The following is a 72,089-nucleotide window of genomic DNA, read 5'->3' on the forward strand; positions in this document are numbered from 1 at the left end:
TTCGGTTCCTTGCCACTGTTGCCTTTGGCTTGCTCAGTTGGGGATACTTAATTTAATTAATCAATCAACAATACTATTGATCAGCATTACCTTAATCAATCAACAATACTATTGATCAGCATTACCAAACGTGGACGTTTTTACACTAGAAACAAACACTGATGTACTATTTTATTTAATACTGTGAAGCTGCTTTGATACAATCTGTATTGTGAAAAGCGCTATATAAATAAAGTTGACTTGACTTGACTTGACTTGATTCTACATTGAATATGTTGTATTGTATTTGTTTGCTAATACACTGTGAAGTTTTCCTGTCAGTTTTATTGTTCTGCGGTGTTAAAACGTGGTAAAAAATGTGCACTATTATAGCCACACTATTTTCTCTTAATAAAAAGGAAACAGCAATAACAGTATTGAAAATGTTATTTATAAACTTATTGCAGCTATGGTAACAATTCAGCAAAGCAGCACAAAACAAAACAAATAACTAATTTGTGGTTAGGCCTGTCAAGATAACAAAATTCAATATATTGAGCCATTAAAATATTGCGATAAATGATACTGAAGACCTTGTAATGACACAGAAACTAACTATAAAGCCAAAAAATGACAGTAAAGCTGAAAAACACTTAAAATATCCCACTATAAACATAAACTACGATTAAACGCAACCTACGCAGGTTAAAAAATATAGTATTACTTTAGAAAAATGTGTCAAAAAATGCAAATATATGTACAGATAAATATTGAGGTCAAAAAGTACGAATGTTGAACGATATAGCAAATAATAGTACGATATAGTACAGATAAATATTGAGGTCAAAAAGTACGAATGTTGAACGATATAGTAATTATTGTGACAGCCCAGTTTGTGGCTCAACGTTGGCTAACAAAAAGCGGAGTCAGTGCTTCTCTGACTCTTGCTGGCTGCACATCTACAAATCCCCCTCCTTCAGCCCATCTCTCAACATGAGGAACAGTTCCACCAGCCTCTTCATAATTCTCCCTGTGCATTTCACACACGTTGTGGAGTGTGCAACATGCACTGATTATGGTGGGGACGAGGGAAACGTCCACATCCAGCCGTTTAGCAAGGCACCTTCACCGGCCCTTCAGTCAGTCGAATGCGCACTCCACAGTCATCCTGGCTCTGCTGTGGCGCTCATTGAAGTACTTCTTGTATTGTTCCAGAGACAACCAATAAAGATATAAAGAATAGATGGTACTGGCGTCTTTATTCCATGTGGCACACAAAGCATGTCTCCATTACAACCCCTTCCTCTAGGGCAGTGGTTCCCAAACCTGTCCTGGAGGACCCCCAACACTGCACATTTTCTTTGTCTCACTAATCAAACACACCTGATTCAACTCATCAACTCATTAACCCATGTGATAATGAGCTAATGAGTTGAATCAGGTGTGTTTGATTAGGGAGACAAAGAAAACGTGCAGTGTTGGGGGTCCTCCAGGACAGGTTTGGGAACCACTGCTCTAGGGAATGCACTTCATCTTATACAACACATTACTGCCACCTGCAGGCATAAATCAGTACTCATCACAATATATACTCATTACATCTCATTAGGGACTGTTCGTTTTTTATTTAAGGGGCCACCGGAGGAGTTTTGAGATCTGTTGTCAAAAAAGACATGACCCTCCCTTCGTCAGCAATACATTTTTCTATGACCCTCTAAAATGATTGTGAAAAAAGGCATGACCCTCCCCGATAATTTATTGATTAGCCTACTTATGTACTGGTTTGCGCTTGGCAAAGATGTTCAGATAGCCATTGTTTTTTTTTTTGTTTTTTTTTTTACCATAACGTTAAACTCTTGCTTTCTCATCTTACTAGGGCTGTAACGATAGACCAAACCTACGATTCGGTTCGTATCACGATTTTTGATTTTAAAAAAATCATGTTTTCGGTGCTGATGCGGTGTGACTCGTTCAACATGTGGGTGGCGCTGTCAATAAAGCATCTAAAATCTGTCACAAAGAACCGGCAAAAGTAATGATTACTAATATGTCAAATATAGCAAGGAGACATTTTAATTGTTTATTAATAAACAAGTGTTTTCTGTGTCGACTGCAAAGATGATATATCTATATATATATATATGACTGCATATCTATTTTCTACTATATTTACTTCTTATTTATTAAATCCAGATGAAACATTGATTAAAATTAAGATACAATTAATAAAAAAAACGAAATTCACTTTAAAGAAAGGCTTTGTGCTTTCTGTTTGAGGTCTCTGTGAAATTTCGCTTTCAGAGCAGTCATGTCCGTAATGGAGAACTGTCACGCCCGTAACTTTTTTTTTTTTTTTTTTTCACATAGGCTAAATGCGAACATGAAAAATAAAATAAAAATAATATAATATTTTATGTTCTGTGGAGGCCGATCTTTATTAATCCGGTGGGTATATATCTTTTGGTTTGCACAGTGTAATTTATAGAATTACTAAAAAATATTTTGCCACCTAAAAGTTAAAGATTTTTTGTGTCACGTCACGTGTATTTCCCTCATATTAAATATAAAACGCATGTGTAGACTGATATTTTTTTAATGTCTTGACTCCTTTCAGACGTTTCAAAATATTGGTATTAAATGCATTTTCCGAGAATTTATTTCAAGTTTTGACTGCAAATGTCACGTCCATAAACACTGGAATCGCCCAATTTGAACGAATTTATAATACTAATAGTAATTTAAAGATGTGGTAGCCCTACATCTTACACATCGTGGAAACAAAATAAGAATGGAAACTAAAATATGGTAGTATCGCGCTATACAGCGCACATTCTATCAGCTGCGGTTCTGGCTCCTCAGTCCCAATACTGTAAAACTCGACTTACATTCACGTCACACATGTTAATGCGGTGGTAGAGTTACACTCACAGGACACTGTGCACTTATTCGCAATCACAAAAGTTCATTATTTGCTTGTGCTTTAAAGCTTTGCCGGGTAAACATTTCATTGGCGTTCTGTTCTGACACGATGCACTTTTTCTAAGCGCGAACTGAAGTGCGCGCGCACTGTCAAACAGCGCCAAACTGGATTTTCGTTGGGTCAGACCCATCTGATATCGAAGGGGGGCTGATAACGCGAGATCAACATGGAGCTAAATGGAAAAAAATAGCACCAAACAAGCCACTTTGAAATGTTGCTGTTTTCATGAATATAAAAGTTGGGTGACCCTCCCCCTAGACTAAAAAAAGTTGGATGACCCTCCCCTCAACAAAGGATAAAAAGACATGACCCTCCCCTATTTTCCTCCGGTGGCCCCTTCCATAAATACCGAACGGTCCCTTACACTTCTGCTCAATTGTCAGGGTCCCTGTGTCACAGTATCCTTTTAACAGCCAGCTTAGAAGGGGATAAGCCGGGTCACCGAGCAGCATGATTGGGACTTGAACGCCCATTATCTCCTCAGTGTCCTTAAGATTTAAAAGCACAAAAAAATCTAAATAATTAAAGACAGATTGTATACGTTATAAATCACTATTACTAGATTACTCACTGGTGGAAAAAGCTCCCCTCTCTCACAGTGAGTACACATGGAAATTCCGGAGTACCCTCGTATCATGAACACTCCCTGGCCATCCAGCATAGATGTTGGTGAAGCTGTTGGAAGACAGAAGTGTTAAATTACTGAATATGCCATGGTAGAATTTATGTATTTTCAAGGATAATATTCTTGCAGATGTATGGTTGTACCAAAAGAAAGTGAGGCAAGTACAGTACTTTTAAACTATTATAATAACAATATCTATATTTCTTACCAAACCCGATGATCCACGACACCCTGGAGCAGAACCGACTGCCACCCTTTGCGGATGAAATACTCTGCGTGGTTATCCTCTGGAGCAATGATGGGGATATGACTCCCATCAATAGCTCCTCCACACTGCGGGAAACCCCATCTCTGGCGGAAGCCTTCACTGACCTCTTGCAGGTCATCCCCTTTGGGCAGTTTTGTGTAATGGGGCATGAGGACACGACGAACTGCTTCGCAGAACTCGTTTACAATGGAGCAGACCGTAGACTTGGCTATGCCGAACAAGTTAGCTATCGTACGATAGCACGCACCTGTTGCTAGCCAATACACTCCAACTCCAACGCGTTTCTGCACTGTTATGGGCCGCCGCAGACGTGTCTCTTCCCGTGACAGAGTTAATCGAAGGCACGCACAAACATAATCGAAGGTGGGTCTGGTCATTCGGAAGTTACTGATGAATTCTGTATTAGTGAAGCCACTCACATCAGTATCCCACCACTCCTGGCTGCGACTCCGCACCCACACGTTTCTCTGTACCGAAGTTGCTACCACTGCTCCACAAAACGCCATGGCCAAAAACCTTGCTCTCCTCCTTCTTTTTAATTTTCTTATTAAAACGAGAAGATTGTAATTGTGCTGGCTCCATTGGTAAAATAACTTTAATATCGCTAAACGAGCTCCACTGTTGACATCCATGTTTAGCTACTTCCGCAAACAACAAGTGACGTCGTTGATCGTTAAGTACATTTCTGCGCATGCGGGTCACTTCTGGGTCATTTCACATTCACACAGGAGATCACAAAAGGTCGCATTTAATTGGAAATGTAAACGGCCTTCCAAAAAAAACAAGTTTTGTTTTCGAAAGGGATATTCCCCACGATCAACGTCAATGCTTTCATGTTTGCGCAAACCATTTCACCCAACAGACTGCTTTACAAACGAGGGTCAGTATAAAGCTGGTTTTGCTAAGAAGCTGCTCCTGAAAAAAGGATCGGTACCAACTATTCGTGTTCCTGCTGCACCTCCAGAAGAAGAAGTGAGTGTAACGTTTTATTAACCTTTATATTAATATTTATATTAATCTTTGCAAATCACTAGCACGCTTCACGATGAATGCGGCTGTTTACACTCAGGGTACATTATGGCATGTTTTCTATGTACGACGTTCTCAATATAATTCATAATCCCACGTTTATAATGAACAACGCGTTATGGTTATTGTGTTATTATTACAAACGGTGTACGCACAGAACAGAGGGGCGGGGTGAGCAAAGCTCATTATCATTTAAAAACACATGCACTTAAACGGCGTGCTGAAAACAGAGCTGTTTTTGACCAGGTGAAATGAGTGTTTTCTAATGAGTACTAATACTAATGAGAATTTTTAATTAAAGTATATTACAAACTTTTAATTTAGACCCTAAAGAATCATATTAGCTACAAAAATGGCATTATATGAACCCTTTAATGGCAAGAGAGTCTGTCGAGAGACATTCAAGTTTTTACATTGGTAAGTAACTTTAAAAAGCAGCTCTTAATTCAGAAATAGCTATTATGGCGAAATGCATTGCTCTGCATTTTAGTGACAGTGGGTTGTTCTTGTTTTTATTTTAGCATAAGCCAAAACAAGTTGACAGCTCTCCTGAAGCATTACAAAGAACATGGGTTGAACCCCCGTGTAAAAACATCCGGTGGCTGTCAGAAATCAGACAAGTGCCTGCTCACGCATGACATCTGTCGTGTGGTATCATTCATCGTCAACTTCGCGGAGCTTCACGGACTGGTTCTTCCAGGTCGAGTCCCTGGCTACAAACGTTTTGATATCAAGTTGCTGCCCTCTCATTACACCAAGGCCACAGTTTTTTGTGCCTATGAACAGACAGTTAGGTCAGGAGGTAGGTATTCTTTATTAATGAGCATTTCAGTGCTGAATTTATAAACCTATTATGATGAAAAATAACTTAACAATGTGGTAATGAATGTTATTCATTAGTTTGCACATGTAGCCTATGCTTGCTGAGTGATCTTTAGTGAAAGGCTTGTCAGTTAATGATAGACTGTAATAGACTGTAATTGATGGAAAAGTTTAACCCTCTGGAGTCTAGGGTGTTTTTGGGGCCCTTGGGATGTTTTGACATGCCCTGACATTTGTGCTTTTTTTCAGTTATTTATAAACATGATAATGGCAAAGGTGTAAATTCACTCTATATAGCACAAACAGGCCTACCATAATATGTAAGCATTGTGTATGTAGATGTTTGTATTTTTAAGAGAATAATGTTTATGCGTGGTTATTGAAAAAAATAAAAATGAAAGTTGCTGAAATAAGAACACAAAACTCATAATAAATGTGTCAATAAGACTTGTGACTAATGGATGTTGTTGCTACGAGTTCTTGCTTCAACATTATGTGAAAATAGTCTTGCTTTATCGTTCACATAAAACAATTCATTGATTTAAATTGATGTAAAACAGGTTTTGCTTGGAAAGCCAATATGCGAGTGGGCGTGAACGAGGAGTGGTTTACACCTGAGAAAACAATGTCCCACCCACTCTGCATAATTAGCCATGCATTCAGGTGTGACACTGACTAAGCCACAATGCAAGGACAAAAGATATATTTAGAAGAAGACTTATATTGACCATTTAAGATTTTGCTTACATCTATCTTGTAAATATCTTTTGCTATTTTATTAAAAAGGTTACAATTACAACAATAATTACAATTTCAACAATATTTCAAGTGTACTCTTTCTTTGTAAAAAAAAATGATTATAGGCCTACATTTTATTATGTATTCATTAGTTTGAATATAGCCAACATTTTTACTCATCTCAGTATAGCAATACAGTTTGCTAAAACATCATCATTCATTCACACAGAAACGCGAGTGTGCGAGCTGTGGTAAACAGCATCTCTACCGTTCATTCATTTACACAGAAACGCGAGTGTGCGAGCTGTGGTAAACAGCATCTCTGCCGTTCATTCATTTACACAGAAATGCGAGTGTGCGAGCTGTGGTAAACAGCGCATCTCTGCCGTTCATTCATTCACACAGAAACACGAGTGTGCGAGCTGTGGTAAACAGCGCGCATCTCTGCCGTTCATTCATTCACACAGAAACGCGAATCACTTGAGAAGGGAAAAAAACGTACTATTCCTTAGCTCAGTCGGATCCTTGCTCCTCGAAATACCCGCACTTCTGAGGGACATTTTCCATTATTATTATTCCTTACAGTGCTGCGAGACGGTGTAAGTAGGCTACAATGATCTGAATAAACTTGTGTTTTCTTGAGCTGATATGGGGGGCGTTCACAGGCTTGCCTCAGCCATTTGCGTTTGAATAGCGCGCGCTCTCCGTGGGCGGAGTCACATTACAAGTAATTAGATGAAATGAGAACGACGAACATCTCGCTCTTTTCTTACAGATTACATGAACTTAGAATATTTGTTTTTTATATAAATGACTTTATTTAAAAGAAGAGAATTCAAGCTTCATGCCTGTGTGTCTGTATGCCTGTTTGACTGAGTGTTCGCTGAGTTATTGTTCATTTTCGGACGCGTTTCAGAACGCGTTTCACTGGCAGAGAGAAGGCAGAACTCGCTTCGTGTTTATTTTTCATTATTTGGCAAAAAGCACAACACTTTGTTTTTATTGTGAGTATACACAAACATAATACACATTTAACAGAATCGATTGATGTATGAAACTTCTATGGAAAATCAAAGTCAACAGAGTATTTATGAGTTTCTTTTACACTGATAAAAAAAAAGCGAGCTGGTATCGCCGGCGATACCGCCGACCTCAGGGGGTTAAAGTGCATTAAAACCTCTGTGGAAAGCCTCGAGGTCTTGCTTCCCGGTTGAGTGAACGCTGTGCGTGTGTGTCTGCCGCTGCTCACCGGGAGTCTCTCCTTCCCTGCTATCGCTGGATTCCTTCTCTATGTCATTTACCACCGAAGTCTAGTGGATTACTGCATCTCTTCTCGCCGAATCTGTCTGCTCTGTCGCTGGAGCGTTGTTGCTTGATGCTGTTTTATCAATCCGTGGATTAATGCTACAAACTTTGCTACAAACTCTGCTACATTGCTCCTCCAGTTCTGTTTGCCACTGCCCGGTACGCCTGCTTTTTCCCTGCATGAGCTTTCTTCCTCTCTCCCCTCACAGTGACTGCCGCTGAGGTAAGTGTGTTTCTACCCGCTTGCCTCGTTGTTGTCCCCAGTCTGTTCTGTGGTTGGTGTACTAAACTGCGCTGATTACATTGCGGATTGGGTTGTGTTGTGAGCCTGGTTGGCTAACATGTAGCATTAGCGTGGTGTTTCTCTGTGTTGCTTGTGGCAACTTTACTGTGTCGATATCATATTTCTCGCTGGCAGCTGGATTAATGTCCTCTCAGCTTGCTTTATGCTGTGCATGTGTGTTTTTTGTAACTTGGCAATGGAGCCTGTTTACACTCCTGCTACTCTCAAACTTTTTCGCTGCCACGCCCCCCTGGACCCGACGCTGTACAAACACTGCTGCTCGCTTGGAATTATTCGTCGTCCACGTTATGCTCATCGTTTCAAAAGGGAACCGACTCTCATCTATGAACATGATGCTCAAATTCCAACTGTTTACACGCCCGACCGTTGTCGACGATACCAGCCAAAGAACAGGGGAATTAACTTTGACAACCTTTGTCACCCCCCTAGGCTGCCTCCTCCTGCCTCGTCATCATGTCAGAACTTTAACATTGACCACCTAAATGTGCGCTCAATCTCAAACAAAACGGCCCTAATAAACGATATCATTGTGGACAAAAAATGTGACTTGTTTTGTCTCTCAGAGACCTGGCAAAAACCCGGTGACTACATTAATTTAAACATGCTGACTCCCCCTGGCTACTGCTACTTATCCAAACCCAGATCTGTAGGGAGAGGGGGTGGGTTGGCTGTAGTGTACCGCTCAGATCTGTCTGTTAAAGAACTTAGGCCATTTGAAGTGACATCCTTTGAATATATTGCTGTGAAGGTTGTTTCAACCATACCCCTTCTGCTATTGCTAATCTATCGCCCCCCTAAACCATCTGTAAATTTTCTGTCTGAATTGAATGAACTTCTCACTGTTATTTCATCTCTTTGTTCTGCTATGATAATGTTAGGGGATTTTAACATTCATGTGGATACAAATTGTTCATACACCTCAGAGTTTAACTCTGTATTGGACTGTTTTAGTTTGACACAGCATGTTGACTTTCCTACTCACACTCACGGCCACACTTTGGATCTGCTCTGCTCTTCTGGTCTTATTGACATCTCTGTCTCTGGTTCCATCTCAGGTGTCTCTGACCATAAGCTTATTGAATGCCGTTTTCATATGATCACTCCTCCTCCCTCCTCAGAAAAAACAACTATCACATGTCGTAACATCAGGCCAATAAACCACAGCATGTTTGCTGCCTCTATAGAGGCCTCACCACTATTGGACCTTGACGAGCTCTCGTCCGCGGATGACTTAGTTGCTACGTACAATGGCACCCTCACCAGCCTGCTTGATAGCTTAGCCCCTGTCAGGACTAGGCTTGTACCAGCTAACCGTACCTGCCCCTGGTTCACCCCTGAGCTTAGGAAACTATATAAGAAATATAAGAAAACTGGCCTTACAATTCACTCCATGCTTTACACCGAACATACTCTGACATATAGGGATGCCCTCAATGCTGCCCGTTCAAACTATTACTCATCACTCATAACCTCCTCCATGTCCAGGCCTAAAACCCTTTTCAGGACTGTGGACAAACTCCTCAAACCACCTGTCACTGCCTGTCCTAAGACCCCTGAGCAGTGTCAGGACTTCTTACACTTCTTTGATGACAAAATTAGCCAAATTTACCACTGCTTCAACCCCAATGCAATCTCTCTCTCTTCATCTCCACCCTCTCTGGGTCCTAAGCTCTCCCATTTCACCACTATTGACTCCCTCACTATCACTGACATTATTAATAAATCAAACTCTTCATCGTGTCAGCTTGACCCTGCCCCCACCCCTCTACTTAAAGCCTGCAACACATCCTTATCTGAACCCATTGCATTGATTGTAAACACCTGCCTGAACTCTGGTGTTGTGCCTGCAGCCCTCAAGACCCATTCTCAAAAAACCGGACTGCGACCCAACATCACTATCAAACTACCGCCCTATCTCCAACCTCCCCTTTCTGGCCAAGGTAATGGAAAGAGTGGTGGCTTCTCAACTTCACACTTTTCTTAATCACCACGACCTGTATGAGTCTTTTCAATCTGGCTTCCGTTCATGTCACAGTACAGAGACTGCTCTTCTACGCATAGTTAATGACCTCCTCCTGTCTGCTGACTCTGGTTCACTTAACATTCTCATCCTCCTTGACCTTAGTGCTGCTTTCGATACCATCAACCACAATGTTCTAATCGCCCGTCTGTCTGCTATTGGTGTTTCTGGCACAGCACTCACTTGGTTTCAGTCTTACCTCTCCAACAGAAAGCAATTTGTAACACTGGGTCCACATCAGTCTTCCAAGTCCCCTGTCACTCGTGGTGTTCCCCAGGGTTCTGTACTTGGGCCCCTACTCTTTCTCATATACATCCTCCCTATTGGGCAGATCATACGCAGCCACGGTCTTAACTTCCACTGTTATGCAGATGACATCCAACTCTATCTTACCACTCCCTCTCCCTCTGACCCACCACCATGCTCCCTCACTGACTGCCTTTCTGACTTAAAATTATGGATGCAAAACAATTTTCTCAAAATCAACACAGATAAAACCGAAATTCTCCTGATTGGCCCTAAAAGCATCCTCTCCAAATCTCCCAGCTTCACTCTCAACATTGATGGTTCACCTGTTCACTCTACCCCTGTTGTTAAAAACCTTGGCATTCTGCTTGACTCCTCCCTTAGCTTTGATCCTCATATCAAATCACTCACTAAGACTGCCTTCTTTCACCTCCGCAACATTGCTCGACTCCAACCCTTCCTCTCTGTTAGTGATGCTCAGATTTTGGTTAACTCCTTTATTATGTCCCGTCTAGACTACTGCAACTCACTTTTCCTTGGTCTCCCTGCTAAATCACTTCAAAGGCTACAATATATTCAAAACTCAGCAGCCAGGCTCCTCACCCATACCAGACGATCAGCACATATCACCCCTATTCTCCACCAACTCCACTGGCTACCGGTTCCGTCCCGGATCAAATACAAAGTGTTACTACTCACCTTCAAAGCACTCCACAACCTTGCTCCCCCCTACATCCGCGACCTCCTGATCCCTTACACTCCTTCCCGCTCACTCAGATCCTCTGACCAAAATCTCTTGGCTATCCCCCGCTCCAGACTCTGCACTCTGGGTGGCAGGTCCTTCAGTGCCTTGGCCCCCAAACTCTGGAACCGCCTCCCACAACCTCTTCGTGACTGTCCTTCTCTTCCCTTCTTTAAAGCACATCTCAAGACCTTTTTGTTTAACGATCACTTCTCCACACCTAACTCATAGCTTCATACAGATAACTTGTCTTTGTTGTATTGTTTTGGTTGTTGTTGTTGTGTTTCCTTCCCTTCCTACTATGTAAAGCGACCTTGGGTTTGAGAAAGGCGCTATATAAAATAAACTTATTATTATTATTATTATTATTATTATTATTATTATTAATAGTGCATCAAAACCAAATTGAGGAAGTTCTTCCCAAACTTTGTTTTATCAGAACATCGGGTGGTCAACATTGTGACCTTTCGGCGCCTGTGGAAGACCCTTGTGCCCTACATAGTCCGGACGAAGCCAATGACTGACTTGTGTTGGGAATGCTAAAAAACAACCCGACCATCTACAAGTCTGCCAACCTGACCGAAGCAGAGAAATCCGAGCGAAGCAGAAACCAAGAAGACCACCTCATGAAAGTGATATTAGAACACTCACTGTATCAAGACATGGCTCAGAAAGCCAAGGATACTGTAAAAGACCATGGCATTCATGAACTCGGTCCTTGTGATCCATGCTCCCGAGAAATCACAATGCATTACTCGTTTGATTTTGCCCAGCAGGTGCATTTTCCCTCCAATCCACTTCAGCCCGGACCTATGTACTTCTTGACCCCTCGAAAATATGGCTTGTTTGGCATTAACTGTGAGGCTATTCCAAGACAGGTTAACTACCTTATCACCAAAGGGCCAAATGCTGTGGTGTCATTCCTTGATAATTTCTTCACTCAATATGGGCATGGGTGAAAAGCATGTCCGGCTACATTGTGACAACTGTGTAGGCCAGAACAAGAACAATACTGTGCTACAGTACCTGCTATGGAGAGTTCTTCATGGATTGCATGAAACAATTTCATTGAACTTTCTCATTGTGGGCCATACAAAGTTTGCACCAGATTGGGCATTTGGCTTGGTGAAACAAAGCTATCGCCCGAAAGATGGTATCATGTCTGGACGATTTTGTTGATGTTGTTTGAAACAGATACAGTTCATGAACCCTTTGTACTAAAAGCACAAGTATGATCTCATTTTAAAGCTGACACCTGGCAGTTTATTGTAAATGTAGAATTAATTATTGTCATTATGAAAAAAATAGTTATAAATAGCTTCAAAGTTTTGTAAAGTTATTAGAAATTTATTTTTATTAAACATTTTCATGAAAATATATTTGAAGTTGGCACTGTAGCAATCTAGAAATGCACTGCAGCTAAAGCCATATGTGTGACCATATTATATTTAAAATATGAAGATGATAAGTCTAAAACTCTGTATTTAGTTAAATGTTTTTCAAGATTATGTCATGACTTTATTTTGATTAGACTCAAAAATGCTACTGATGTTTAGTAATCTTCTAAGTCATCCATTCAGTCTTTTGTCTCTATTGTTTTGTGGTGCAAACGATCCCCATTCAGTCTCAGTCTCCCCTGCACACATTCACACCTGTAACGCAAAGGAGATGGTCAGATCACCAGCTCTCTCTCTATATGTTTAAATTACTGAAATTACCCTGTGATCAAACCCCCTCTGGTCTGAGACGTAATCAAATCACTGGCATCTTAATCCACAAACACCTCTATTGTCTCAAGATTCTTCCTTGCAGGACGCGCAGACCCAACGGCGCCAACAAATGGCGTAAATCAGTGACTGCCTATCTGAAAACCAAGATCTCTTACTGCTGAATCAACAAGAACCTCAGGTTTATGGCTCGGCGAACATCCGCTGACCAATAAGAGCAATCTCGAGAGAACCCCCCAGGGATTCTCTCGGACATTGATTTACATTTAGACACTAATCTAACATGTCAGAAAACAACCAGACTCTGTTCAACCAGATGCGCTAGCTGATAATCTCATCAAAACCAGTAAAGCGCACACACATAGCCTCTCAACCCGCGCTCGAGGACAAAAGTTCAACGCGCCAGGCATGAACTCTCGAACTGTGTCAGCACACACACACACACACACACACAGAAAAAACACGCAGATCCTACCACGTGTGAATCAAAATCATCTTGTGAAATGTTTAAAATATATTTTCGTGATGTATGCATGATCCCTTGTCCTAAATATTATGCCTATATAGCTTTATTGATTTGTAATCCATTTGATGTGATTATAATCGCGAAAAATCATGTATCTGTGTGTAACTAGGTCATAGAATTGCCATTCGTGGTATCGTCTTGCTCCATAAATCCCAACGGTGTCGAATCTTTAACACAGAATATCAGAGGATGCATTCTCTTATTAATACCAGTGTTATTAATGTTAGGAACGAATTTATCTTTTCAATACTTAGTCGGAAGGGGCGTATCGACCCTCGAAACGTCAGGAGGTGGACCCGACCCGCCGTTAAGGACCATTGGCTCACATACGTGAGAGGGCGTGAGTTGGGCCCCTTTAAAATTTCATGCTTTCCTCCTCTCAATCGCAGTCCGCCAGAGAGAGAAAGACCACGCCTCCTTCCTTCAAGGAAACCTTCGCTCGCTTTTATTTTCATTTTCTTCCAAGTTTTATTTTCTTAAAACTACTTTACTTCAGTTGATAGTCTTCTTCAACCAACCAACGAAACCAACTTAAAAGCTAAGATCATCTTGCTAAGTTTTCGCTCGCTTCAAGTCGCCATAGCAACCAGACGCTGTAGCAACCCGCTCCGGTGACCACGTGATCCAGGCGCTTTGTCTACACCGACTCGACGCACACACACAAAAAGGCCGAGCTTCAAACAGAGTAACGTAGACCTTAAATTTGCAATCTGAAGTGCTGTTTAAAGTGTCTAAAATTACTGTGCCTATTGGGGTTTTGTTGTGAATGACTGAACTGTTTCTACCTATATCTAAATTCTTTCACTCACACTTACACACTCTTTTACACACACACCTACACATACACACACACACATACCCACGTGTTCCTAGACAGAAACACACGACCACGTGCCGCTATAGGCGTGCTCCTACACACACACACCCACACCTCTCCTTACCACGCTATCATTGTACACACACACAAAGCCATTCTTAAAATTCCCTCTTATTCTCTCTCTCTCATCTCTCTCTCTCTCTTATATTCTCCCTTTTTCTTCCTCTGCGTTAACCTTTGATTCTTACGTTTATTTTGTTGTATTCCTTATTGCGATCGTATATTGTTTTGTTTATGCATATTTACTCCTGTGTGATTTGAAATAGTATCTGTAACCGTTAGGTCGTTTAAATAAACTCTGTTAAATCATTTGAATTAAGTTTGCCTGTTTTGTTTCAATTCTGAGTCCCTGAGTAGTGCAGATTTTTACCTCTTAAGCTCTACGATCGATTTTACTATTGAAAGAAATCTCAAATTGTCTAAAACACGAAGATAATTATTTTCTTTGTGGCCACAGGAAAGTGTTATCTATCGGTGTTAAAGACGCTAGATTTCTGTTCAGAAATTGTACATTCTGTGTGCTGGACGGACAGTTTGTACAATAAATGAACATTCTTCAACATCTACCTAAAAAATTCCCCCTAATTGAACATAGTCTACCCGTCTATATCAGTGAGTACTACAAGTAATTGTGTAATCGCTGATATAAGCCGAGGTTTTTGACCTATTCCCTAATTGGGAATCATTTAATTCATGTAAGCAACATATGCATATTCACATTAACGCTAATTTGAGCTAATTAATTCCCTAACATAAGTCATTGTTGTTACACACCTCTCCAGCCTGGTTATGGCTCTAAATATGCATTTCTTTTGTCTGCATTATAGCTACTAACGACTGGCTATTCACAGGCTATTCATAGAGTTTCAATCCCTAATTTCTTTTATCAAAGTTCTCACTGTATCTAACTGTATCAAATGCCCTTCTGGAATAAAGAAACATTTCAGTAAGCATTCCTATTTAAAAAAAAATCATAAAAGAATAACGGCTATGTGACAGGTGCACCCAGAGCTAGCTAGCATGTTAGCTTAGCACACCATTAATACACGACAATATATGAGATTAAAACCATGTGTGTGCTCCAAACTTACTTTATAACGCAAGTCGAGTGTTTTAAATAATCTTCTGTGATCTAATTTGGCTTCAGATAAAAAAATCAGACAGAAAATATATTATTTTATAGTATTCTGCACAATGATAAAGTCTATATAGATTAGCATTACATTATAAATATAATCTATTATTATGAAAATACCTTGCATGGCTTGAAAAACACAGGTCACTCAAATATCATTGCAATCATGTTTATTGTCTTCAAAACATCCTTATCTGCATATTACTGCAATCTCTGATAGCTTTGTGTGTGTTCGTGGCTTCCTGGAATGTCACATGATTATGGCTCTTCTTCATGTTCCATATATGGACTATTATTGTGCATAGGGCACCCTCAGGCTGTTGGTAAGAATTGAAAACACAGTAAATCAGCGTATACAGCGCTCATACTGATTACATCGACGCATTTGGGTATAAATTCAATAAATATTATTCCTGTCTATAGAAATATGATATGTAAACCTATGAGAATCTATCAATATTTCTCCAAATCTGCACATTTTTGAGCTAAAAGCCCTGAGGGACGTTGTTTTGTCAAGCGCTGTCATGACGACAGCACAGAGTTTTTTTATGAATGAAAGCGGCTGACGCTCATAATTCATATTAAAGGTATCGCCTTAGTTTTTCATTTCATAACTCCTGACACAAATTAACCCTCTGAGGTCTGAGCTGTTTTCTGGGCCCTGGAGGTGTTCTGACATGCTGTGACATTTCTGGTTATTTCTGTTACTTGTGACATTTTCATGGCTAAAGTCTAATTACACTGTATTCAGCACAAACTCTGCTACAATAATATATCAGCAGCATGTATGTAAAAGTTTGTAGTTTTGAGATAATGACATTTTTGCGTGGTTTGTGAAAATACAAAAAAAAATTCTCACTGAAATAAGGCCATGAAACCCATACTGATTATTTCTTCACAAGACTTTTGGAAATTGTATGACGTAGCCTTGAATATTTGCTCTAAAACTATGTGAAAATCACCCTGACTGCTCATTCAGATAAGACAATATATTGATTTAAAATTTTTACGACGTGTTTTGTGTGAGAAAGCTTTATGCGGGAGCTCATTAATATGTAAGCTTTTCACACCTGAGAAAGACAAAGACCCTCCCCTAACGGCCCTATTAGGAGCTATCAGGCCCTGTCATTCTGAGCAACCTTGCACAAAGAATGAGGAGATTTAACCTGTTAACCTTTGCCAGTGCGCCCGCGCACTGAAGCGTTTTTTTTTTTTGTTTAGTTCAAATTTACTATCAGATTTAATGTTATGCCTTGACAAACTATACATCATTAAAAAGATATAATACTCAAGTTTCAGTATTTGACCACTATTGTATTCTGAGAAACTTATAGCGACAGTTATTTCTAAATTTCTGTCAGGAGTTATGAAATGAAAAAATGAGTCGATACCTTTAATATGAATTATGCGCGTCAGCCGCTTTCATTCATAAAAAAACTCCCGTGCTGTCGTCATGACAGCGATACACAAAACAACGTCCCTCAGGGCTTTTAGCTCAAAAATGTGCAGATTTGGAGAAATATTGATAGATTCTCATAGGTTTACATCAGATTTCTATTGACAGGAATAATATTTATTGAATTTATACCCAAATGCGTCGATGTAATCTTTATGAGCGTTTGGCACTCTCATTTACTGGGTTTTCAATTCATACCAGAAGCCTGAGGGCGCTATAAGCACAATAATAACCCATATATGGGACATGAAGAAGAGCCATAATCATGTGACATTCCAGGACGTCACTGATACCGGAGATACACACAAAGCTAACAAGAGATAGCGCTGTATCATGCAGATACAGATATTTTGAAGACAATAAACATGATTGCAATGATATTCGAGTTACCTGTGTTTTTCAAGCCATGCCAGGTATTTTAATAATAATAGATTATATGTATAATGTAATGCTAATCTATAGACCATCATTGTGCAGAATATGATCAAATAGTATATTTTCTGTCAGATTTTTTTTATCTGATGTCAAATTAGATCACAGAAGATTATTTAAAACACTTCACTTGCGTTTTAAAGTAAGTTTGAAGCACAAACATGGTTTTAATCTCATAAATTGTCATGTATTGATGGTGTGCTAAGCTAACATGCTAGCTAGCTCTAGGTGCTTCTATCTTGAAAAAAATGAACTAAATACAGAGTTTTAGACTTATCATCTTCAGATTTTAAACATAAAATGTTTAGACATGTGGCTTTAGCTGTAGTGCATTTCTAGATTGCTACAGGGTCAACTTCAATTTTATTTTCATGAAGATGTTTCATAAAAATAAATTTCTAATAACTTTACAAAACTTTAAAGCTATTTATAAAAAAAAAATTCATTATGACAATAATTAATTCTACATTTACAATAAACTGCCAGGTGTCAGCTTTCAAATGAGATCATACTTGTGCTTTTAGTGCAAAGGGTTCATGAACTGTATCTGTTTCAGTGTGGGTATGTCATTTCTGGGGATTTTTCAAAAGTGGGCTTGCAGCTTAACAGGTTAAAAAAGAATGGCTTTTAGATTGTTTGGATTTATTTACAACACAACATAATCCAAAGATACAACATAATCCATTGTGCCATTCCTAAAAACATTGTACATACCTTTCATTTCCAAGGTGTTTGATTTTCACTTTACCATGTTCATGTACAGAGACTCATGTGAATGTTGAAGTCAGCAGGACTCAATGGCATCTGGTCCCTGAAAGAAAAAAAAAAAGTGAACATACTGATATCAAGAGAAAGGCCTGCACGATTTTGGGAATACATTTTAGATTTTTCTGGTTAAAATTGCTTTTTAAAATTCACAGAATACACACACACACACACACACACACACACACACACACACACACACACACACACACACACACACACACAAATGTTTCCAACAATACAAAATAACAATATGTTTATTATCACTTCAAATGTTTCCATTCGTTATGATGATATGAAATGAGATAATAGTAAAAACATGAAGCCGTTTGGTGCGTTTTGCTTTTCAAACGCGATCGCGATCCAAAATATGATACATTCAAACGCGATCGCGCTTAAATATAAAACATTATGGTTACCATATATACATATCTACGTTTGAGCAGATATCCACAAACAGTAACAGTAAACACGGGTCTAAATATTATAATATTCACCATATATCTAGCAACAGTTCAACTGCAATGTGAAATTTATGCAACAATAACAAACTAATATGTAAGAATTTCTTACCTTACATCTTTCTTGTCTTCAAATCGCATTCTTCTTCTTCTGAGGTAATTCCAATGTAAGCTCACAGTGCGTCTTTCAAACTCGACGAAAAGCAGAGACTTGTGAAGTTTTTTGGTGCTTTGTTTTTGAGGTAACGAGCGCGTTCGCGTTCCATGTGGAGATTTGCATGTGAATCTCTTTTGCGCGAGTGGGCGTGGTCAAATTAAAAATAATTAGGAAGCGTTTGAGAAGCTGGACATCTTGTTGGTTTTATACAAATTACTTAAACAGAGAATATTTGTTTTCAGTTTGAATCCGATCATTTAAAAGTACACACTTAAATGTTTATAAAGGTATATGGCTCATAAATGTGTGACAAGTATTCGCTGAGTTTTGTTTCAGTTTATAGACGTGCTCAAGAAAAAAAAGTTCACCGCGACGGAGAGGCAGAACGCACACCCTGTTTATTTTCTTTATTTTACAAAAGCACAATGTTTTGATTTGATTGTAAGTGGACACATACAAAAGTAGAAATATCACAGATTCTTTTTTTATATTTCTTTTTTCTGTATGACCATAAATGAAGGAGTAATTTAAGTTTATTGTGCTACAATGTGAATAAAATCCAGCAAAACGCGCAGGCGCGTTTGCCGACCCCAGAGGGTTAATAGAGATAAACATCTACTGAACCCGGAACATCCCTTTGATTATGATTACCAATTACCTTGAACTACTTATTTATCTGAAGCAATATAAATCATGTAGAAAAGACAGTAAATCAGGACACTATAAAAGGAACATGAGAGGCTGTGAGGATGACAGAGCAAGAGCTGGAAACAAACATCAGTGAAGAATGAAGGGATTAGTATGTTTACTGCTGCTGTTGGAAACCTTTGTGTTTGTCGTACAGCATCAGGTAGATGGAGGACTCAATGAGAATGAGATCAGTCAACAGCTCAGATCTGAGGACGGAAGACAGAATCCACCTCAAACAGACACTTTGAGGGATGAAGCTTCAACTGACAGCCAACAAAACTACCATCTGTTCTTCACTGACATCCATGCAGCGCTGAGAGAACTGACCGCCACCGTTACAGAGCAGAAAGTGAACATCAGAGAACTGACCGCCACCGTTACAGAGCAGAAAGTGAACATTAGAGAACTGACCGCCACAGTTTCAGAGCAGAAAGCAAACATCAGAGAACTGACCGCCACCGTTACAGAGCAGAAAGGAAACATCAGAGCTTTAGAGACGCAGCTGAGGGATGAGATGAACAAGAAAAATTATGTAATCCTGAAAGAGCTGAACAAGAAAAATGATGGTACCTCACCAAAACATTCACACTTTTATCAATTATCCTTAAAGTAAAACACCAATGAAATACATTGCATAGTGTAAATGTTAGTGTAAAGTTGATTGTATAATGTGTAAATTGTGTATCTATCACAATAATCAGTGTGAATGTCATTTAACTGAATCTTTATTCCTTCACAGAAATTTCAAATCTTACTCTGGGTCAAGTGGAGTTGAGAAAGGAAAATAGAGGTGAAAGTGTGCTTGAATGATGTTAAATTCAGTGTATACATTCTCAGAGTAATATAGTAATATATATCACAATATTGCTAATGTTTTTCAATAACAGACAGAGAAATAGCTTTTTCAGCTTCACTGATGCAATCTGGCAGCGGAGATATTGGTCCTTTTACCACTGAAATCACACTAACCTACAAGAACGTCTTCACAAACATAGGGAACGCCTACAACCCAGTTACAGGTAATAATCAATGAAATGAGTCATAAAACTCAGTTTATAATAATGAAAACCCTTCTGCTCCATTCAGACCTCTCTGCAGTTGTGTAATGTGTATTAGAGAATTAAAGGATCTGCCAACTTTCAAAACTATTACACAGTGTGTTTGGTAATTAAGCAATCATACAGGAAACATCTGATTCTGTATCTCTTGTTATTTGATTTAGGTATTTTCACAGCCCCACTGAAAGGAGCGTACATGTTCAGAATCTCTATATATGGTCATGCCCCAATTATTGCAGCTGCAGCCATTATTAAGAATGGAAAGCATGTGGTTGTAGCAGAAGCTGGTGGCCCTCACAGTCGCTTAAACTCCTCTAATGGAGTTGTGTTGATCCTGGAGGTTGGAGATGTTGTCTATGTGAGACTTTGGCCTAACACGAGGATACATGATAGCCAGAATAACCACAGCACTTTCAGTGGTTTCCTACTGTTTCCCTTAAGAGAACAGGAGCTTTGCAGAATCTGATTCCAATAATTCTGAACTTTCAGCATATGATTTAAGATGAAAATCATGAAGAGTCAGTAACATTAGCCAGTGTTAAAGAGGAATAATGTGCGTTTGAAATTTGCAATAGATTACTATACAAAAGTCAGTATGAGACACTATAATCATAAGTTCTGAGCTGTCTATATATGTAACTTTGTATAAATTACATGCGACTCAAAAGTATTTGTTAAAATAGTACATCTAGAATGTTAAATAACACCTTTTTAAGTGTATCATGTTTTTGATTCTTGATCTGTATCTCCCCTACATTAATAAATAACAGATCAGAATAAAGAGACAATGTGGCATTTTCTTTTCCTCGTCTTGTATGAACATTTCCCCAACAATGCTTGATTTAAAGCACTCATGAGATCATGTTTATCAGTTCCACCTGGATTTTGTGAATTTTTTTGTGTGTGTGTGATTTTTTTTGCAATTAAAATTATGCAAAATTTGTGGTGTCAAATTTCAGAAGGGTGGGCCTAATGACCTTAGGATCGGAGATACCCCTCTCTGCAGACTGTAGCGCGGTGACGTCACATATTTACCACGCATGCGCAAAGTATGACGCATCGTCTGTTTATGATATGCACGTGCGCCATACTGATTGCTGTTAATTGCGCATGTACAAGTTCATTTAAATCACTTTCGGATGTTAGCGTTTGTTCAAAAGCGATGGATTCGATGGCAGTAAGACAATAAGCATTATTTATGGTGTTTAAACAATTGTGTTTGTGTTAATGGCTTTTAATTGTAAGAGAAGTTATGACATGTTTTATGATATGTATTAGCATTTGAAATGACAGGGTTTCCGCAGGTCTTAAAAGGATCTGTAAAAATCTTAAAGATGAACTGAACTGGAATTTGAGTAAAGGTGATAAAACAGATGTATTTGATTTATTCTCACTGGTACAATTATTAAAATGGCAGAATTTGTTAAAAGGGATAAAATGGTACGTTGAAAATGATAAGCTACTCTGTTGCTAACCAACACTAGCAGAGCAGCCATAGCATGCAAATAGTCTGAGGCTAGCTGACATGGCTGAGGAAACAGAAACCAACAGGTCCAGGGGGGGTTCATACTGTATTGCCCCTGGCTGTAGACCTGTAGTAATGAATTGTATAGGGCTAAGGCAGCTGGGGTTACGATACATTTTCACAGGCTACCTTTGACAAGGAAACCAGCCCTCAAGTCATGGCTAGCTCCCTTAAAACTGGCTAGCCCTCCGACAGCCCCTGGATTTCGAGTCTGTAGCAGTGTTAATTTTGACAGCAAATTTTGATTTAGTTTTAGTCATAGTCTTTTGACTAAAATGCCATTTTACCTTTAGCCATATTTAAGTAATCTGAATTGTTTTAGTTTTAGTCGACGAAATACAATAAGATTTTAGTCGACTAAAATCGAATGGGTTTAGTTAAAGTGTAATGCATTTATTTAGATTTCCAAACCCATTATATATTCCCGTAGAAAACATCTATTAACCTGTTAATATGAATAAAGTTTGAACATGCAATACAGACACAGATTTAGCACTGTGACATCAAATAATATCTTAAAATGAAATAAAACACTTCTAAAGTAGAACAGTTTTTTTTTCTTCAATGAATGATTATGCAGCCTTTAACTTACATACATCATTCTTTATTCTTTCAAGCAGATATACTTATTTGTATAAATTAAATATAATTAATCCTTATTAAAGCTATTAAAGAGCAGTGAATGCTTTTCTCTTTTTATTTTGTTGTTTGATCAATATTAAGTGTACAGACGGCATTAGTTTTATTACGCACTGTCACTTTAAGACCGAGTGTGCAGATCCAATCACACTGCTGATGCACATCCGATATTCTCACAACTGTACCAGAGCCATAGAGAGTAGGGATGCACCGATACCACTTTTTCCAGACCGAGTCCGATACCGATACTTTCATTTTTTGTACATCGCCGATACCGAAACCGATACTTTCATTTTTTGTACATCGCCGATACCGATACCGATACCGTAACCGATACCTGTATTTTTAATTTTCAATAAATTTTTAATTCATGCATTTGTAATTTTTAAATGTATTGGTAGAAAAACCAAAAGAATATCAATCATATTAGTTGTTTATTAAATTTAAACTTAATTTGTTCATCAAATATATATTTAATGCACTGCATACCCACACAGCAAAAGGACTCCGCAGCGGATCGGCCACGGAGGTATTGCGGCTTCCGGAACGGCTAGGCTAATCTACCCGTATCGTCGTCCACTTGTGCGCAGTGACGGATCCGCAACGAAGGCGGATCGCGGACCCGCCGTGGCTCCGCGCTGCATCCACGATTAAAACCTTGCACCCGCAACGGACTCATAAAAATTCTGGCTCATCTGGCCCGGGTCCGTTTTGGACCCGTTTATCTCATTTTCAAAATCCCTTCTGTTCTTGCTGTGGGATAAACTAAACAATAGGATAAAACCAAAACTATCACTAGGCCTAGCCTAGCAATATAGACCTAAGCTTAAATCTGGTTAAATTTTTAACCTAACAATATTGTAAATAGGCCTAACAGAAAAGACAAGGCATTCAATTTAATTTAGACATTTCAATACAAGACATCAATTTACTGTACAAAAGTAATCACTACTCAATGCAAATATAAAATTGACATTTATATTTATGGAAAGTTAAAGGTTATAGCCTATTCTGTTTTTGTTAAGTAGCCTATGTTGGCTAGGCTAATCTACATTAATTTTGTGGTCAAAACCTAATTTAGTGCTTTATAGGCCTAGGTCGGTGCAAACATTAAATATTTTATCTATTAGGCTTCAACTTCAATGAAATGCTGCACTATGCACAGCTAAAATATCAGAAAATGAATAACTGGAGAACGACAAGAAGTTTAATAAAAAGATGATGGTTTATTACTCCTATTAATCAGTTTGTGTGGATGGAGGCGGGACACGTCTTCTCGTAGCCCGATCTGTCGCCAGGTTGAACCACCTGATTGCATGCCTGGTGACAGGGTGGGAATTATACCGCGGCCACGTTGCCCTACACTTTGGCCTTCATGCCCCGTGAAAAAAAAATCATCGTACAGCCACAGTGGCCTGTGTGCCCTGGCCCTGTCCAAGTTCCATGTATAAAGCGCCAGTGCGGCATAGTGGGCTTGCTTTGAATTACAGCGAGCCACCCAAGTAGTCTCTGAACTTCAATTAGTTTGTGGATTCGCGCAGGTGCAGTGTCATAATCACATCGATGATCTCACGCCTCAAAACAGCAGTGCAAGAAGCATGAAACATCAGCACCAACAGAAGAACGACACTCAGGTAAGCATTAGCAAACGAGCTAAGCCGGTTTGATATGATACGTAACTGATTAATGTGGTAGGATTTGACTGAACGTAACACTTAGTATTACCGGTATTTGCCATTTTTGCATGCTGAACTGGCAAGCTAGCTGCTAGCTACTTAGGACAACAAACATCTCCTCAGGGGGAAAAAGGTCGGCGGCTGCAGCGCCATTTAGCATTTAGTTTACTACCTGAGGCAGTGAATGTAACGTTAGCTAGTATTTTTCCTGCTAAGCCGTATTGATATTATAGCCTACATGACGGACGTATGTGGTGTTACGTTGAACTGAACATCTACGTTTAAGAAGCACTATTTGGTGGGACTATTTAGAACTATTTGTAATCAACGTCTTGCTGACGTTAGTGCTACATTAAACTTATGCTAGCTGCAGCTAGACACTTTTAAATGATGGGTCGCTAATACTGTCGCACGTCTTTTCCAGAAATGCCAAGCTTAAAAAGAAGGTAACACTTTATTTTGATAGTCCGTTTGTTGAGACTTTACTAGTTATTAGTAGCCATTCAGTAGCTTGTCAACAGTGCATCAGTTGACATTCAACAACACTGTTTCAACTGACAAGTAACATACGTTGAACTGACTGCCTATAGACTATAAGGTACAATTCAAGTGTTAATCTACAGATTTTACAAAAAAGTGCCTGTTGACTGTTAATGTTATTTTGCAACAGGTTATTAACCAATTGGCGACTAACTTTCAATTGTCAACTAACTTTCTGTAGATTGAGTACCAACAACTCAAGATCAATCTGTCAGTTAAAAGTCAACAGTCATGTCAGCATATGAAGTATATGATACTGTATATCCTACTCAAGGGGTCTCATGTGCATCAAATTAATGATTATTTTAGCTGATTTAAAACTGTTTTTAAAAATGTTTTAACCATTTGTAGATAATCTGTTGATAGTCAACTAAAGATTACATGTAGTTGCTTATTTGTTGCTTGTCAACAAATAAATTGTTTATGATCAGTAGACTATTAATAGACATTCTCAACTAAGCATTAGTAGATATATTTTAGGACTATCTAATTAAAGTGAAAAAGAGTTTATATCAGTAGAAAGTCTATAACCTATCAACAGATTAATATATTGTTTATGATCAGTTGACTATTAATAGACATTATCCACTAAGTGTTAGTAGATATCTTTTAGGACTATCTAATTAAAGTGAAAGACAGCTCGTTAACGCCGATAACGGCCCACCACTAATATATATATATATATATATATATATATATATATAAATATGATCCGAAGTAACTAGTAACTCGCTACTTGAGTAGTTTTTTCATTGGGATTCTTTTTTACTCTTACTCAAGTAACTATTGAGATTATTTCTATAAGTACTTGTACTTTTACTTGAGTACAGTTTTTGGAGACTCTACCAACCTCTGCCTGTCACTTTAACCCTCTGGGGTCTAAGGTGTTTTTGGGGTCCTTGAGATGTTCTGACATGCCCTGACATTTGTGCTTTTTTCAGTTGCTTATAAACATAGTAATGGCAAAAAAAATTACACACTATTTAGCACAAACAGGGCTACCATAATATGTGAGCAACAAGAATGTACATGTCTGCATTTTTGAGAGAATAATGTTTATGCGTGGTTATTGAAAAAACTAAAAACTAAAGTTTCTGAAATAAGACCACAAAACACACACTAAATATGTGCCAATAAGACTTTTGTCTAATGGATGTCATCGCCTAGTGTTTTTTCTTCAAAATTATGTGAAAATCACCCTGCCTAATCCTTCACATAACACAATACATTGATTTGAATTTTGCAAAGCACTTTCTGTTTGGAAAGGCAATATTCGAGTGGGCGTCAACGATCATGCATATTTAGTGGTTCACACCTGAGGACCGCATACTTAATGAGCCATGTTTACATCTACCTTGTAAATATTTCAATAAACAACAATTCAAGTGTAATCTTTCTTTGTAAAAACTAAAGTATACATTTTATCATACATATTTCAAAGTTAAGGATTTGATTGATTATTTGATTATTTTTGACAAAAAATTGGCAAATAAAAGCTTATTTGAGGTGGCAGATATTTTACAGTAAAAATGTATAATCTAACCAAAACTAATCAACGAAATGTTGTCTTTCATATGTCTGTAACATAGGTCTTTCATTTTTATTATAAGGAATATAAATGTTAATTTGCAGTTTAATACGTTGCTTATACAAATATATATATGTGCATACATACACATATATATATGTGTATATATTTATACACAAAAATAAATTTTATTTATATTTTTTATATACATTTTTTTTCCCACAAATTGTGCTTGCAAATTGTATAATATCCAAGGTAAACATGTCTAGTAATTGTGCAGTTAATTCTCATACTGTATTTTCAGTTTTGTAATATTTTTCCTCTCCCCAAATTTGTTACTAATAAAACACAATAAAAATTATTTAAAGAAAAAAATTATATTTACCTTTTAATAGTTTGTTTACATCTACCTTTTGAGGGACATTTTCCCTTATTATTATTATTCCTCACAGCGCTGCGAGACGGTGTAAACAAGTAATGATCTGAATAAACTTCGAGCTGATATGGGGCTCGAGAAAACACAGCCCCTCACAGGTTTGCGCCGTGGATTCCCGCGAGTCAGACGCGGATACTGTGTTTGTTTTAGGCTCGCGCAGTCTTCACTCGGACGCGCGCTTCAATCCGTTGTGGAGACTCTCTTTTCGTTCCAGTGAAATTACAAAACAAAATACACACAAACATGTCTCTGCCTGATATACAACCACTGATAAACATAATCTGATTTGATAAAAAAAAAAAAAAAAAAAAAACTATATGAGTGCAGATTCAAACTCAGAACCTCTGACACGCCAGGCAAATGTTCTACCACTAGACCACTTGGGTACACGTATTTACTCACGTGAAAACTCGGTGTTTACTCGGCGTGATCAATTCGCTCTTGAAAATGCTGCCATTCGTCGTCTGAGCTACAATCTTCCTCTGAGGAAAAGCCCAGGTGAGTTATTCCTCGCTGTCCAGAATCATCTGAAGGGCGTCTTTACCGGAGAAACGAGCCATCCTCTCTAAACGCGATGAACTATCAGTGAATCTGATCTGATGAAACTTCGTGTTTTCAAGGCATTGATCGGGGGGCGGGTGCGAAGCATAGATTACCTAAACTATTTACCATGTGAATAGCGCCGGGGGCGGGGCGGCCTCGGTTCATTATAGAGATAATGAGGCAGAAGGAAAAAACGGTACCTCTCCTTGCTTTCAAATGGATTACATGAGTTGAAAACATTTGTTTTTTATATTAATTACTTCATTTAAAAGAAGAGATTTCAAGCTTCATAAAGACATATACCACGTGTCTGTGTGAGAAGTATTTGCTGAGTTATGATTCATTTTCGGACGCGTTTCAGAATGGACTACACGGACAGAGAGAAGGCAGAACTCGCTCCGTGTTTATTTTTCTTAATTTGGCGAAAAGCACAACACTTTGTTTTTATTGTGAGTATACACAAAAATAATACACATTTAACAGAATAGATTGATGTATGAAACTCCTATGGAAAATCAAAGTCAACAGAGTATTTATGAGTTTCTTTTACACTGATAAAAAAAATGCGAGCTGGTATCGCCGGCGAGACCGCCGACCTCAGGGGGTTAAGAAAGTTCTCCTAATGTCAGTGGACACCTGTCCACAGTATCTGTATCTTCCATTCCAACCGCTCCACCACCATGGGCAATAGACCTTTTTCACAATAACCGGAAATACGTAATCGTTGTGGAAGCGGAGTTCCTGTCAAGCGTCAAAACACCAGAAAAACATAAAATGGATCAATGAGTGTACACAACTTCGCTAACGGATTTGCCAAAAATTACATTTGCTGATGTGACAAGAATTGTGGAGGAAAACTCCATCACCAAAAACAAAAAACTAAATAAAGGGTACAAATTTTTCCACGAGGAATTTGTCCATAAATATCAAGGTAAGTAGAGAGCGAGGCAAACTGTTACTGAACTGTTAACTAAAATGACACATCATTAGCGTGTCCACTTAGACATAATGTATGTATAGTACAGATGATATAGCTTATATACCTTACTAAAACATTATAGTCTGCTTTTAATGAAACTTTATGGTACCAATTACCTTCAATTACTGCCTATGGTTGTCCAAGTCAACGTCTTGTGTGTAGCAACAATAATGTTAGCCGAATGCTATCATCAACAGTTAACATTTTTGTCTGGTAATGTCTGTTTATGTGCGTATTTTTGCATGTCAGTATCAAATGTAGCATACGGGCAGGTTTTTGTGAGGGCTAGATGCTACCCATCTCAGAGGAAAAACGAGGAACCTCACAAACTAGAGGTTTGACTAATGAGTGCAAAAGTTCCCTGTTTGTATGGTGGCAAGTTCGGCCACCTGCGCTGCTTACTGCCGTTGCAGTACTGTTCACTCGCTGCGGTTGCAGCTCTTTCTAGTGAGTTTCTGCACAATTACAAGTATAGAAACATTCTCACACACTCTATCGTTTGTTATTGTAGCCTTGTTGGTCACAGGAGTGCTGTTTTTTATATTGTTTTGATTAGTGACAGAAGGTGATTTCCAGCATAAGTCTGGAAATCTACCTTAATTATGTGCAGGAGCTTTGACTCAACTCTTTCTCTTCCATCTCATTCCATAATTTATAAATCTCTACTGCTATTTCAACTCTATCCATAAACTGTTACTTCCGTTTACTGCTGACAGTGATGTACTGTTATGAACAGTGATGCCATGTTCGCCATTCTTATTAGTATTTCCCTATGTGTTTTTTTTCTTTGTGTGTGTATGTATAGATATCACTTGCCGCTGACAATGGACGTCTGATGGCCTATTCCTGCAGCTGCGTAGCGGGAAAAGGTTTCTGCAACCACATTGTGGCCCTCCTATATCAGACAGCACATTATTTGCAGCTTGGTGAGAAGACTGTTCCTCCACCTCTGGCCTGCACAAGTGATTTACAGCGATGGCATAGACCGAGAACACAGGTGGGTGTAAGATAAGGTTGTTTATTTAGCCTACTCTTTGGATGATTCAAATACTGCTCCACACACACACACACACACACACACACACACACACCTGTCTGGTCTTAATTAGACCCCTTCACTTCATTTGAATTTTGTGCAAGTACTGAAGGAAAATGAAAATTAAGTGGAAGTATGTAGGTGGGTGGAGCCAGGCTACACACACACACACACACACACACACACACACACACACACACACACACACACACACACACACACACACACACACACACACACACACACACACACAAAGAGATCATATTTTATTCTGAATTTTAGGGAATCCATCCAGAACCTGTGAGTGATGTGGTGGTGCGAAAGCCAACAGCAGTAGGCAAGAGTGGTATTAGGTCCACATTGTACCAGGCATACTCAGGTTATGTGACAAACTTATGTCCATTTTACTTTTACTATGAAATCAAAATGTTGATTTAATTGGTTGACTTACTGTATCTTTTCTTTCTTTAGGACCATTTCCCGACCCTGATTTGATGGCTGCTGGAGCCAAGATGTGTGAGGTGCAACCCCAGCCTCTCATTGCCCTTGTGTTAGATGGCTTGTCTGAGATAGAGCTGACTCCATCCAGATTTGGCCCTGTTCCAAGTGGATCCCCCCTATCATACCATTGTCCACCTCCACTGGAAACATCCAGTGACCTTATACTGCACCACTTGGCTCCTGAATTCCCAGCTCTTCCTCTGGATCAGCATACCTTCTATAACCTGGACTTTGTTCCAACACTGCACCAGCAACTGCACCTACAGTCATTACAAGTGTCACCACAAATGGCCAGTGAAATTGAGAAGGCAACCAGGCAGCAGTCCAAATGTCCTGCGTGGGCACAGTTACGTCAACCACGGTTAACTGCCAGTCGCTTTCGAGAGGCCTGCTCTTCCTGGGAGGGAAATGCAGATCCAGAGGCTGCAGCAAAGGCCCTTGCTGGCCAAATGATAAGAGGCTCCAGAAAGCAAACTGCTGCAATGGTACGAGGTCTGCAAATGGAATCAGAAGTCCTGACCAATTATGCTAAATTAATGGTAGTTAATGTGCTGTCAGTTGGTTTTGTCATTCACCCAGAAGCACCACATCTTGGGGCTAGTCCAGACGGTAGGGTCTATGACCCTTCAGAGTCACCGCCGTTTGGACTTGTTGAAGTGAAGAGCACCACAAAACATGATGCTTCGCAGGTTGCGCACCTTAAGAGGGAAAATGACTATGTCAGGCTGAGGCAGTCACACCGATACTACTGGCAGGTTCAGGGACAATTAGCAGTAACCGGCCTTGAGTGGTGTGACTTTGTCACGGACACTCAGGCAAATTTATATGTTGAAAGAATTTGGCGAGATGTTTCATTCATACTCAAATTGAAGGACAAATTAGACCTTTTCTACTATAACACATACATGGATGTGTACTTGGAATCACACTGAACTGTCCTGGACTCTCAGTAAATGTCTACAGACATCAATCAATTAGTTAGACCTTTTGTACAACTACACTTACACTATATGTCTTTTAAAATATTTGCTGTAATGGGATGTTTTTTATTAATCAGTTGCATTTACTCATTCATTATTTTACATGTTCATGAATTAATCTGTATAGTTAATTTATTAATCAGTTAATTAATAATTATCACATTGCCCTGCTAATGCTCACTTGCCTTACTGGTACTGTAAAATTAATTGCAATAAATCGGTTGTTTATTCATTTAATGGTTTTTAATGTCAAATTAATCAATTGCTCCTGGCACACAAGGCCCAAAATGATACTGTTCCACTTACAGAAGAGAAAATTGACAAAGAGGCAGTTATTTACATATACACAACAATGACAAAAAGAGAGCAAACCCAAAACGAGTATAAGTATGCAACAGCACACGCAATATTCTCTCCAGATCTCAGTCTTCTTCAAAAGACAAAGGTCCTTGAAAATTCACCATAACACAACAGTTGTACCAGATCTGGCTGACAGTGCCCATCAGAGTGAGAGGTACAGGTGAGTCCCAGATGTGATTGGACTTAATTCTGCCTATTACCCTTTCGACCACTATTCTGAGACGTGCTATGGCTTGTGTCTTCTCAGTATCCTCTCTTGTAAATTGTGCTGAATGCTTGAAGGGTGGAATGATGAGTTTTGCCCCAACACCAGAAAGGAGGTCTTCAATGATAAATCCTTTGTCGGCCATCACTTCATCACCTGACTCAAGTAAGGGAAGGATTCCGCTGATCTTTGTTATCTCCTTGTCAGAGATGCTTCCAGTGTACAGTGGTGAGAAGAATGTCACTAAACCATTGGGGGCGACTCCGATCAGTCCCTTCAAGGTTGTCCTGTTTTTGTAGTGGGAGAATGTTTCTGATTGCAGGGTCAGTGAAGAGGGTGCCGCCACAGCAATCTCAGTGCAGTCCAGTATTACACGGACATTGGGACAGTACTTCTTGAATTTTCCTGGCATGACGGACTTCACCTTCTCCCTCCCCAGAATGAAGAAGAGGTAATTGGCCCAGGTGATGGTCACACGGCTCACAGTGGGTACACTTATCTGGAACATGTCAGCAATTACCTGCTCCTTCATGCCAACAGCTACTCGCATACAGTAAATAAGAAACTCATCAATTAATGGCATGCTGCGAGGAGGACTGGGACTGATGTTCTCAATGGTACCTTCACTTATCCTCTGTGCTTTACTCCAGTAGACCAGTTGAGAGGCAGATGGTGCAATGGACTCCCAGAAGATCTTAAACACGCGCTCAGATGGAAATTTGGTGTAAAATCTCATCTGGTCATCTGACGCACAATACCGGCTGAAGAGGTCCGAGGGTGGTAAGGCTTTCTTCAGCTTGGCTTCCAAGTCTTGGATGTAATCCGCCGTCTCATCTAGCGTACCTGTGGTGATTGAGAATTAATAAATTAATTCAGTCCTTCATTCAATTTAGTGGAATTATAAAGCCCTGTGGATAACAGTATTTTTTTCACTATATATATATATTTATAATTATTATATAATAAGTATATAATATTATAAAAAATATTGTTATTTGTTATATTTTATAATATATAAATAATAATACTACTAATAATAATAATATAAATTATAATATTCTTATTTATACAAAATGTATAATCTTATTTATAATGAACAATTAGCCCTATTTACGTAAGTGTCAGATTACGTAGTCATAAAGAATCAGCATTACATCTTGCATCAATCAGCATGATATCTTGTTTGTCCGGACTTTGGCTACAGTTCAAAATAGTTTAAACATCGCGCAGTGTGCACATTTCTGTAAATTTAGGACAGTCCATAAGCCACTGTAATGTCTTACCTGCGGGCGTCGGCGTCAGTTTAATCATGGTCCAGTTTCAAAACTTTCTTTGACATTTCATTTATCGCCACTCCTGCAGACCTTGACGGCTGCCGTTTTTGGCACCTCTCAAACACGGAGTCCCTTTTTCCTTTTGGGGTGAACTCGTTCCAAGGAAAAAGGCTAGGGACAGCATCTGGTTGCAAGCGGCGAACAGTGATCCCTAAAATGTAGTCGTCTTTAGTGAAGTGTTTGCTGCAGACGTAAGTGCTCCCCTTTTTTATGGTGAAGTTTGGTCCTTCATCCCGCCGGATAGCCTGAATCCATTTCCGTCTAACTTCACCATCGACAGGGAATGAATGGAAAGACAGGTATGGCTGTTTTTGAGAATAACAAGAACAGCCCGGTACGCTACAATAGCTCTTGCTAGTCGCTTGCGCCATTTGTTTATGTTGCCTTGACTGCGGAGGAAGTAGATTGCCACGACGATTGCGTATTTCCGGTCGCAAATACGGAAGTTGTGATAAAGGTCTATACTAAAGAGCTGTCAAACGTCAGGGACTAGATTGTAGACCTGCACAAGGCTGGATTGGGCTACAGGACCATCAGCAAGAAGCTTGGTGAGGAGGAGACTTTTGTTTGTGTGATTATTCAGAGATGAAAGAAATACCAAATAACCATCAATCGCCCTCGGTCTGGAGCTCCATGCAAGATCTGGCCTCATGAGGTACAGATGATCATGAGAAAGGTGATGGATCAGCACAGAACTACACAGGAGGAGCTTGTTAATGATCTCAAGGCAGTTGCGACCACAGTCACCAAGCAAACCATTGGTAACACACTATGCTGCAATGGATTGAAATCCTGCAGCGTCCGCAAGATCCCTCTGCTCAAGAAGGCACATGTACAGGCCCGTCTGAAGTTTGCCAATGAACATCTAATGATTCAGAGAAGGTTTGGGAGAAAGAACTGTGGTCAGGTGAGACCAAAATTGAGCCCTTTGGCATCAACTCATCGTGTTTGGAGGAAGAGAAATGATGACTGTGATCCCAAGAACACCATCCCTAATGTCAAGCACAGAGGGGGAAACATCCTGCTCTGGGGATGTTTCTCTGGTAAGGGTACAGGATGAGTTAACTGAATTGAGAGGCCGATAGACGGGGCCATGTACCGACAAATCTTGGACGAGAACCTCCTTCCCTCAGCCAGAACACTGAAGATGGGTCGTGGATGGGACTTCCAGGATGACAATGACCCAAAACACACCGACAAGCCAACAAAGTAGTGGCTTATGAAGAAGCACATTAGGGTCTTTGAATGGGCAAGCTAACACTCTTTATAGTGTAGTTGAATTGCAACTTTAATGTCACCAAAATACATTTGAAGTTTATGCTGAGTGAATTCTGCATTTCAAAACTTATATACCAGAGTATATTTAAAGTGCACTTGAAGTATACTTGGAATAGTTCCACTTTAGCACAAACAAGGATAATAAATACAACTTTAGTTGAACTTCACCACTACTTTTGGACTAAAATGCATTTAGTACAAAATTTGTTGTTCCAATTTAGCAGACTTCAAGTACACCAATTTTGCGTGTTTCCACCAGTGTGCCCTAAATACATTTAGTTATACTAAAGTATATATGAATAAATTAAGGGTTAGGTCACCTGAAAATGAAAATTAGCCCATGATTTACTCGCCCTCAAGTCATCCTAGGTGTATTTGACATTCTTCATTCAGACGAAAACAATCAGAGTTATATTAATAAAATGTCCTGGCTCTTCCAAGTTTTATAATGGGAGTGAATGGCTGTTTCTGTTTTGAAGTCCATAAAAAAGCATCCATCCATGATAAAAGAACTACATACGGCTCTGTGGGGTTAATAAAGGCCTTCTGAAGTGAAGCGATGTTCGTGTAAGAAAAATATCCATATTTAAAACTATATTGACTAAAATAACTAGCTTCCAGCAAACAGCCAAAAACATACAACATTCAAAACATAAACGGCTATTCACTGCCATTATAAAGCTTGGAAGAGCCAGGACATTTTTTAAAACCGGCCTCCACTATTCAGTTTACTACTTGCTAATGTGCAGAGTTTGGATAATGATACTGATATTGCCATTGAGCCACCTGGCTTTTTGAGACCTCACAGGGAAAACGAAAGGCGGCGGCGTCTGTCTTATGATCAACGAGCTGTGGTGTGACCGTAAGAGTATACACATAAAAAAAACTTTCTGCTCCCCTAACTTGGAATATTTCATGCTCATCTGTCGACCTTTCTGGCTCCCAAGGGAATTCTCTGCTGTTATTGTTATGGCTGTACACATACCTCTGGACATTGATTTGACGCTCTCAGAATTATACTCAATAATCAACATACAGGAAACCGCATACCCAGAGGCTGCGTTTATAGTGGCTGAGGACTTCAACAAAGCATAACTGAAGAAAGTACTGCTAAAGTACTATCAACAAATTAACTGCAACACAAGGGAAAATCGTATTCTGGATCATTGTTACACTCCATGATGCATACAGAGCCTTCCCACGCCCCTGTTCAGCAATCAGATCACTGCTCCATTCTACTTTTATCTGTCTATAGATGGATAGTAGACTTCAGAAGACAGAAAGGAGTACACGCCCCCATCACCATCAACGGTGACACAGTGGAGAGGTGTTTTTTTTTTAATAAATGTAGTTAATTATGTTGCATTCTTTATGCTGCTAGGATCTATGCACACAAGATTTTCACTCATTGTACACGTGTCAATGATGTGACATTAAAGTAAGTAAATTATCAACCTGAACTTATATTGCTTTCTTAGATTGTCACCAAGGCAATAAGTCACATTCTTCAATAAAAAAAAAACGTGTATGCTTTGATCATGTGTGCACCACTCCCTTTTTAGAATTTATTTAATTTTTTACTTCTCTTACCTCAGACTGAAATACCACATAAAAATTATAAAATAAATTGGGTTTATGAACAATTTCTCACCCCAAGGGCTTTTGGTTGGCCTTTCAGAAATGTCTGAAGTCCATGAAGAGGTGAAACTCCTGCTAGCTGTTGTCCATAAACAGGCACAGGAACATTTGTCCCAGTTCCAGCTGCTGGTGTTTGTGTTGGTGGTTGAAACTGGATGACAACCGTCGAAGAGTTCACGGGTATGACAGTGTGAGACATTCTTCTTTCTGAATCTGAATCTGACCTGTACAAAATCATAGTAAATTGAGACATGTAAAGGATATGATTATAAAATAGATTTTGAAGAAATTTGTATTTGGTCTTCATGCTGTTGAAAAACCTATGAATGCAGTTATGTCAATAGTAGATATTACCATTGGCTCAATTATTGTCATCAACTAGAATAACTCTATTAGACTTTTAAAACAGAGAATATGATATATAATATAATATAGATCGTCAGTGCAAGTATATAATTTGTTTTTTACCGGAAAGAAATCTTCTCTTCAGTTGGTTTACCGCACTTAACTGCTCTGTAGTTCAGTTCACTCTTCTGAGATGTAAGCCAATATAAGTAAGATGTCATAAGAGTAACTGCTTATACTCTTTTCCAGAATAAAAGGGAATCAGGTGGTGATCATGTGGTTGGGAGGGGTGGTAAAGCTGGCCCGTTCATAAGATAAGAAGTTTAAAAACCACAAAAGACAATATTTAACTGAAGTATTCATATACCACTGTTATGTAACATTAACAAGTGCAAACAAGCATTTGCATATAAATGAAAACTGTATATTTTGTATTCACTGTTTCCAGCTGACCTCATCTCAAGGGGAAAACAATGTCCAGATAGATAAGTGCCACGAGTATCCTGTGTTTTTGCATCCAGATACTTATTTTTATATATAAGCTACTGAAAAATCCCACATTACTGGTCACCAGCATAAGGTATGTTTTGCATGCTAGGACCAGCATAGGATTCTGGTTGCTGGTTTGCTGGATCCCAACTTGGGATGCTGGTGGACCAGCAAATGTTGTCTTTTGTGTGCTGGTGTTTGTAGTTAAATAAAGACCAAGACAATTTTCCTAATTAATTTTAATATAATTCTAATATTAACTCTACAAGTGATGATTGAGCATTAGTGATGCACACATGCTGTTAACAAGCAGAATCACTGAAGATAAGCGGAACAACAAGAACAGGAAAAAAGAGAAGCGACAAGCAGACAGCACAACAACTACAACTGACTCACAGCCTTAGATAAAATCAACTGCAAACAAAATCAATATCTCACCAGGGGATGATTAAACAACTTCAAAAACAGCATTACCATATTCACTTACTACAGTACAAACCAGTTTGGCTTTATTTCTTTCACATGGTACATGTACAGAAGTCCGTTTGAAGTCACCATTATGTATGCCCTTTAGTTGGGCACTTGCCATTGACTTTAGTTGAATTAATTCTCTTTCAGTAATTGTTGAAAGTGATCGCTATTACTATTTTCAATATGTCATACTCCTGACTGCACTCCCATACATTTTACTACATGCACTTTTTGGAATCAGTGACTGACAGCTGGATTTTGAAATATGTGAGTTCCTAAATGAGTATGAAAGTATTTAAAAACAGCAACGTTCAGTTTTGAACTTTGATTATCAAGTTGATATTAACTGTCTGATTGAAAGAGCTCTTCTCATATTCACCTGTTATTAAACAAACCGCTTATGATTATGCTTTTATTAGGCATTTATTTCTTGTTTTTTTCCTTCTTGTTTTGCAATGTGCACAAGCTCTTTTTAATTGAATTTAACTGATTTGTGTACAGATCCTTTAACCAGTTTACCAGAGACATTGATTAATAATGTAATCATAACTACTAGAGTTGAGCCGGATATTCGGCTGAAACGATCCCGGTACGGATACAGCACTTGTCGAGTACGAGTATTATACGAGTAATACGAGTCAATATCTGTGCTCGGATTAAAAAAAAAAAAAAAAAGAAAGTTATGTTGAGATTAGGGCTGGGCGATATATATTTTTTAAAGGTCCCGTTGCATGCGATTCCATGTTTCAAACTTTAGTTAGTGTGTAATGTTGCTGTTAGAGCATAAATAATATCTGTAAAATTATAAAGCTCAAAGTTCAATGCCAAGCGAGATATTTTATTCAACAGAAGTTGACTACAAAAAACGGCTCGATTGGACTACATCAAAGAGTATAGAAGTAACAAGAGGCGAAACTCAATAGAACGTTCCATAGCAACAAACGCACCCATGCGCAGAGCTGCAGCTCCGCCATTTTGGACTGAACGCAACTGTTACGATGCAGAGCAGGAAGCAAGAAGCAGGATCCAAGTGCAACGGTGTTTTTATTAAATTAACTAGAACTTTGACATAAACTCAGACTTCAGAACAGAACAAAGAACATGCAACCTCACAACATCAATAACTCACAATGACTGAACTAACACACAGGGCTTAAATACACAGACAACCAAGCTAAACAAGATAACAAGGGGGTGTGGTAAATAAGAAACACCTGGGAAGACTAATCAACATAACAGGGGAAAGCTAAACATGCAAAGACAGGGGAACACATGACAGACAAGAACAAGACACAAAACCCACACCGTGACATAGCCCCCCCCCTATGGGCGGCTCCCGACGCCCATAAAAAACAAAAAGTTCAGGAGGGCGGTGAAGCGGAGGCGGTCTTGGGGGAGGGGCGGAGGGTCAGGCCCGCACTGGGAACCGGGAACAGGATATAGGCAAGGCGGGCCTGGGCCGTGGAGCGTTGGCGACAAGGGTGGAGCAGGACATACAGACGGCCAGGACAGAGCAGACTGTGCAGACGGCCATGGAGGCGCAGGCTGTGCAGGCAACCAGGGCAGAGACGACCCTTCAGGCGGCCAGGGAGGAGACGAACCTTCAGGCGGCCAGGGCGCAGACGAACCTTCAGGCGGCCAGGGCGGAGACGAACCTTCAGGCGGCCAGGGCGGAGACGAACCTTCAGGCGGCCAGGGCGGAGACGAACCTTCAGGCGGCCAGGGCGGAGACGAACCTTCAGGCGGCCAGGGCGGAGACGAACCTTCAGGCGGCCAGGGCGGAGACGAACCTTCAGGCGGCCAGGGCGGAGACGACCCCTCAGGTGGCCAGGGCGGAGACGAACCTTCAGGCGGCCAGGGAGGAGACGAATCTTCAGGCGGCCAGGGCGGAGACGACCCCTCAGGTGGCCAGGGCGGAGACGAACCTTCAGGCGGCCAGGGCGGAGACGACCCCTCAGGTGGCCATGGCGGAGATGATCCTTCGGGTGACCGTGGCCCCTCGAGTGGCCAGGACGGAGTCCTTTGGCCCCCCCCCAAAAAATACTTGGGTAAAGTCCCGGGCTCTGAGCTGGGCGGAACCAGCGGCGAAGAAAACTCTGAGCTGGGCGGAACCAGCGGGGAAGAAGACTCTGAAGACTCTGAGCTGGACGGAACCAGCGGGGAAGAGGGCTCTGAGCTGGGCGGAACCAGCGGGGAAGAAGACTCTGAAGACTCTGAGCTGGGCGGAACCAGCGGGGAAGAAGACTCTGAAGACTCTGAACTGGACGGAACCAGCGGGGAAGAGGGCTCTGTGCTGGGCAGGACCAGCGGTGAAGGCTCTGTGCTGGGCAGGACCAGCGGTGAAGGCTCTGTGCTGGGCAGGACCAGCGGTGAAGGCTCTGTGCTGGGCAGGACCAGCGGTGAAGGCTCTGTGCTGGGCAGGACCAGCGGTGAAGGCTCTGTGCTGGGCAGGACCAGCGGTGAAGGCTCTGTGCTGGGCAGGACCAGCGGTGAAGGCTCTGTGCTGGGCAGGACCAGCGGTGAAGGCTCTGTGCTGGGCAGGACCAGCGGTGAAGGCTCTGTGCTGGGCAGGACCAGCGGTGAAGGCTCTGTGCTGGGCAGGACCAGCGGTGAAGGCTCTGTGCTGGGCAGGACCAGCGGTGAAGGCTCTGTGCTGGGCAGGACCAGCGGTGAAGGCTCTGTGCTGGGCAGGACCAGCGGTGAAGGCTCTGTGCTGGGCAGGACCAGCGGTGAAGGCTCTGTGCTGGGCAGGACCAGCGGTGAAGGCTCTGTGCTGGGCAGGACCAGCGGTGAAGGCTCTGTGCTGGGCAGGACCAGCGGTGAACACAGCTCTGGATTGGCGTGAAGTGCAGGCTTGACTGGACTGCCGTGAAGTGCAGGCTCGGCTGGACTGGCGTGAAGTGCAGGCTCGGCAGGAAGATACTCAGGCAGGAAGGTCTCGGTGAAACATGATTTATGCAGGATAGTCTCGGCAGGACAAGACTCCTGCACGATGGCCCTTATGGCAACACGTACTGACCTCAGCGGGGAATCGGCCACACTGGATACCAGTCCTGGACGATAATAGACCGATCCGGTGACTAGCTTGATGGCTGGCGTGACGTGAAGAACAGGCTGAAGAGATACTGCGGGTTCACGAAGCTTCTCCTCCATGCCCACAGCAAATGACGAATTACTCAGGAAAAGGGCCAGGTCAATATACCTTTCTAGCGTCCAGCCGGTATAGTCCTCTGGCATCATTTGAGCAATATCCTCGTCCAGACCGCTCCAGAACAGATCCATGAGCTGGACGTCATCTAGTGACGCTAAATGGCAGCAAGCCCAGAAGTCCTTCACATACCTTTCCATGGGCTGGCCATCTTGAAAAAGAGTAGCAAGGAATCTCCTTAGGGCCTGGTTACTCACAGTTGCTGGATCCATTTTTGGTGAGTTATTCTGTTACGATGCAGAGCAGGAAGCAAGAAGCAGGATCCAAGTGCAACGGTGTTTTTATTAAATTAACTAGAACTTTGACATAAACTCAGACTTCAGAACAGAACAAAGAACATGCAACCTCACAACATCAATAACTCACAATGACTGAACTAACACACAGGGCTTAAATACACAGACAACCAAGCTAAACAAGATAACAAGGGGGTGTGGTAAATAAGAAACACCTGGGAAGACTAATCAACATAACAGGGGAAAGCTAAACATGCAAAGACAGGGGAACACATGACAGACAAGAACAAGACACAAAACCCACACCGTGACAGCAACACAGCTGTCATAGAATTGAATGATACCGGTTCCAATTCAAAAGCGGTTGAGGGAATTAAATAGTAGTTTCTAGTTTTTAATATCTCTATAGCAGACATCTCAAGTCTTTGGGAAGTTCCGGGAGTCACCCGCATATTGATAGCGGCTCCCTGATGCCCGCAAATTAGCTCAAATATCCTAGAATCTAGAGTTTCAAACCGTGTAGAGCACACGGCAGAAAGGCTGAGGGAGCGAGAGACCTTGCGTGTGTGTGCTGTGCGTGTGTGCTTCAACAAGCGCATGTAAGATAGAGAGCATCCTGATTGGCCTGTTTCGTTAAGTCAACCAATCAATTGTCATTGTGGGCGGGATTTTATCTCTTCTCCCCAACCAAATTAATCAGTTAACTGTATCTAGAAACAGGAGCGCCATGGCAGAGGTAGAGTGTCGAAACGAAAACGAAAGTAAAAGACACATTCTTTTACTTTACAGGGGGTGGGGGGGATACCTCCCTGAAATGACCTTTTGCATGTTGGGATGTCTGCTATAGCCTAAACTAAAACAGCATGTTGAATAATGTACAAGAAAATAATGCTTATGGATCGGTTTATAATTAAACAATTTCGGCATGAAGCTGTCAAATGGGCTACTTATTTACCCCAATAACTGTTGGGGATAACTCCCATTTTCATACACAGCACAATGTTACCAACACCAGTAACAACAGCCCATGCATGTTCCTCATGAAATGATTGACAAATTCCTTAAAAAAGCCAAAAACACAATGAACAGTGAGTAGGTGAAAGGGACGACACATTAGTCAAGAGAGAATATTTAATAGTAATAGAAGATCATCACAAAATTAACTAATAAAATTGGTGATGGTAAGTAGATCACCACATCATTTCTTTTTCTTTTTTTTTTTTTTTTTTTTTTTTTTTTATTGGAATATGCAAGATGTACATAAATTGGGATCACAAACAGGGAAACAAATAAACAAACAAACAAGCAAAACAAAAACAATACAGTCAGGAACTAACAGATGCGTGCGTTTGTGTGTGTGGGTGCGTGCATGTGTGCATGTAAAGGTAACTGGGTGGATGTGTCACAGTACATACTTTGAGTCAGATAGATATATACAAATAAACATACATACATAAACATGTATAAGTCAGTATATGAAAACAAATAACATATAAATAGAACAAATATAAAGAAATCAATCAGTGGTAGGGAGTGACTACTAAAAATACTATAATGTCTACTACTACAACTACTACTTCAACAACCACAACTACTACTACAGTCTCTACTTCTACAATAACTGCTACAACTACAACCACAATTATTACTACAATCTCTACTACTACATTAACTACAACTACTAATTCAACAACCACAACTACTACTACAGTCTCTACTTCTACAGAAACTGCTACAACTACAACCACAATTATTACTACAATCTCTACTACTACATTAACTACAACTACTACTTCAACAACCACCACATCATTTCTGCCTGCATTACAAACAAATCAACATCGTGCAAGTAAAGTGCACACATTTACTACAAATAGAATAACAATGGAAGTATATATTCTATATGTTTTGGTCTTTAGTTTTATTATAATTTAATAAATCTTGCCTGATAAAAACTTTGTACAACACATTACATTTGATACAGAAAGAGAGAGTTAATGTACAGATTTACAGATGACTTAGCTTTAAAAATTTTCGGTTGCGCTTCTGTTTGGGCTGTGAGAGTTGTCGATTTTGGGTCCGTAATATATGATGGATTCTGACTCTATTAAATAGCTTCACCATGTATACAAGAGTGTTTTTGCACTTTTCCTTGTCACACACAACTTCCCTGCACTCACTGTTGTACACCTCCATGCCGCTATTAAATAGCTTCCTTCCCAGACCAACTGTGTGGATGACTGACCTGATTTTTCTCCTAAAGTTTGACTCCAGGGCTATGATGAAATCTACCAGTTCAGTGCTGGGCACTTTTAGGCCTTTCTCCCCCAAAGTGAGGTCAGTGTATTGTTTTTCTTTCAAAAAAGTGTACCTCAAATCAGGGATAGTGGAAACAGCTGTAGTGAAAAGTGGACATTCATTACAGTCACCAAATTTTCCCACCACCTTACTGCCAATGTAACCAGCCATGTACACCAGCACATTTTCATTGTGTTGAAAGGCAGGCACTGATGACATTGGTGTGTTGCTCAGTACGTCCAGGACATCTTCAGGAGGGTTGTCAAGCTCCAGGACAGCATTGCTGCTCTAAGAACAAAAACAATAACAATATTAGCCAAATCTACTGATATAAGTGTGCATATTACACAAGTAGTTTTCCCCTACATCTAGTTTTGTTAACCAAAGCAATTTTTTTTTTCATAAACCAGTTCTGATTCTGAGTTGCTAAGACCTCATGTTCTTGGAGATAGCTGGTCCTGGCTGAGCTCTTTCCTTGAATTTTGAGATCCTGAGCATAACTAGAGGTAGACGGCTTGTCCTGGCTGAGCATTCTCTCTGGCCTCTCTGATTCATTGATCAAGGGAACCTCTCTCTCCCTGACCTCAGTGTAATTCATCATATCTTCTTTATGTATAATAAAATATATGCAAACATTAATAGTTAATTAGCAATGTTAATATACAAAGTAAAAAAAAAAACGTTAGGCTACTTACCATGGTCTCCATAGCATGGTTTTGTTTGTTGAGGATAACACATGTGTACTGAAGGGGGGCCTCTCTCAACCACCCCACTATCTGCAGCCACTCTACTGTAGTCATGTTCTTTCAGAACCATCTCTGTGTCATTGATGACCTGGGGACTCTCCTGGGAGGCATAGGCACTGAACTGCAGTAGGAAGGTGTCAAGATCTTGCTCACAGTTTGTCTTTTCAGAGTTGTTGAACATCAGTCCTGTGGCCACGGCCCGATATTCACATTCGAACTGGACAGAATCAGGATTGTCACGATTACCGCCACGAGCTGAAACAAACATACACACCACCATGCTAAATACAGTAATTACAATTACAACTTTTTATTACAATTACAACAATTTTAAATTCCTAAGTGTTTTAAAAAAAGTGGTGCCCCAATTCAAACTAATACCAACAGTGTAAATTAAATTTGGTACTGAGAGCATTATATATATATATATATATATATATATATATATATATATATATATATATATATATATATATATATAAGAACATCCCAATTACAAGTAAATAACGTGTAAGGCAAGGTGAATACAATACACTGATATATAGTATATATTGAGTAATTGAACATTGATGTTATTTACCTCTAATGGATGAGTATGCATTTTCAAGGCAGTCTTGATTCAGCCGATTGGTCAACAGGTAAGACACCTGATGACGTTCACGGATATCCCTCCAGAGCATTTTGAGGCACAAGATGTTATGTTGCCATCCTTCCACACATGGGAGCTGCTTGGTTCCGGGGGGAGCACCAATAAGCATCAGACGGGGGAGCCACTCCATACATTGATCAAAGAATGGAAAATGTGCGGATACATCAGAGAGGGCAGATTTAAGCTTGCGAGAATCCTTGAGGCGCTGGGAGTTGAAGCAGTCAAAGAGGCCATCAAAGTTCTTGCAGAATTTGGCAGCGGCCATGTAGTTTCTCTGTGGTTGACCTTTGAGTTGCTTTATCTGTGCCAGTGTCTTGATTCCTACAGCAACTGAGTGACTCAAGACCCGTGTAGCTAACTTTACTCTCATGGCTGCAAAAGGAGGGAGATAAACATGCTTCTTTGTGAGACGGCAACACAATCGGATCTCCTGTCTGCTGTCGTAAGCATATAGATCTTCCAGAACAGCCCAGGTGATTTCATCTCCATCCAATGCAAAGCCACGGTTGTGCCAGTTGTTGCGTATGTTTTTTATCAAATGAGGTGGATCCCACAGGCAAAACACTTTGATATGATCAACCTCAAAGTATGGCTGCTCCTTTGTCACCCCAAGGCGAGCAAGCATTGCACGATTACCAGCACCCTGGTCACAAATGAAGACTATGCACTCCATTCCAGCCTTCCTCAGCTCACGAATTCCCTCAAGCAGCAATGACTGAAGACGGGAATGTGGTATGGGCCCACTTGTGAAGCAATATCCAAACAGTTGCTTCCACTTCCGGAAAAGGCCTCTTACCATAAATGCTGAGGCATAGTTGGCCACAAATGGACTACGATGACTTTTTCCAAGATCCTCAAAGCCTTTAACTCTATCTGCAGGCTCATCATAATGGACTGCCTGTTTGAGGGACATCTCGTCGGTGATGATGGCACATACCTTGTCCCTGGGCGTCATGGTCTCCATTGCCTTCTTTATGGTGGACAGAATGCTTTGATTAAAACCAGGTTTGAAATCAAGAGACTTAATGACCTTCTGGAGTGTGCGAACAGATGGCATCGAAAAGACTTTGCAGAGTAGCCGATAACACTTAGGACTGGCATGCAGTAGAGACAAGAAAAAGGCTTTGTCTTGAACGGTCCAACGGAAACCATTAGCCTTGCGCTGGCACATCCGTAACTGAGTGCTGAAAAAAGCATAAGACTTGGCTGGTAACAGTCTCTTCAGTTCATTCATCACATCCATCTTGCTGGTCTTCTGGCGAGTGAGGTGCCTTACTTTTGCCTTCAGCTTGCATATCTGTGACTTCAGAGACCTGATATTCATAGAATGTTTTTTAGTAGCGCCTGTCAGGTCTGGTTGCATTGGTGGTGGTAATAAAGGTCCTGCGACAGCATTATTATCTGGTGATGATGGTGGCGACGAAGGACCTGCGACAGCATCATCATCAGGCAAGCTATGTTCCTCAAAAAATGGACCAGTGGTGTGACTCTGTTTCCCTTTAAAAAATAAAAAGCACAATATTTGTAACTTAGGTCATAATTGAACAATTTTACAGCAAAAAAAACCCATTAAACCCATCCAGGCGACCTTGAGTGTCCAGAAAGGCGCCAAATAAATAAAAATGTATTATTAAATTATTCAACAGCAGAACAAGATGTTGATACTATCTGATAGACATTAAGACTGAGAATAAGTCAACCTGTAACATAATATAGACTCTTACGTTTCTTTGGTGGCAACTCCTGGCGTGTCTTTGGTGGTTTTCTCTTGTGCACTATGTCCAGTGGTGGCGGTGGGTTAGGGGCATTAACCATAGTGGGCACTGCATTCCAGTTCAGTCCTGCATGGCTGTTTTTATAATAAAATCTTTGATGTTTATAAAATACATTTCAATATCAGTATTCTATGATTATACTATTACTATATTTTCAATTATACATACACATTTGATGGCCTTTTAAACTGGCTGGGGTGGAAATGTGCACTGCACACCCTGTAGCTCTGATGGAGCTGCTGGGAGCTTATCCCTGTCAATGTAGCATTCCTCAGGTTCTGCACCCATCTGGCACACCTTCAAAATGTTGTACATAATTTCATTCATTTCACTTTTTGGAGGACCTAACTAACTGTCGGTAAGGTTAACGTTAACTTTAACTTTACTGGATCATAAATCGGATTATCATAAAGTTGTCAATGTGGATATTGCACATATGTGCTCTTTTTATGTGTTTATTGAATTCAAATAAAATACTGCCGAACCTCCAATACTACCTCTGAATAGGATGTCTACTTCATAAATTATATGAAAATTATGGAAATACATTGTTCAGATCACTCAAAACATATGAAAATAGAGGAGCCCTTATATGGTCAGTAAGAAAGCTTGGCTGTCCATCTAGTGAAAAAGTTTTGGTACTATGCCCAAATAAATCTTACTGAAAGCTCATTTTTTGAGATATCAACCTAAAATGTGTCAAATCAGATTTTTTGCTTTCATTTTCTTGCAGTTATAGAGTAAAATATATTTTGTAATATATATATTTTATATAAAATATAAATAATTATATTTTTTAAATGTATACATTTTAATAAACTCAAACTTATATAACTTTTTTTCTGTTTCACTTACATAATTTATTTCACTTCAACAATAACCTGGCAAATGTCTTCTTTAAAACAAGACCAACCATAGGTCTATATTCCAAAGCATTCTTGAATTACAACCATTTAAGTTTGGATAGTGATTTTTATGTTTATGCGAAAAAAAGAGTGACAGTTAGCAGCTAAAGGGTTAATTTAGGGTTAAAACAATGAATTACTAAAGCGGTCATTTGCCAGGTTAGGTGTTCATATATCTCTGAAAATATGCGATTTAAAAAGCCCATTTCGAGTCTTGACCCAATTTTGACCAAATACATAATGTTAGCAAACTGTCACTGCGCTTATGGGATAGCTTACATTAACATTACAGCACCTGTTATCGTTGACGTTTGCTCACTTTAACGTTAATAAAACACTTTTCTACTTTACCTCTCTGAATCTTTGGGGAATCTATGAAATGCTAGTTGCTTGGTTGTACACTGATAGTTGTTACAGTTGATGGCAGAACACTGTTTTCTTTGTTTCCAATTTACAGACATAATGATGATACAATGTTAATGCTGCAGTGTATACGGTAGTTCTGCCAACGGTAAAGCCGTTGGTTCAGTCCAAAATGGCGGCCGCGCTACCGAAGCGCCACCTAGTGGCTGTTGTCAAAACTGCAACGGAGTTTCGCCTCTTGTTACTTCTATACTCTTTGACTACATCCCTCTACATCCTGCATTGGTGACATCACCTCTTGACTAACCTCCGCCCACAGGAATGCTCCCTCAACTCTACTGGCTATTTGCGCACTTCTTATAACTTAGGCTACTGTGTTTACTCAGCTCTTACGGTGATTTTCTGAAGTAAAACTGACGCTTCATCTTTTGTGTGATGTACAATAAACTTTATTATACTCATCAGTACATGTTTGATCATCATTCAGACAGCAGACTTGTAGGCTATTAATAAATAATACAAGCAGATGACAAATACGTTATAATAACCGTAATTAAACTACTAAACCATACCTGTTTCATCTCTATACAGCACTCTGACTCTGTAGGCATTATTGTCCGACTCGAAATGAACACCGTTACTGAGAGTTTCTGATATTATCATCATTCCGTGAAATGAATTTGTCCTGACAGACTGAGCACGAGCTCATGAAGCTCCGCCCCCTGTGTCGTCCAGCAGCACCTCATTTGCATTTAAAGGGGACACACTGAAACGGCTCGTTTTTCTGAGCCCCCAAAAATGTCAATTTAAACATGCTGTAAAAAATGATCTGTTGGGTATTTTGAGCTCAAACTTCACATACACACTCTGGGGACATCAGAGACTTATTTTACATCTTGTGAAAAGGGGCATAGAACGGGACCTTTAAATGCAATATGGAATTAGACCATATCGCATATATCGATATAGTTCAAATTTGCGCTGTGATCCTTGCTCCAAGCAAGCTGCTGACCCGGAGCTCTCTGCACTGCTCCCCGCGCGCCCGCTCCTTTTCCACTTTGCGTGCGTGTTTAGAGCATGTTATGTTATAACACGAAATAAAGCCTTTCACCTCAGAAAAACGGACTTTCTTGTCCTGTCAGCCGTTATACTGTAGTCGTAGCGCACACTCAATTGTGCAAATGCAGCGGCGCGCGCTGTGTATCGCCTCACTGTATATAAAGTGCAAAAGAAACTACGAGCGTGCAACGCCGTTACGTTGTAAATTACACGAAATAAAAGTAATGCAGGTATGATTTTCATTCTATTCACCAGGAGCAGTTTCCATGTTTCATTAACAGTTCTTTAGTATTGTGTATATTCACCATGGTAACTGTCGTTTCCATATTAACCCCAAAATGCCACTATTTTTCTTTGTGTTATTTTTTATATTTTTAAATGACTGTAGTGGCTCATACCAACATTGTATTAACAAAAACTAGTTTGGGACTGCTATTTAATAGCTTTAGCATAGGCCTAATGTTTATTTCTTATTAGTACTATTAGTCATATTCTTACAATTTATGTTAAGTAAAGGGGGACAGTATGTGTGTTGACAAATTTATATAGGCAAATTATAACGTTTACACAATATTTTTTATATATATATTCAATGTAAATTGATAATCATAATTAATAAATCGCAATTACAATTATAAGGGAATAATCGCAATTAAGATTTTTGTCATAATCATGCAGCCCTAAGGTGAAGAAACCTATTTATTATTTATTCATTTGATTTTGCAAATGTTCACTGAAAGAGCCGGTTTCAATAAAACTACTTGTGACATGTCATATTTGGCTTTGACTGAACATTTGTTCTCACTTTGAGGAAAAAATATCGGGATATATATCGTACTTCGATATTCAGCCTAAATATATCGGGATATGACTTTTGGTCCACATCACCCAGCCCTAGTTGAGATGAAAACTCTTGTTCATTACATTTTACTTCATAATTGCAACCGCATGTGTTGTATTCATTGTTGCAAAACTTGTTCTGTATATAGTTAGTTTGTTATCGTGATCAAAACCATTGATCTGAAGCTCAATGCTGATGCTGTCATGTAAATAGTTTTCTAATCAACAATAAATATAACAATTTCTGATCAACCCAGAATGTTTGTAAACAATAGGCACCAAGATACTTCGGGTGGCAGAACGCGAGCGGCTTCTACTGACTAGATCCAGCCTGCGACTGCAACAGTTTCCTACTTTTGTTGTTTTTCAACGGCTCTGAGTGGATGTCGTGTTGTGTCGTCAAAAGTAGGAAATAACGATCCCCTAAATTATATGATTCATCCAACGTTTAAATTTCTGCTGCCGACCCTGCTTGCCCTTCAACTCTGCTTTGTGTATTCTCAAAACGATCCATCTGCAATATCACAGCAGAGCATTTATCTTCCGCCGGGGAAATTCGAGACTAGAAAACTTGTCTCTTTTGAAGATCAGACTCATTGCCAGTCACTGCCTGAAGTAAAAGAGTTCTGCCCACTCTCACGCATTGACCGTGAGACTCATGCAGTTTTCACTTTTCACACGCTCTCACGCCACACATCTATTTTCTCACACAACTTACCGAAATGTACAGTATATTCCTCATACATAATATCGACCAATCAGTGTTTTTCAACCCGCGCAAAAGTCAATACAGCTGGAGAACAATTATGTCACGTAACATTTACCTCAGGAAAGCCATTTAATGACCATGATAGGCTATATAGCACGTTATTTTGGCTAGAAAAAAATAGCTAGAGAGAGAGTATTTTGCTAATTATGTTTAAGCCTAGTACATTACATATTTATTATATTTTTACTTATATCATTAAACACAGTTGTTACTATGATTAAAAAAACGCATTATATATAATTATGTTTTTTATTTTTATTACACTTTTACTGTCGATGGTGGGTCTCCCTTCCAAGCAATTTACTAGCGTTGCCATAGGAACGCTTCAGCTTTTGCCACCCGGAAGAACGTCTATTACTCAGACATCCCAAGTCTCCCGGAAGTTCCGGGAGTCTCCCGCATATTGATAGCGGCTCCCTGATGCCCGCAAATCAGTTAAAATCTCCCGGAAGCAAGAGCGCGCAAGCGTAGCGCGCGCACGGCAGAGAGAGGGAGCGAGAGACCTTGCGTGTGTGCGCTAGTGTGCGTGTGTACCTCGGGATTTTATCTCTACTCAAGACAACCCGACCCACTTCCGGGTTAAATCCCGTCCATTTCCGGGTTAGGCCCCGTCCAGTCCGAGTACAGATACAGATCATTCATATGGTATACAGATACAGATAATGCTGTACTCGCTCATCCCTAATAACTACATTAATTATGACAATAAAAAAAAAAAAAACAATAACAAAAAAAAAAAAAAAATCAGTTCACTTTCAGCAGAGGGAGCAAAATAAATTACAAAGTTGTAATCATAATTCAATAAATCATAAGTTTTAACCTTATATTGTTTTCCTTTACACCATTACTGTATTAAATATAGAAATATGCAAGCAAAAACAATGTTTGTCCCCAAATCACTGCCTACATACAGACAGATGGCATACTCACATTCAACCCTGCAAGACCATGCTGGTCAGCCAGCTTCACCAACTCTGGTTTGCTTGAGAACAGCATGACTATGCTGATCCACCAGCTAGACCAGCACTATACCTTCATAAATCAGCCTGGACCTATGCTGGTTTATTCTGGATTTTTCAGTAAGGCACTCTTAGATTAAATTACGATCATGGTTACCTTAGTTGCTAATCAACCTGTTTCTAGTTTAGTTTCACATTTCCTTTGTGTATTTATACCTAATAAAAATGTTTAAACAGAATTAAAAGAATCACTTCTGCCCACAGATGGTCCTCAAGGAACGTTTTGCCAGTGTGTGGAGCTGGCTCTACAATTAAGTGGATCCTATACCACTGTGGATGATCACAACATCGCTGATCCAGCCCCTCGTTATGGATGCTTTTCCTTCCACAGACCCTCAGTCAGAAGCCTTGTCTTGTTTCTTCTCACATACTCCAACCCCACCGGAAGGCCATTTCAACACTCGGATCTACTAGCACTTAATGTATTTCCACTTCGAGCACTGCCCGGATCTACTTCCCACCCTTACGCCCACCCCAAAAGCTCTGTCCCCTGTTCATTCTAGGGCCTTAGCCCTTCTTGATTATTGTTTCTTTAGGTAACTTTGCCATTGTTTACTTTGTCAAATAAAGCGTAGATTGTTGCCCATTGAATCTAAAAACAGAAGCTTCATATGTCTGAAAAGATATTTGTTGGCTAGGACAATTACACCAAAATTACTATGGTTAAAATCATACTATTTTCTGCTAGAAATAAAGTATAAGATATCAGCTAACGTTGTAACTCGTGTGTCTTGTTACTCAACGTCCAAGTCACATTTCGGCACTTCACGGTGGAAGGATATCTCTCATAAAGATGTATGACACTTTGGGATAAAGACATGGCTAAAACATAATACAATTGTTTGTTCTAACTAAGTTCTAACATAATGACTGTTTTATATCTATTAGGGATGTCCCGATCACGTTTTTTTGTGTGCTCACAATCCGAAAAAATTAAATAAAATGGCAAGGCACTCTTTTATCAAGGAAGTCCAGTTCTTAAAGGGCTTTAATTGGAGCTGCTACAAGAGATTGTCTATACTCGTACTCCCACTTTGAATTCCGCACGTACGATCACACAGTGTGATTAGAATGGTCAGTGCATTACGTGATCAACTGCTAAAGTCATAGGCGTCGATTTCGGTGGGGACAGGTAAACCTCGAGTTCAATTTAGCCGTTCTTCCGCTGCGCTGGCTACACGCTTCTCTGTTCATAACACTGCAACAACTGTAACATTGGGATACGTCACTGATGCCACTGATGCAGGTGCAGCTCAGCTGACGTGCCTGTTCACTTCACTTCTTCTGCTGACTGGACAGTTTTGTTCGTGGTGCTGCTGGCCGCCTCCATGAACATGTGGAGGAGGTAACGTATTAATTTATTCTTCACAATCAGTAAAAACTCCTTTCTCGTAGTTTTGACCAAGAGCAGCACGTTAGATTGATAGCTTTTAGCAGCTAAATTCTATCATTGACCTTAGCCGGCAACATCAGCTTCCAGAAGCCAAGTAGCGGCTGGCTGCCAGGATTATAAATCAGTAAATTTCTATGGTCAGGGAAATCTGTCTTATGTACAAATTTCATAAGCACCATAAAGCGGTGAAATGAATTATAAACACATTCAGACATGGTGTGAAACTAGAGGTTGAGGACCCAAACACACTAGGGTGTAGTGTATAAATGGCACCTTTTGCAGGCCTGATTTGTTGCTAGGGTGAGTAGTGGCTGAATAAAACACAAACTGGCCTCTTTACTCTAACAAGCAAAACAAAACAACTCGAGATACCTCAATCCCGTTGACACTAAGGCTGTAAGTGTGATAAGTGTTTCGCTCGGGTCCTCATTTGATCAGATGCTGGCTACCAACTCTTTCGAAGCGCTGTATCCTATCCAGTGGTGCCAAAAGAACTCTGAATTGCGCAGGGATTCAGAGCACTATCTGGGGGTCCAAGTGTTCACTGGAGGAAACTACTTGCCTGACTGCTTTCCTTCACTGATTTACCTCTTTCCTTTATGTTTAAAGCTGGTAGTTGGAAGGCTGTGATCAGCTGCATAGACACTGTTGCTCTAGAAGGTTCTGCATCATGTATTGACTGCTGTTCCATCTAACTTGCACATCTCGCTTTAGGCGCTTGGTTTGTATTTTCATTTCCATCTGGATGTCTTCTAGATGTGTGTAGGCCTGAGGTGAATGTTTAAAATGCCCTAAAATCTTCCTCGCAATAGCCAGTGTTTCTGTGATGCGACGCTGATAAAACAGATCCTCATATACAGTATGAGCTGAAAAATGCTCATCCATTGCTTTTTTCACATTTCTTGCATTGTCCCTCAAAATGACATTGCTTGTCTATTTCCCAAGTGTGCTATTTTCCGCTGAGTTTTTGTTGTTTTGAGGTGCCGTATCAAACTGGTAGTATTGAACGCAGCATTGTTGAAAATGCTCGCATTGATATTGCAAGTGGGTGTTGCACTGCTTTCATATTCCAACTGAAAATAATTCCACACTGCAGATAATTATCCGCGTATTCCTGCCACTTGCACGATGACTGCCGTAAAATAAAGGATCAGCTGATACGAACAGTTTAAAAAAACCTTGATCGGCCATGATAATTTAAGATCGGCATGGGACTAATATCTATATTTAGATCTGTTTACAATTTTTAAAGAAAAAAGGAAGGCTATTTTGTGACATGACTCAGTCCATCACCCTTGTTTTAATCAAGTTTTAATGATAAATATGTATGTTTCCTCCAGGATATTGATATTCTCCTGCCAGGCTGTTGTTGTAAATAAGAATTCTTTCTTAAGTCTCTTGCCTGGTTAAATAAAGGTGAAAGGGAACACACACAAAAAGACACGAATAAGCCATTTTTTTATTCTGTATACTTTATTCTTACAGTTTATACTGTATTAAGGAATTAGTTCAAAACAATCTATCCAGTTTCACTGATACATGTATTCATCCTGAACAGTCACAGTTCGGTGCATGCAGTCAGATGACAAATACAGTCAGTCACAGATGATCCACACTCCAATTCAGAAGAAGGGGGCATGTGCACGGTAATGCAACGCTGTTTACTAAGCAATAATTAGTAACAAAAGTTGACAGTTAATAGTGAGAATTGGACCCTAAAACTAAAGTGTGGCCATTTTTCCTATTGTATCGAAATTCTACCAAACCCCAAAATCAAGGTATGTACCGAACCATGACGTCTGTGTACCGTTATACCCCTATTGTGACTTATAAATTCTGTAATTATTATCATTTTTTCTTTTCTATAATGTTCTCTTTTTAATGAAAGACAAATCATCATAGGAAATCACTGGAAAAACCCTTGTGTCCCACCTCAACTCTGTCGACTCTGTTTTAATATTTATACTTTAAATTCACTGTATTGTGGAGGAATTTCTGCAGGAAGGTGATGCATGGCAGGGTTGCTGACCACACGTATCTAAAATTAAAAAAAGTATATATGAGCTATATGATCCGCTTCCTTGCTTACAGATCACTTATTTATTGATGCTATTAAACAATTAATGCACCCATTACATCCACACACTTCAAGATCATATATACAGTAGTGACACTAAATTCAAATAATACATTTGCTTTGTGGAACTGGTTTTTTTAGTACCGTTTTACTCAAAGTCTTAATTAAACTGGGGTTACAAGCTTCTCTTACCTCTGAGTTGTTCAGATCATGGAAGTGATTGTGCCCAAAACAACAGGGTTGTTGAGTTAAAACTTGTGGAACAAACGGCACCTTTGGAAAAATGCACACAAATTGTTTTATGTCTTCTTACATGCAAAGACACTGACAGACAGTTTCAGTATTACAGGATTATAGACATCAATGTACTTAAAATGGAGTAGAAAAAAAGCAAAAGACAGAAATCCTTCTGAAATGTCCTGTTGTGGAACTTTATGCTTTCATTTGGATATCTTAAAGTAATTTTGCAACTGAAAGACTCGTGCATCACTCACCTGTGGAGAACAGCAGGAGGTGGCTTTACAGGCAAATGCTGACAGACAGATGGAGATGATAAACTGAAGGAAGGCGAATATCAATGATACACTACCGATTCCCCAGAAGAGAGTCTGAGAGAGAATTCAACATTAGCACAAATAATAATGACAAAATAATTGATGATTAGCACTCACATCAGTACACAGGCTGTTCAGAATCTATCATCCTTGAGGTTCATACAGTTGAAACCAGATATTTACATACACTTCAGAAAAAAACAAAAACTTTTATTTCTTTACTGTCATACATTAAATCAGGCCATCCTTAAAAATATTCTTGTTTGCCGTAACCCGACCGACCCTGTCAATTTAGTACCGACCCAATTATTTATTTATTTTCCCTTTTAGTCCGACCGACTTGCCGGTTGTAAACTTGCGTTAAGACCGACCAATTTTTTTTTAACTCTTCAAACAACTAATACAAATGCAATAAAATAATATTAGTTATTAAGTATTGTGAATATAAATTGCTTAGACATACATACAAACATAAGCTACGTTCTTTCTTTTAAATAAAAACTCGTGGCGCGTCATTATGTTTACACCAGGTTTACGCATGTCACACTACGGCCTGCAGGCTAAGATCGCTCCGTTTCATTCACTGTCAATGGTTCGCGCTTGGTAATGATGGCTGCGGCTTTACTCTAAAGATTATTTAATTTTTATATGTTGTTGATTATGGTTTATTAAAAAATAAACATGTGAAAGCGTGTTATATAGGCTACATGTCATGTTTTAGTCAGTAATGACGACGCTACTGCAACACGCATCGCCGCAGATGAGAAGCTAAGCATCAACGTGCTATCGCAAATCAAAGTGAAAGTAAGTCGCAGACGCTTAACACACGATCATCTTCATTAAATGTAAAGAAACGAAATGATCTTACCAGGGCTGTTTCCGCTTTCTCTTATTGCGGGCTTTGATTCAGAAATTTTAGCTGTTGACCAATAAAATAATAACTGTTGCTTTCGGTGCACTGCATTAAATCTGCATATAGCGGGAATTAAAGATCGGTTATATCCGCAAAAAAACAACAACACACATCTATGTAACCAGATGTAAATAATTGAATTGTTTTGATCAATCAGATTGCAATCCGATCTGAGAAAACGCAAAGTGGCCTGGTGTAAACAGCCCCTAGACATCGGTGAAAAATGTTCTCTCAAGACCCCCCCGTCCCCGATTTTTTTTTATTATTAAAAAAATATACTTTTTTATATTATTTTTTATATATATAAAAAAATATAGACCTACCTACCGACCCTTTTTTTCTTTTTTTTTGCTGTTACTGCAAACCAAAATATTTTTAAGGATGGCCTCAGAGTAAACTTTTTCTGTTTTAGATCAATAAATATTAACATATTTTTTTGCATTTGTTAAATGTCAGAGTCGAGCGAGGGAGAATTTTTATGTATTTTTTTGATAACTTTCATCAAAGTAAGAAGTATACATACACTAGGTTTGTGTCTTTAAACAAAAAGAAAACTCCAGATGATTCCATTCTGAGCTTAAGAAGCTTCTGATAGGTTAATTGATTCCATTTGAGTTAATTGGTGGCACACCTGTGGATGCATATAAAGGCACACCTCAAACACAGAGCCTCTTTCTTTGACGTCATGGGAAAACCGAGAGAAATCAACCAAGACAACAGGAAAAGAATTGTGGACCTCCACAAGTGTGGATCATCCTTAGGTGCAATTTCCAGATGCCTGAAGGTCCCACGTTCATCTGTTCAGACAATAATACCCAAGTATAAAAAACATGGGAATGTACAACCATCATACCGCTCAGGAAGGAGACGGATTCTGAGTCCCAGAGAGGAACGTTTTTTGGTGCAAAATGTGCGAATCAATCCCAGGAGCTGAAACTGGTAAGACAGTGTCATTATCCACAGTAAAACGAGTCCTGTACCACCATGAGCTAAAAGGTTACTCTGGGACAAGAAAGCCATTATTTCAAAACCACCATAAACAAGTAATAAAAACTCGGTGAGTGTTTTAGCGCAATTTTCTGACCTCATGGGATCACAACACTAAGAGAGTAAATCTTTTCGGTTTTTTTTTTTTTTTGTGTGCGTTCCCGAGATTAGACCTTCCTTAACATAATGCCGAAAACCCGAAGTCTCTAGGTGGTCTGGTTGAGGAGTAGATAGAAGTGCAAGATTGGTGCGCACAGACAGAACAGAAATCACGAGTTAACATTCGCAATTTTGTCCGGTGGAAAATTGCGCTAAAAAGCCAGACTACAGTTTGCAGCTGCACATGGGGACAAAAATCTTAATTTCTGGAGACATGTCCTGTGGTCTGACGAAACAAAAATTGAACTGTTCGGCCATAATGATAAACGGTATATTTGGAGGAAAAAGGGTGAAGCTTTGAAGCCTCAGAACACCATCCCAACTGTGAAGTATGGGGGTGGTAGTATAATGCTGTGGGGCTGCTTTGCTGCAGAAGGGACTGGTGCACTTCACAAAATAGATGGCATCATGAGAAAAGAAAATTTTGTGGATATATTGAAGCAACATCTGAAGACATCAGCCAGGAAGTTAAAGCTTGGGTGCAAATGGGTCTTCCAAATGGACAATGACCCCAAGCATACCTCCAAATTAGTTACAAAGTGGCTTAAGGACAACAAAGTCAAGGTATTGGAGTGGCCATCACAAAGCCCTGATCTCAATCCCATAGAAAATTTGTGGGCGGCACTGAAAAGGCGAGTGCGAGCAAGAAAGCCTACAAACCTGACCCAGTTACACCAGTTCTGTCAAGAGGAGTGGGCCAAAATTCCAGCAAACTATTGTAGAAAGCTTGTGGAAGGATACCCAAAACGTTTGGCCCAAGTGAAACAGTTTTGTGGCAATTCTACCAAATACTAAGGAAGTGTATGTATACTTCTGACTTTGATGAAAGTTATCAAAAAAATACATAAAAATTCTCCCTCGCTCGATTCTGACATTTAACAAATGCAAAAAATATGTTAATATTTATTGATCTAAAACAGAAAAAGTTTACTCTGATTTAATGTATGACAGTAAAGAAATAAAAGTTTTTGTTTTTTTCTGAAGTGTATGTAAATATCTGGTTTCAACTGTATAGTAATACAACATATTTATATGTCAAACTGGACTGAGTTTATATTAAATGTATAATGCCTTCTTGCATTGTAAATGATCAGTAATAGCAAGAGATCTATAAACTACTTCTGAAATGTTTGTAAAAAGACCAAATAAAGAGATAAATGAGAGCAGATTAAGGCTTGACTTGACAACTTTACTGAGCAGAGTGATTTTATTGTAATTACTAAATAAATGTGAATATAAAAGTTGGTAACACACCTTATACTTGTCCCCAATATCATAACAATCATAATAACTGTTGCAATAAGTGTTCAATGGCCCTAGAGTCAAATCCAATGGAATTATGATAAAGGAAATGCCTGCAGTTATAGCACTGAAAATGTTCATTCCAAGTGAACCTTTCACCTGTAGGTAGAAAAGAAAAACATAAAATGGATTAATTAATGAACTATAACTTTAACTTGTTAGCGTAGATGGAAAGGTATATGAAGTGTGATAAAAATAAACAAACAAATAAAATATACCCACAAGCATCATTTATCAGGGTCCAAGCACCAATGTCTCATGTGGATGATTAAGGGATATGATTGAAATGTATCTATTTAAGAAATAATGTTTTTTTACAACATAGTCCAGTTAATCTTCATTAGTTATGGTTCCATTCACCAAGTATTATGTGCATTTTGGGATATCACCAAAAAAAATGCTGGATGGAAATGCCAAGATGCGCATAAATTCTAAAAATGTGTATAAAAACGTAGGCGCTCAATTGAGTTGGACCAGTCCACCCAAAAAGATTCACATTTTATTTTCAACTTTACTGATCCTTCAGTTATGTTCAGTTTAGGTTATGTTCAGTTCAGTTATCTTCAGTTATTTCCCTCAAGGTTCAATACGTGGACCACTTATTTTTTCTATTTGTGTTAATAATTTACCATTAATTCTCAAAAGTTGTCAGGTTCAACTTTATGCTGTTATATATGCTTATGCTTATATATACAATGTACAATGGTGGTCACACTCCAATAGTCATTTTTGCATGGCTTCAATTTATATTTAAATGTATTAACTTCAACTATCTCAGTTACCTACAACAATACTCGATTGTCGAGTTCACGCGCGTGATCATAGGTAACTAAACCTATGCGCGTGAACTCGACAATCGACTACTGTGGACTTCGACCGAAAACAGGAAGAAAATACAGGTATGTGCGCTGGCTGAATTAACATCACTTTTATTAACATCTTTCACATCTACTGCAGTCAGATTCACCCGTGTTAACTCTAAAGGAATCACTCACATGGCTGGGCACTTGTAATAACACATCAAGGATGTTAAGAGGCTAAAAGCAGGTTTAAAACTTGCCCCATTGAAGTCAACAGGGTGCAAATTTTAAATAGAGGATAACACGGTGTAGGCAACACCGATTTTTGTCGTTGTTCTCTGTACTGACAGCACAAAAAAATTAGCTCAATGTTAAAATTGACCGGAGTTCTCCTTTAAGTCCCGTGTATTCCACCGCTGGCCACTTCCTTGCTGTCTCTCCGCCAGAATTCCGCTGTGTCTCCTCGGCTCGCTCTCCGCTCCCCCACTCTTTACTCTTCCTCTCAACATCAACCTCTTTTATGTTCCTCATGGTCCAATCGCCCTTCGGGATCTTTCTCCGCCGCACAGCTGACAGCAATTGCGCTCATTTAATTTAATTTTCATTTTATCGTTTATTTTTACAGGGACAATGCACAATTAAAAGTAATCGCACCAGAATTAGCTAATAGCTAGTTTACATCTGCTGTCCCTGGGCAGGTAAACAAATAAAATAACATACATTACATATACACCACATAAAACATCACAATACATACAGGTCCAGGAATATAAAATTTAAAACCAGAATATAAAACAGATAATGTACAACACAATCATTAGTGGTTGCAGATCTGTTGTGATAGGAGCCAGTACTTAACCCTCTGGGGTCTGAGGGGTTTTCTGGGCCCTGGAGGTGTTCTGACATGCCCTGACATTTGTTTTTGTTTTTTCAGTTATTTATAAACATATTAATGGCAAAGGTGTAAATTCACTCTATATAGCACAAACAGGGCTACCATAATATTTGATCAACGTGCTTGTAAATGTTTGTATTTTTAAGAGAATAATGTTTATGCGTGGTTATTTGAAAAAATAAAAATTAAAGTTGCTGAAATAAGACCACAAAACACATACTAAATATGTGTCCTCAAGACTTTTGACTAATGGATGTTGTCGCTTCGAGCTTTTTTGAAGCTGGCTTCAAAATGATGTGAAAATCATCCTGCCTAATCGTTCTCATAAAACAATACATTGATTTAAACGTTGTAAAACAGTTTTTTTGTCAGAAGAGGTTTATGCATGGGAGGGGTAATGGCCCATCAATATTAATGAGATTCAGACCAGAGGTGTGACATAGACACTCCCCCAATGGCCCATCAAGTAAAGCAGCCTTAACAAAGAAGAGGAGATTCAAAGGTTTTGTTTTTCAATCTGTTTTATTGTAATTCCTCTATGTGGAGGAACTAAATGTTCTAAATTTGCAGGTATCTCACAGTAAATGCTTATGTTGATGCGGGCTCTAAGCAAAATAAAGCAAAATAATGCAAAATAAACTAAAACAGCTTGTCAACTAATTTCTCTGTACTGTAGGCTAATTGGCCTACATGCTGTAGCCTAGTCATTAAATAAAACAATTTAGTTGATATTTAGGTTTAAATAAAATCATTATTTTTTTTAATTTCATTTATGTTGATTATATGAGAAGTGAAAAGCATGAGTAAGATCATGTGCAATCGCGAGACAAATGGAGTGGGCAGACAAGATTTTGACCATTTCATTAAGTTCATTTTTTGTATAAAGCCTTTCTTTAAAGTGAATTTCGTTTTGTATTAATTGTATCTTAATTTTAATCGTTGTTTCATCAACCAATTGCCTGTATTTAATACATAAGAATTAAAAATAGCAGGCAAATAGAGCTCCGTGTCGGCATGTGAACTGGAGCTCGCCTCATAAATGAACCCAAACTCATAAGCTTTGCCTAAAATACCAGAAAAATATATAGAAAGCTCGAAATGTGTTATTTTAAACAAAACTATTAAAAACGAAAGAAAACAGACTGCATGAAGCCTCTAATAGCTAGACCATTTAAATATAAATCACTCTGAATGACAAGTATGGAAATGGTCCAACCAGTAAAATATGTAGCCTAGTTTATATAAAATAGCTTGTCAACTAATGCAAGTAAATTTAAAAAGACTTACTCATCCGAAATATTATCCACGGCTGGATCAAGTCGATCAACGTTCGTCGCTCAAAATACAAACGTTCGTCGTCAGAGTCCCGCTCTTCTTCTGAGGAAAATTTGAACTCTTCATCATTATCCAGGACTAGCTGAAGAGCTTCCTCACCTGTGAATCGTGTCATCTTCCAACGGCGCAGGAAAGTGAATGAATGAAACTTGCTGGTTTTAAGGCATTTCAGGGGGCGTTTACCTTATTTTGCATAGATCACCTCAGCACATTATCTTATGAATAGCACGCTCTGCGAGTGGGTGTGAACTCATTACAGATAATTAGATGAGAATAAATGATAAAATGTACTTCTCTTTAGTTTCATACAGATTACATTGCAGGAGAATATTTGTTTTGAATGTGAATTGTTTTATTTAAAAGTAGAAATTTAAAGCTTTCTTTAGACGCATGTTTCATGGTTGTGTGATAAGTATTAGCTGAGTTTCAGTTCATTTTCCAGACTTGTTTCAGAAAGATTTTTGCGGAGACAGAGTGAGCTGAAAGCGCACCCTGTTTATTTTATTTATTTAAAAATAAAAACAAGGTTTTGATGTTAATGTGAGTGTACACAAAAAAAGAAGACCCTCTATAGTTTATAATCATGTATTTATTTTATTTATATGACCATAAATGACAGATTTTTTTAAGTTTATGTTGCTGCTATGTGAAAAAAATCCATCAAAACGCGCGGGCTCATTTGCCGACCTCAGAGGGTTAAGCTTATTTTTAAAAATTGAGAAGCTATTGAGGCTTCGAATGTTTGTAGGTAAGGAATTCCACAACCCCACTACTCTAACTGAAAAAGCTTTTTGCCCAAAGGCTGTTTTTCTGTACTGCGGTACCAAATCTCCCCTGGCAGATGCTCTAGTCCTACCTGCACTTCCGTTATGGGTCACGCATCCCTGAAGAGGGGGTCGTCAGCTCTCCCTCATTGTTTCTCTCTGCTTCCACGTTTTCCCGGAACCGGCCCCGTGTCTCACCGGAAGCGCTCCCCGTACACAACTTCTGCCAATAAGGTTCCGCTTTTAGTCACCCCGTGACATTTTGGTAATTTCATGACGTAACTGCAACGTTACATGCCCGTTATTGTATTACCATCATTTAGCCTACACATTCTTTATTAGAATTACATTAAAGTAATAGAGAATGCAAACGGCAATGGAAAATTAGTATGGCAAAACCTAAATAAACTGCTTGTCCGACAATTAAACAAAAATAATAAGGAAATGGAGCTTCAAATTAATGACTCGATTATTAAAGATCCACTTTCCATAGCCACCAATCTCAACAGTTTCTTTATGAATTCTGTGAAAGATTACGCAGCATTTTGCTTCATCTCTGTGTTCTGACAATGTTACTGATCCACATCAGTCTGTATTCAAAAATCACTGAAATCTCAGACTATGAAGTAACAAAAATTATTACTGGCATGAAAAATTCAAAAGCCCTTGATGCATTTGGCCTTAATACACATTTTTTGAAAGAGAACAAGGACTCTCTTGTACGTCCAATCACCCATCTTCTTAATATGTCCTTTAACCATTCTATAGTCCCTGCAGATTGGAAAGTGGCTGCAGTGACACCAATATTCAAATCAGGTGCTACAACAGACATGTCCAACTATAGACCTATCAACATACTTCCCGTTATATCAAAGATAGCGGAGAAGTGGGTAGTCAGACTGTTGACGGCCCATCTGGAAAATGTCCAACCTTCATTACATCCACTACAATTCGGTTTTCGGACCCATCACTCCACCGCAAATCACTCCACCATCACAAAACATAAAAGGTCTGCTTGACAAGAGTTCTTGTGTCGGGGCTGTCTTCTTAGATTTGAAGAAAGCCTTTGACTCTGTAAACCATCAGATTTTAATATCCAGGTTGACTCAGTTTAACATCTCTGATCAAGCACTTTTATGGTTTAAATCCTATCTGTCCCACAGGAAACAGTACGTGGTAGTAGATGGTGTCAAATCTCCTTGTCTAGATTCTGGAGTTGGTGTCCCACAGGGGTCTATCCTTGGGACGGTTCTGTTCTCTCTTTTTATTAATAACCTACCAAATTCATGTCCAAACGTCTTCTCGCAGATGTATGCGGATGACACAGTAATTTACACTCAAGCAAAAACCATCCAACAAGCAGCTGCTGATCTCACAGCTGCTCTATTCGGTGCAGGACTGGCTCAAGGATTCATGCCTCATGTTGAACACCAGAAAAACTGTGTGCATGTACTTCTCAAAACGTCATGTCAAAGTAACCAGATCAAATGTTTTTTCTGAATGGAGTGGAACTTGACCTGGTCTCAGAATTTAAATACCTTGGGGTAGTCCTTGATTCAACACTTTGCTTCAAACGTCATGTAAAAAAAGGAGCACAGGTAGTCAAATTTAATCTTCAAAATTTCAGGCATATTCGAAATAATTTAACCCTCTGGGGACCACAAACGCGTTTTGCTCTTTTTTTTTTTAGCAATGAAAATAAACACTAAATGCTCTGTTCATTTTGATCTTTCATTTTCGTGTAATACATCAATCGATCCTGTTCAATTTCTATTTTTTTTCTGTATATTCACAATAAAAATAAAGTGTTTTGCTTTTTGACAAATAAAGAAAAATTAACATGATGCGATTTCTGCCTTCTCTCTGTCAGTAAACTCCCATTTGAAACGCGTTCGAAAATGATCTATAACTCCGCGAAAATTCAGTCAAATAGGCAAACATACCCACGGGCATAAAGCTTGAGATCGCATCTTTTAAATGAAGTCATTTATAAAAAAAACAAATATTCTCAGCTTCTGTAATCTGTATAAAAAGAGAGCGACTCCAGTCGAGCTCATTATGAGCTAATTCACAGTAATGTGACCACTCCCCGGAGAGCGCGTGCTATTCAAACGCAAATTCTGAGAACTATTTCAGAGCTGTGAAACGCCCACATCAGCTGTAAACAAAGCGCGTCGCGACTCCTCGCGAGTGAGACATTATAGCCTACCTTATGGAGAAAAGATTCCTCAGAACAGTGCTGATGAGGAGCAATATCTCCTGAAATGAGGAGCAGATCCTGCTGAGGAGTGAGGTAGGCTGTTTTCTTTTCTCACGTGTGGAATAACGTTATGGAATAACGTTAGTGTAGGCCTATGTAAACCGCAAAAAGATGAATCGCATTTCTATAATATGACTCGCCTTTCTGTGAGATGAATGAAGGGGACATATTTGTAAAGACTGTTTAGCCTAAATATGAATCGCGCGTCTGTGTGTGAAAGAATAAACTGCTTTGCTATAGCCTACTGAGATGAGTAAAAATCGACTGGAATATGTTGAAATAAAATGTAATTGTATAAGCAACGTATTAAACTGCAAAAAAAATACTATTTTTGTCAAAAATAAATTCATAGACTAAGATGTTAGATGTTCCAATGTTGGCTATATTCAAACTAATGAATACATATGATAAAATGTAGGCCTATAATCTTTTTTTTTTTTTTTTTACAAAGAAAGAGTACACTTGAAATATTAATGAAATTGTAATTATTGTTGTAATTGTAACATTTTTAATAAAATAGCAAAACATATTTACAAGAGAGATGTAAGCGAAATCTTAAATGGTCAATATAAGTCTTCTTCTAAATACATCTTTTGCCCTTGCATTGTGGCTCAGTCAGTTTCACACCTAAATGAATGGCTCATTATGTAGAGTGGGTGGGACATTGTAATCTAAGGTGTAAACTACTCCTCCCCCTCGCATATTGGCTTTCCAAGCAAAACCTGTTTTACACCATTTAAATCAATGTATTTTTTTTTGTGAACGATAAAGCAAGACTATTTTTACATCATTTTGAAGCTAGAACTCAAAGGGACAACATCCATTAGTCAAAAGTCTTGTGGACACATATTTAATATGTGTTTTGTGGTCTTAATTCAGCAACTTTCATTTTAATTTTTTCCAATAACCACGCATAAACATTATTCTCTTAAAAATACAAACATCTACATACACGTTGCTCGCATATTATGGTAGCCCTGTTTGTGCTATATAGAGTGAATTTACACCTTTGCCATTAACATGTTTATAAATAACTGAAAAAAGCACAAATGTCAAGGCATGTCAGAACATCTCAAGGACCCCAAAAACAGCTTGGTCCCCAGAGGGTTAACCATGGGTGCTGCTAGAATATATTTTTATTCAATGATTATTTCTCATTTTATCTCTTGCTTGCCCCACAACACTTGAAACCATAGAAAGTCTCTATAAAAAGGCATTAAAAACATTTTATAAAAAAAACACTATCCCACCACTACTGTCATGTTCTAAAAAAACATAGACTATTGGATTTTCAAAATATGATCAATTTGAAAATGGCCTGTCTGATATACAAGGTATTATACTCCCTCGCTCCTCCACCACTGAAGGACTTTATTAAATCTAATGAAAATTCGCAGAGGACCACGCGAGCCTCCACCAGAGGAGACTTGATAATACTCCACAGGCGCACCACCTTCGGTCAGACGGTCCTGTCTGTCCGAGGTGGGAACCTGTGGAATAGTCTTCCTCTAACACTGAGAGAATGCCCTACATATAGCTTGTTTAAAGTCCAGTTGAAAAAATGGTTATGGGCAAACTAAAGTTGCACACATTAGTGGGTATTTTGTATATTATTCTAAATTTCTTTATTTTGTAATGTGTACATGGATGAGTGTTTGTGAAGCTGAATGAATTTTTAAGTCTTATGTGAATATTGTTTATAGGACTTTTGATAATTTATTGATAAACTATGTACTTACTGTAGATGTAAATTTTATTCTGCAATGTTTTGTGACCTGTGTGATATTAGCCTGTAGGACTACGGATGGAAACTAGCCTTTGGCTACAATCCGGCATGTTTACATGCATGTATTCCATGTTTGTTCACTAATATGCACTGTCCCAATCAAATAAATAAATATAGCCTCTGATGATTGCAGTATTTGCTAATTAAAATATGTAATTAAACATCCCAATAGATAAGTACTCTTAAGATAAAAACTAAAATTTCATCAAGTATGATGATTATAATTTGCTCTTTATACTATATATGTTTTTTTTGTACATTGTACTCTATGGTAAAGTGACGTGAAATGCAGTGCACGCACATTCTGATGAAGGAATTAGTTTTTCTGGAGTCTTACACTTTACAACAAATTTTTCTAAAAATGTATAAAATTAAGTATGTACTTGAACTCTGGAAAGAGCAAACCTTTTTTTATTGTTATGTATAATGCTGGTGGCTGAGAGTTGAGTTGCCATGGTTACAGCTGCTGGAGAGGACAGCGTTGACATTTCTCTGTTTCTCGTCAGTCCTCAGTTATATCAAAAAAGTTCAACAACTGCTCAGATTGGTTAAGTAACATTACCAACAGTCTACTTTAAGTACTTATGTTAATATTTATGCCTCTGTGAGTGACTACTTGGTATTTTCCTAAATTTCTGCTAGCAAATGTTAAGCTAACATAGCATATCAATATAGGTTATATAATGATACTCAGTACAGAATGTCTTGAATGCTTTTGTTCATGTTTTGCAGTAATGCTGTTTTATTAATAATTTCTGTGTATTTTATTGTTTTTGTGTGTTGTTTAAAATAAATTAACAAGTAATTTTAAGTCTGAATTCATCATTCACAACTGTTGAAATAGACTTGAACTTACTACTACTTGGACATAGTTTTTTTTACTGAATGTTCGCCCATAGAAGTATTAATAAATAATAATAAAAAGTACCAACTGATTGCAAACACAACTATTGATCCATGATGTTGCACTAACTGGCAACGTTACAAAGTTACGTTGTGGCAATTGATCCAGGAATTTCCCTTTTCCGGTTGCCATAAGTAACTAGTTACGTCACCACGACGACAGTTTGGTCATCAGATTACGTTGCAGTTACGTAACAGTCCCATATTTTTTATTAGCTGAGATGTCTGTTTAAACGTTTTAAAGGGGTCATATAATGGTACGTGCACTTTTACAAGTTGATTGTACTGAAATATGTGTTGGCAGTGCCTGTACACAACCATCATAAAATGATAAAAATCCATCCAGTGTTTTTTTTTAATCTCCTTATATGTTTTCCCCCCGTCTAAAAATCAAGCCGTTCGACCTAGTGACGTCACACGGTCGGACGCCCCTCCCACGATTGTTGATTGACAGCAGCGTTTCAACACAGACCTGCCCTCGCTCGTGAGCGAGCTGTCAATCATAGTCCACACGTCATTGTTGATAGGCTTGAGCACTGTCTATGAGCAGAATGGTGGTGTTCTGTTCCTGTGTGCAATAAGGAACACAGCAGTCATGTTGATGTTGCTAAATCCGAACCGTTTTTTAAAGACCAACTATTCGTGTTCCTGCTGCACCTCCAGAAGAACTGAAGTGAGTGTAACGTTTTATTAACCTTTATATTAATATTTATATTACTCTTTGCAAATCGCTTGCATGCTTCGCGATGAATGCAGCTATTTTTACACTCAGGGTACATTACGGCATGTTTTCTATGTACGATGTTCTCAATATAATTCATAATCCCACGTTTATAATGAACATGCGTTATGGTTATTGTGTTATCTGCCTTACGCTGATTTCCTAAAAGAATTTGCAGATTTTCTCTCAGACCTATTGGTCAATGTCGATAAAGCATTAATTGTTGGAGATTTTAACATACACGTAGATGATCAAAATGATGCGTTAGGGGCTGCGTTTATAGATTTATTAAACTCCTTTGGGGTTAAGCAAAACGTTAACGGACCAACTCATCGTTTTAATCATACACTCGATTTAATTATATCACATGGAACCGATCCAACCGATATAGATATCATTCCACAAAGTGATGATGTAACTGAACATTACATGGTAACTTGCCTATTACGTACCCCTGTAATATATCATGCTGCGCCGCGTTATCGATTAGGCAGAACAATCCTTCCATCCACCATAGATAATTTTTCAAATTGCTTATCGGATCTGTCTCAGCTGCTCAGTGAACCCAAACAAACAGATGAACTAGAGGAACTAACTAGCACTATGAACACCATTCTCTCTGGAAAATTGGATATTGTTGCACCTATTAGACTAAAAAAGGTCAGAGAGAAAATTAAAGCACCATGGTACAACAATACTACGCGTGTTCTAAAGAGAGAAACCCGTAATTTAGAGTGTAAATGGAAACAAACTAATTTAGAGGTTTTTAGAATCGCGTGGAAAGACAGTACGTCACGTTATAAAAAGGCCCTAAAAGTAGCCAGGGCTGAGCATCTCTGCAAACTAATAGAAAATAACCAAAACAATCCTAGGTTTTTATTTAACACCGTGGCTAGACTAACAAATAAACAAGCGTCACCTGAACAAAATATTCCGTTACAGTTTAGTAGTAATGATTTCATGAATTTTTTCACTGAGAAAATAGAAAACATCAGAACCACAATTGTAAACATTCAATCCTCAATCGCGCCTTATAACTCAGCCTCTATTATCACCCCGCAAGAACAATTACAGTGCTTTACAACTATAGAACAAATCACTTCCTCTAAAACAACAACATGTTTATTAGATCCCATACCAACTAAACTACTGAAAGAAGTGTTACCTATAGTGGAAGAGCCTCTCCTCAATATTATTAACTCATCTTTATCTTTACGTTATGTTCCAATGGTTTTTAAACTGGCAGTTATAAAACCACTCATTAAGAAACCACAATTAGACCCAAATAACCTAGCAAATTATAGACCCATTTCAAATCCTTCTTTTATGTCTAAAATACTAGAAAAAGTTGTGTCTGCCCAACTAGGCTCTTTCTTACAAGAAAATGACATCTATGAAAAGTTTCAGTCTGGTTTCAGGCGGCACCATAGCACTGAAACTGCGCTCGTTAAAATCACAAATGATTTACTCTTAGCTTCTGACCAAGGCTGTATCTCAATACTAGTTTTACTTGATCTTAGTGCTGCGTTCGATACTATAGATCACACAATACTCTTAGATTGACTACAAAATTATACTGGTGTTCAAGGACAAGCATTAAGCTGGTTCAGATCATACTTATCTGACCGCTACCATTTTGTCTATTTAAATGGAGAAAAATCGATCATAACTCCAGTAAACTATGGAGTGCCGCAAGGATCTGTGTTGGGCCCTCTATTATTCTCAATATATATGCCGCCACTTGGAAATATTATAAGGAAACATGGAATTAGTTTCATGACCTAGAGACTAGATTACTGTAATGCTTTATTAGATGGTTGTCCTGCATCCTCAATAAACAAGCTACAGTTAGTCCAAAATGCCGCCGCTAGAGTTCTTACTAGATCAAGAAAATTTGACCATATAACACCAATTTTATCATCACTGCATTGGCTACCTATAAAGTTCCGTATTAATTACAAGGTATTGCTACTGACTTATAAAGCCCCAAACGGCTTAGCTTCAGTTTATTTAACGGATCTTCTATCGCCCTATAATCCATTGCGCTCTTTAAGATCACTAAATTCGAGGCTTTTGGTCATACCTAGGATATCCAGATCAACCAAAGGAGGGAGATCATTTCCACATTTAGCTCCAAAACTCTGGAATAGTCTTCCTGATACTGTTTGTTGCTCAGATTCGCTCTCCCAGTTTAAAACTAAATTAAAGACACATCTCTTCAGCCAGGCATTCATATAATATTTTTAATCTTACAGTTAAATCCGGTCTTTAGTTCATAAACACCAGAGGAGAACTGGCCCCCGAATGAGCCTGGGTTATCCCAAGTTTTTTTTTTCTCCATTAGGTCACCTGATGGAGTTTTTTGGTTCCTTGCCACTGTTGCCTTTGGCTTGCTCAGTTGGGGATACTTCATTTAAATAATCAATCAACAATACTATTGATCAGCATTATCAAACGTGGACGTTTTACACTAGAAACAAACACTGATGTACTATTTTATTTAATACTGTGAAGCTGCTTTGATACAATCTGTATTGTGAAAAGCGCTATATAAATAAAGTTGACTTGACTTGACTTATTGTGTTACAAACGGTGTACGCACAGAACAGTGGGGCGGGGTGAGCAAAGCTCATTATCATTTAAAGACGTGTGCACTTAAACGGCGTGCTGAAAACAGAGCTGTTTTTGACCAGGTAAAATGAGTGTTTTCTTACAATACTAAGAATTTTTAATTAAAGTATGTTACAAACTTTTAATTTAGACCCTAAGGAATCATATTAGCTTGTACAAAAATGGCATTATATGACCCCTTTAAGCCTGGTTCTTTATGACACAAATGAGTGTGCACTCTATGAATGAAATGAGCACAACGCGATTATAATTATTTAGCCGCCTTTCACTCTCTGCACATCATTTAGCAATCAGGGCTGGATTTCCCGATAATGTGATCTCTTAGCGCCAAATAGCAAACTAAATATATATTCTAATGTAGCCAATATAATCTGGAGGCACTAGCCTATATTCTAGCTGAGCACCCAGCATGATTTTTTTAAGGCGACCTTATTTTACAACATTGTTTTAGAATTTATTCCTTGGAGATGCGTAACGCAGCTGACAGATATATAGATATTGTGTATTTTTCATTTTATTTTTTATTCAAAATATTCACAATCTTGTAAACTATATCATTAATTATATGATATATTCCGATTGTCAAATATGGAAGTGAATGCATTTTGTCACAAGATGAGTTTGCACCGCAATTCAGAGCTGGCATTCATTGCTATAGGAGAGGAAGAATTGTCTAAACTCGTTAAATCATCTAAATCAACAACATGTATGTTAGACCTTATACCGGCTATTGAAAGAGATGTAAACATAAAAGCTTTTTTACCAAGCTTTATCATTTGTTCATCTGTATTATTTGTTTATTATTTGTTTTACTTCAATCAAATTTTTACTCTTAAACGGATTTGGGAGTTTTTTTGTATTTCCTAGTTCGGGGAACAGACAGTGAGACAGCTAGCAGACGGTCAGTTTTTGTCTGCTTCCTGACCTGAGCCCCAGATTGTCATGTTTGAGCTCTAAGACTATGTGCCATATTACTAGAGTGAAGAGCAGCACCATCCCAGGAGGGATGGATACCATCTCTTTTCAACAGGTCAGGTCTGCCCCAAAAACTTTTCCAAATATCTATAAACCATATATTATTTTGAGGACACCACTTAGACAGCCAGCCAATGAGTGAGGACAATCTACTAAGTATCTCATCACTCCACCGAACAGGAAGGGGGCCAGAGCAAATTACAGTGCCTGACATTGTACTTGCGAGTTCACACACCTCTTTAATGTTAATTTTAGTGATCTCCGACAGGTGAAGTCGAACATCATTAGTGTCGACGTGAATAATAATCTTAGAGAATTTATGATTAACATTAGCCAGCACTTTTAAATTTGCTTTGATGTCAGGCGCTCTGGCTCCCAGCAAACATGTGACTATGGTGGCTGGTGTCTCAATTTTCACGTTCCATATAATAGAATCGCCAATAACTAGGGCATATTCAACAGGATTCTCAGTGGATTCACTGAGTGGAGAGAATCTGTTTAATGTTGTTATTGGAATGGAAGAGCGGTGTTTTGTCCCACGACTACAGCGTCTCACGGTCACCCAGTTGCCCTGCTGCACGGGCTCTACAGCCAGTACCGAACAACGTACAGAGTTTACTAAGCTAGTTGCATCCAAAGCAGTATCTAAAGCCCTTGCACTCTTACAATTAACCTTGATTAAAGTTTGGATGAGTGTCTTTAGTTCTGAAATCTTCTCTGTCAGCCTAATTATCTTCCCTGCATTTATCACATTTAAATCCCTCATTGCTGACAGGGAAGGCTATGCTATACATATGACATGAAGTGCAAGTGACACAATAGGAGAAGACATGACTCACCGATTCTGTTGACTGATCCTACTCACCACAGTTGTTTGATGGACTTGAAAAGGTGCAAGCGCGCGAGACAAAAAGAGGGCAAA

This window comes from Scardinius erythrophthalmus (assembly GCF_964197995.2).
Source record: "Scardinius erythrophthalmus genome assembly, chromosome: 4".
Lineage (NCBI taxonomy): Eukaryota > Metazoa > Chordata > Actinopteri > Cypriniformes > Leuciscidae > Scardinius > Scardinius erythrophthalmus.